This window comes from Eupeodes corollae, chromosome 1, assembly GCF_945859685.1.
Source record: "Eupeodes corollae chromosome 1, idEupCoro1.1, whole genome shotgun sequence".
NCBI classification, from domain to species: domain Eukaryota; kingdom Metazoa; phylum Arthropoda; class Insecta; order Diptera; family Syrphidae; genus Eupeodes; species Eupeodes corollae.
In genome coordinates this window covers 239585266-239657354 of record NC_079147.1, presented here as the reverse complement: position 1 = coordinate 239657354, position 72089 = coordinate 239585266, and the positions used below count along the sequence as shown (strand labels likewise).

Here is a 72089-nt window from a genome sequence, read left to right as displayed (position 1 = left end):
CAACTAGGGAAATTATTGAAAAGTTATCAAATTGGTCTTGAAAATGTCACTAAAAGAATCTGATACTGCAACCAGCAACTTAATTTTTAATGATGAAATGAAACCTTTTATTTGAAGTCTTAAATTCCAACGACAATTTTTTTACAAAATAACCTTCAAAAACCCAAATGTATGTCGGTCCAAATTAAAGTTTCTGAGAAAACAAAACAAAAGCTTTTAACTGCAAAATTTAAGGAAGCATAAAATAAATATGTTTTTTACAGAATGAAGTCTACAAGTCAAGAATTGTTGTTGAATTGTCATTAAGAATTTATTTAAATCATATACTTGTAGGCATATCTGACATACCAAATTAATTCCATTATTTTGAACACATTTTAAAGCTTTCTCGACTTCCTGGAATACATTATTGTCTGATATTGACATACAAAACCAGTCAATTTGATAGGAGTGAAATAATCTCATCATCTTCATCTCAGTAAAAGGCAAATAATTATTGTACAACCACAAAACCCCAAGATTTGGTAAATCTACAATATCTTTGTTAGAAGAGATTGTTTTTTTTTTCTCAGCTTGTGGTGAGAGTTTCAAATAACAATTTTCCCATTTTCCCAATTTTTCTGACAGGAGAAGGTACCTATTGTATAGCAACTTGCCATTACCGTATGCTTCCCTGGAACAAACAAAAAATATAATATTATTCAATTTTTTCAGAGCTTTGAAAACAATATAAGAGGCTAGAATGTCACGACATGTTGTCACCAACATTATTAGGTTGGAATTTCATCTATTTCACATGGATTTTTCTATAAATAAATTCAATTTTATTTAAATTTAAAATTTCACGGAATTTTTTTTTTGAGAGAAGTGAATGTTTGGTTTTGAACAACGGAGTACTTATTTGAAGTCTTTTTAAAACGAGGGAAAAGGAACTTTAGCCCTTGAATACAATTGGAAGACTTGTTTGAAAACTTCTTTTACTAGCGCATTCACTATCTCGGAAGCAATCCTCGAATTCTTCAACTCGTTGTTGTTGAAGGCAGAGCAAGCAAATTTTGTCTTCACAATCGAACACAGCGTCGTGTCTAAAGAACTTTCAGGTGTTTCAGGAGTTATACTACCTTCTGTTTAATGAAAATCCTCTTCTTCCAAATTCCAAAACCTCTCATTCAATTGGAAAAATATAACATAAAACAAGAAAAACAATTTGTAGCCGAATACTCACAATTTGATTGATGTCACCAAATAGATTCTTATCCTTTCAACAAAAGAAAAATAAGGAGCTTTTTCTAAATGTGATGGAATCTTAAGACTCCTTCTTGTCTTACACTGAAGGCTGTTTTATTTTTTGTGTGATGCGTGAAGGAGCTGAGTTGAGACTGCATGGGTATTGGATATGGAATTCTTTTCAATGTAAATGACTTAAGTAACAGAAAAATACTGTAGACGTATAGTCAAGCTCCATATTTAAAGCTTATATAGAGGTATACGAGTATACATTTTACATTTTAATATTTATGTACTGGTTACATTCGGTTATATATTTATTTTTTCAATTTAAATGCAAAATATAAAATAACAACTTGTCATGTCTAAACGACTGTTTTTTGTATATTAATGCTCTAACTTAACTCTCAAGCTTCTCTTCGTCGCCGTCGTGACTCCTCAGTCCTCAGTTATATCCTCGCATTGTGTACAGAAAACAAAAGTATTGTTTAACGCCTACGACATTGTTTCTTACATTTATCAAAATCAATGCATTTGTCTGTCGGAGTGCGGGAGTCGTAGTCGAAGTCGAAGTGAAGCTAGGTGGAGGACTTTTGAACCTACACAATATTCTCAAAAAAAAAAAACCTTCTTTTCTCTCAAGACATTAACATGGTTTTATTTTTTCCTTCAGGTTCTTTTTTTTGTGTCATGAAGTAAAAGAAGTATTTCGTGGAATCACGAACCTAACAACAACTGTCTGTTTTAGGCAAATAAAGCATTAAGACGCGAAATGTTTTGCATTCATACAAATCATCCTTATAAAGTAGGTACCTACCTCCTATTCCCAGAACCTAGAACCCAGCACCCAACATCTCAACATTTCAGCATCCCAGGACCAAACGAACAATGTGCTCCTCATCTGTTCTGCTACTGCTATCCTATACTTGAAGGATCTAGAGCATCGCACATGTGACAAAAACATTTCCGAAGGACGAACACGATGTATAATAAAGTATAAACAAAGTACAAGTAAGGCAGTGAGACTGTGAGGAGGATACATATACTATATAATGTGCCAGAAAAAAAAACAAAAACAAAAGGAACAAGAGGCAAAGTATGTTGAGGGAAAAGTTCAAATTCCTGAGCGAGCTGAAAAGGTTATTAGCAAAAAGTTAAAGGGGAATGGCACAGGCAAGGCGCGATGATGGAGGCGGGCGTGTCGTCTCCATGCAGGGGTTAGGCTTAGTGAAAAACCATAAAATACTTTAGTTGTTTTTCCTAAAACAGTATAGAAAATGAACAATGCGGTCTTTTGAGTATATGAGGTTTTGTCCTGATCCTTAGATTTGTTTTTGAGAAACAAGTGATACTTAACGCGACTTTGATTGATACAGCGGGTCATTTTGAATTTAAGAGCTTATAAGTTTGTTGATGAAAAACTCAACAGATTTTAAGATTTCCCAATATGATTGAGTGAAGGAGAGGATGTACATATCGTATAATAAACCCAACCCCAATAGCTCTTGAAGATATCATATAACCGAAGCAGTTGGTATGTTTATCCTTTTTTATGACGGTGCAAGTCAATGCTCTGGGCTGTGCACCCTCAACTCCATCTCTTGGAGTACATAATAGGAGACATCATCATCATCATCATTGATGACATTTTGTTGTTGTCTCCTTTTTTCGACAACCCTTGATCCTGAAAACGAAACGAAGAAGATATCCAATTCGATAGGAAAAACCAAATCACCGAAAGGATTTTCGTAAACTATTTTATGTGCGTATACGTCCGTATAGGTATCTCAAATAACAATGGGTGTTATCGGGAATTAATTTTTGGAGAATAAAGACCTTTTGTGTGACTCTAACATGACGATGATCTGAAAGATTTTATTTGGTTTACATTCATACATATATAAAAGGACACAGACTATTATGTTCCTCTATGTCAAATTGGTTAGTTCATAACATCGAGAGGAATTTAAGGATCTTTTTGGAGAGAAAGATAGAAGAGTGTTCTTTTTTGGAGTTAGTAAATGTGTGTAAGAGGCTCGTGGTAACCTTTTTGGTGACACTTCTATGGGAGCAGAAACAGTGGAGTGACTGCCAAATTGAAAATATGTTTCTCAAATCTTTTAACACGAGGTACAAGGTACATTTTTTAACGTCATAGGAAATGACTTTGATGCAACGATTTAGTTATGAGTGCGTTAAAAATAACATCAATTTTTCTAATTCCCAATTTTAAAGTTGTTTAACATTTTTGCCGGTTTATTCCAAATGGTGCCAAATTGTTGTAAATAAAATTAAAAACTCCTAACAACTGTTTGGGTACAGTCACTTGGCCTAAGTTACCTTTTTTAAAATCAAATATCTGAAACTTGTTCCAAATTAGAATTATAAATAAGAACCTTCAATTCATGCTCAAATATGTATCAATTTAACACATGCACAAAGTTTGAATAAAACATTAAAAACATTGGGCCTAACCTAAAAAAAAAACAATACTTGACAATTTAGACATTTTCGATATTTCAAGGTCTCTTGAATCTAAATACTACACTACAAATAAATTCTTAGGCAGACAATTCTTTTATAATCTTAAAGAACTTGAAGATATTACAAGAAGCAGCCTAGTAAAAATAAATTAGGTGGTGCAACAGTCCGTTGAGAACTGGGGAATAGGGACTTACAACTCTCAACCTTTCCTGTGTGCGAGTAATGTTGTCAGGTATAGAAGGGACCTACAGTTTAAAGCCAAAAGTACTTTTCATCTTTCATTACAAGAATTACTCTTGGAGAATTCGTCAATTCCTCAAAAGAGGCAGTACCAATGAACAAAAACTTTAGATATCACAGGCAGGGATTGAACTCAAGACCTCTGGCATGAGAGTCCAACGTACTAACCATCATGCCACATGCAGCCTATAAGGCTTTTTATTAAAGCATCTAAACGGCTCAAACAAGACAACCCCAAAATAATCATGGGTTTTATCACTCTTGAGGGGTTTTCATTACTTCAGATTATCACAATGATTTCAGTGTGGAGATAATGTCATCAAACGCCAGCAAATCAACCTCACCTAACTTAACGTACTTACTTTCATATCTTAAGAAGTAGCAAAGGTATCAGTTGCAAATAAATCTACTTATTTTTTTAAGCTACTCCGTTCATTGCTTTATTTCTAAAATTATTTAAAAATTTCTGGTGTACCTCAAAGGAGTCACCTTGGTCCATTGCTTTTTATTTTATATTTTATTGATTTGCCTTCTGTTTTATTTATACAGGCGGTGTTAAAATTCAAAATTTGAACAAAAATGCTGGAAAACTTCTTGGTGAATTTGCTAACTTTGTGAACGAGAGTTTAAATAAGGGAGAAGGCTTAAAGCAAGGCATTTGATACACTCAGCAATTCAAAACTATTGGAAGCATTAGTTAGAATAGGGATCCGAGGTATGATGGCTGATTAGATGGCAGACTATTGTCAAAATAAAAGTTATTAACAGTAAAGCAAAGAATGTTGAATATGGAGTTCCACGAGGACCTAATTTAGGGCAACTTATGTTCATCCTGTATATCAACGGATTATTTCGAGTTTTTAATTTAAGTATTGAAATGTCTGTAATAAGCGACAATGATAATGCAAGAGGAATTCGATGCTGCTTTTCGATGGTGTCAATAGAATGAATTATTAATAAACGGTCCTAAGATTTATCTTTTACATATCCCAAGTTGACATATTAAAAAAACCGTCAAACAAATTTATTTCAGGGATGATTTCTCTTCAATCACGTCAATAGAATGAATGCATTAAAGTTCTTAAGCTCTAGGTACAAGTATCTTGGGGTTGTTATTGATGGCTATTTTCTTTGAGACAAATGTATAGACAAGCTGACACATTTATGAAGAAGGGTCTCTACATGCACTTTAACACTTAAAGTGTACTAAGGACGTTCCTTCTCCATCTACTTTAAGTGGCACTGTCCCAAAGCAACCTAAGCTGGAAAAGCTACAGACAAAAATCTTAAGGGTTTACTCGTGACGAATTTCTAAGTGAATTGAAAAACTTTTTCTAATTGTTTTCTTAAGTTCTTATAAACCGGATGTCTGCAGCGACAAAACTAGACTTAGTACAAAGAGACGCAATTATTGGCTTAGTTTACAGTACGTCGCTGATTCAGCTCCCTAGAATAACTAACAACTGGAGTACGGTTCTTGGTACACCACGTATACAACAAACCCTGGCATCAAACAACTTTGAAAACATCCGACAGTGCCTTCATTTCAATGACAACTCAAAATGTCTTCCCAGATTGCATCCACTAGTTAACAGCTTGAATGAATCTAAAAATTGTTTTCTAATCAATAATTTTTGTAGATGAGCAAATGTGCTTCTCAAAAGCTCCAAACGTCCTCAAAAGATTCAATCTTAAAAAAAACAAAAGTGGGGGCTATAAACCATTTGTGTTGAGCGGTTATTCTGGTTTTGCTTTTACGACAGAAGTCAAAACTGGAAAGAAAAATTTTGAGCATCTTTCAACATCGTAGTTTTCGACAGGGATTTCCAGCCAAAAGAACTATAGGAATTATTTCGATAATTGTTTTTCCTTTCTTGTTGTTTTTTGGAATTTTTAGCACTAGGTACTCTAAAAAGGATGTTCAAATGGTAAACATGTGCATTCAAGAGGACACAAGCGTGAACAGGTTTTTTCTCAAAACCAACTTCTGTCTCATACTCTCACCTCCCCATGGTGAACATTGGGTGCCTAGTACTTCAACTGGAGATTGGGTTCCAACCTTCAGTGGAAAGTTGTTGGGGACAGCAAGCAAGAAAGGTAGGGAGAGGTGTTTCTACTAAGGCACCTCTCCTTATCCAGACGGAAGCGGAGGAATTCCCGAGATGAAATCAACGGTGGCGTCTAAAGTTCCAGTAAGGTTGAACTACTAAGTGAACACCTTATAAGGCTTCTTCGACTTATTTGGAGCCCAGGCCTATAAGGAGCAGTTTTATCCGGCTCCCCATCCTTGGAGTTATACTTAGGATCTGGCCCTCCAGGTTGGGGGTTGTGCGTCGGGGTGACTTCCTGGCCACGTAAAAGCTATAGTTGCGAAGCACCAACAAGCATCGGATACGGACGGATTAACTGTTGACAACCAACGCAAACGAATTAAGGACAACGAACTTCGGATATGCACGTGGAATTTTAGGTCCCTTAACGCCCCACAGAAGAGATAAACGGCAACACCAAAGATATGTTCTTGGAGCTCCTAGACAAAACATATGAGCAGTGCCCTAGCTACGATATTAAAATAGTCCTGGGCGATTTAAATGCCAAGCTAGGAAGAACACTTCCGACAACGGATTCAGGCTCATAGATTTTGCTGCGGGGCGAAACGTCATCTTAGACAGTACGCGTTTTCCACACCTCAACATCTACAAAGGAACTTGGAACGCTTCCACCATCATGGATGTCCGTACTTTCCGAGGATATAACATCGACTCGGACCACTACTTCGTTGTAGCCAAGGTAGCACTTCGGGTTTCCAGACCCAAGGCAAAGCAGGGAAGTGCTAGGAGAAGGTACAACGCCGAACGGCTACAATCGCCAGAAATCGCCAAATCTATTTCCGACCGAGTTCCAAGTAACCTCTCTCGAAGTTCTCTGCCGCCAACATTGTGAAAACTAGTGGCAACTTTGCTAAGATGCAATCAGAGAAGCCTCTGGTGTGCTGGTTTTCAAACAGCCACCAACAAGGAACCCCTGGTTTCATGAGAAATGTCGGCAGGCAAATGCAGCCAAACAACAGGCACGCAAAGCGGCTCTGCATAAAAGACCGAGAGCTGCTTATGACCTCTATGAGCAGAAGAGGCGAGAGGAACACTGACTTCACGGAAGGAAAAAGAGAGGGCATGAGAAGCGTGCCGTCGAAGATGTTGAGAGGTTTAAAAGCAAGAATGAAGTTCGAAAGTTTTATGAACAGGTGAAACGAAATTCACAGGTACATAAACCTAGAACCGATGGCTGCAAAGACGAAAGTGGAAACATCATAGTGGTACCGCAGTCAATGCTGAGGATATGGAGGGACCACTTCTTCAGACTGTATAACGGCAACGAAGAACTGAATTCCGCTGTCAAGCAGGATGATCCATTCATCATAGACGACGAAAGCCAACAATCCCGTCCTCCCGACTTAGACGAAGTAAGGATTTACATATCTAAGCTGAAGTTTAATAAAGCCGCTGGAGCGCATTGCTTGAATGGTGAGCTCTTTAAAGTAGCTGGAGATAAGTTGGTTAGGATCCAGCATGCACCAACTTTTTTGTATCATAAGGTCAGAAGAAAGCATGCCCGATGAATGGAACCTCAGTATTGTTTGCCCGATCCTGAAAAAAGGAGACCCTCTAAACTGCACCAACTATAGAGGAATCAGTGTACTTAATATCGCCTATAAAATTTTCTCTGCCGTAATATGTGAACGTCTAAAGCCCATTGTCAACAACCTGATAGGTCCTTATCAGTGTGGTTTTAGACCAGGAAAGTCCATACTCGATTAAATATTCACATTACGGCAGATCCTGAAAAAAACCCAAGAACACTAAATCGACACCCATCATATTTTCATCGATTTCAAGGCCGCATATGACAGCATCTACAGGGACGAGCTGTATAGAGCCATGTCTAGTGTTGGCATCCTTACCAAGCTCGTCCGTTTGTGCAGGATGACTACGGAGAACTCAAGATGCTCCATAAAGGTTGGCAACAACTTAACAGAACCCTTCGATGTCAAAAAAAGGTTTTAGACAAGGTGATGCGCCATCATGTGATTATTTTAATATCGTGCTTGAAAGAATAGTGCAGAGCTCAAACGTCAACACTAGAGGCACTAACACTTACTATCATATGCTGATGACATTGACATAATCGGAAGAACTCAGCGTGATGTCAATGGGGCTTTTGAGAGTATTGAGGCAAAGGCTACGAGAAAAACTAAAATTGCTTCTGAATTTTTTTTTTCTTAACTAACTCCTTTTTTGTTTCTTTGTTACTCATTGTTTCCAACAGTTGTTTGTATCTCGAAAGTTTGAAATAAACTTCATTAATAAAACGAATTAAATTTAAAAATTATGCAGCACTTTTTTAATATTGAACTTATGAGTGATAGAGGAATCGAACTTCGATTGATTTGATGAACATTTCTCTAAAATAGAAATTAACATTATCTCTAAATTCATTTCCAGACGTTTAAAGAGTTCTTGTTACACTCAGCTCGAAGTAGCTCCTTAAAAACTTAATTCTAAAGATCTTGATTGTTAGGAATGGGTTCTCAACGAGTTCAAAAATCAGTACCCATTTTTATGACAATATCATAAAAGAAATTAAAATCCCTCAAACAAATAATATTCCACATACGCCACAGTGCATCATTATATCAGCAAGCTCCAGAAGAAGAAAAAGTATCTGTGTAAAATGGTGATAGAGCTTCGTTTCTTCCACCCTGTTTTACCTCCAGCAAACATCCTTTATACAACAAGTATAAAGGATTATAATAATTATCGTCCTTACGCCCGCCCCCGCGTGTGTCTTTTCTTCTTTCTTCCTTTCTTTTCTTGCAAACTGTTTCATCATCCACATTTAATTGGCAAAATGACCAATCAGCCATCAACAGCAGAGAGATATTAAACTGTTCAATTAAAATCCCACAAGGTATATAAACACAATCATGATAAAAGTATAAGTCGCTAATTAAAAGCTACAGGTACTCCCCCACTCTATATATCTCCCGAAGCGATATTATACAAAAGGTATAAAGGTAGCAATAACAAGCAAGCCAAGATCAAGAGTGTTACAGTGAGACTTGAGACTCTGCTTGAAGCGTAGTAATTATGGGTTTGTGTTTCTTTAAAATTTTATTTACTTTTCACAAAAAAAAAGAAAATAATTATTCCCAGCAATTTAACATTAAAATAAAATCTTCCAGATAGCTTTTTAAAAGCCATTGAAGTTTTTCTTTTATTTTTGGTTTTTACATCGCTTGTTCGTTTGTTGTATCTTCGTGAAAAGCTTAATTTCTTTGACGGAAATTAGAAACGGTATCTAGGTAGCACGATGGTATAGATAAGAACATGTATAGAGTATATCGAGGTACTTTAAGGGACTTGATACCCAACTCATAGTACATCAAACCAAACAACCATCAGCTTATAACGGAAACGGAAGGTAAAATTAACAAAAGAAAAACAAAAGATAAAATCAAGTAATTTGGCGCTGAATGAAGTCGTTTCGTTGCAAGGATACGGATATTCGTCGTATTGTAAACCGCAATATTATATAGCCCCCCTCCCTGCTCCGAACCACCATTGTAAACATAATGACGAAGCTCATAACATTTAGTTAACTGTTTTTTTTATTTTTTTTCCTGTTGGTTTTATTTGCTTGCTCGAACCTCATAACCTAAATGTTAAATTTGGAGGCAGAAACAGAATGAAGGATGAAATCTAACGATCCTTGCGTTGATATATTTCGGAGCCAAATAAACCTGTTTTCTGTGGCCAAATGGCGGTTGTTTTAATGTCGGAGCATCTTATGAGTACACAAAAGTCTATGGCAACAGCAGAACACAGCAGCAAGAAACTGACGACAAAGAGAGGTAAAAGCGGATGGAGTCAACGGAGGAAGCAAGCAAACAAACAAACAAATAGTAAAAATGAGCCACGCAAAATGCAACTCCAACAAGGACGAAATACAACAACAATCCAAATACCAAATAAGGATTTTCCAAAAAAGAAAATAAGCTGGAAGAAAAATAAATAAGGAGCTATGTGCGAGTACATTTTGAAGACAAGAAAAATTGTTTGTTTCTGTGTCTTTTTGCACTTTGTCCAACCGTTCTCTTTTATACAGTTTGACTCTGATTTCGTAGGAATAAAAGAAAAAAAAATCGGCGGCGTTATTGTCCTTTTTTATTCTTTTCAATGAAGAAGAAGAAGAAGTAGAAAAATAAAGAAGTTGAGCGCTGAAGCGCTTCTGTGCTTTGTGCTTGTGCTTGAGTTTCGAGCGCTCTATATTGGCTATGTGTGTAGTGTATATGGCTGCACTTCCTGTTTGCGTTCGTGTTCCGGTGCTCGGTGATGCTCTCTTTCTGTATACGTACCACCTCCGGTCTACAGTGGTGCAATAGTGGAAAAATGAAGAATGCGATTTCTAAGAACAAACATTCATTGTTCAGTTTTTGAAAAAGCCATCGGTGTTAGCTTTTAAAAATCTTCAATTTCCGTTGGCCTGCAGGTGCTAGATTTTTGAACAGACCATTTCTTTTTCCTTTTAATTTTTTTTTGACAAAAACCAAAAAATGGAACCATTGAACAAATTTAGAGAAATCTTTATTTCATTTGGCACTAAAAGGTATTCCAATAAGAACTTTCATTTTTAAAAGCCCAATATTTTTGAAACTGTCGACTTTAAAATAGCTATCTTTTCACATTTGCAAGCAGAAACTACGACATTAAAAAAAGGAGACAGAAATTGTTAATATTTACTACATTTTGGAGTCACAATTCGGCAAAAGCAAAATTTATTGAAAATTTGGAGCTTCTGTTTATGAAAACGAAGATACGTCAGTTTTCGCTGGCTTTAGGTAAATTTTGGGGCTTAGATGGCATTAGAATCTTGTATTTTGTCTCTGGGATCTCCTAGACCTTCACCTCCTTAGGCTCGAAAACATTTACATTATATGGCAGTGGCTTCTTCGGGGCAATTTTGTTCTTGGGATTGTAGCGCAACATGATTAAGACCTTAATACAAAAAATTCCTTGATCCAAAATAAGTCTATGAGTGGTGGTTGCGATGTATTCGTTGCATGACATTTTGGAATGAATCATCAAAACGTCGACAAATTTTATTGACTTAGCACGCTGATCTGCTGGAAACGACCACTTTGAAAACATTATGCACCGAATTCCATATTGAAACGGAGCCACTTTAGTAGGCATTACAAACAGCCAGCTTTTCGGTAAATTCTTAACGGAGAGACTCAGCGAATTTAGAATACTTCTTGAACATGGCGGTCAATTCACGGATTGGGAGAGACGACTCTTCTTTCGCAACGTGGGGTGATTTTCTACGAATTCACAAGGAAGGAACATGCTCAACTTATTCGTAAATAGTCCTGATTAATAATTACGGTAAATAGATTAATTGTTCAAGGCTGGAACCGGGTGAAAAAAAAAATATTAAAAAAATGTCCAATTTTGAACAAAAGTTGCTGATAGTGTTATTTCTGGAAGAAGTGATAACAATTCAACACCGAGATCTTATACTTATTCATACACATTTCATGAAAACCTTATGTTTCGAAGAACATAAAGCCGTTAAGTTCATTTGGCTGATATTTAGATTGTAAATGCATACTTCGCTCTTTACAAGTAAATATATAAGGCCCCATGTAAAGAAAAACAACGTGACTACCAACGCTTTTCCAGTCAGCTTGCAAGTATTACCACAGCAAAAGATTGGTGGAAACTGGACAAAGAAATACGCGGTAGCCATTTGAATACTGCAAACCAAATCACAGCTTTTGAATTAATTTCATATCTCGAAAACTAAATTTATTCAGATCGATTAAGCAGCGGAAAATATTTCTGTAAAACAAATCTAGTTGAAATACCTGAACTTGATCACCGAATTGATTTGAATGAAGTAAAGATTGCGATTGAATCTTCAAAAGAAAATAAAGCTCCGAGTAATTCTTTTATTGGAGAGGTTCCTACTTTGGTGAAAAGATTCTACGAAACAGGAACAATACCAACATCCTTAAAAAAAGCAATTATCTTTCCGCTCTTCAAAAGAGGTGACGCTAGTCTTTTATCTAATTATCGTAGGCTTTCATTTTTACATACCCTTTACAACTTATTCACCTGAGTTCTCCTAAACCTCTTCACTACTTGGATAGAAACTCAACGAATACTAAGCTGCATGTCAAAAAGATTATAGTACCATTGATCAGATTTTTAATCTTTCATGTCTTATTTAGTTGCAACTAATCCAAAAAGAGAAACTTTATGCTTGGTTTGTAGACTTAAAAGCTCCGTTCGACAATATTAACAGAGAAGCTCTTATTCACAAACTTATTACATTGGGCATCACGATGAAAATGGTTAAAATTATCAAACTATTATACCAAGATACAGTTGCAGCCGTCTGGGATGGAAGCAATTCCTCTAATTCCTTTGGAACGAGCAAAGGCGTTAAACAAGGTTCTGTTCTGAGCGCTCTGCTTTTTGTCTTGTTCTTAAATGACTTAATTCTGAACTTCCCATCTTTTGTTAGCTGTTGATATTGTTATTTTGGCTGAGAGTCCAGCTCTACTTCAAACAATCATTAACCAGCAGCTATTGCGATAGATGCAACCTTGAAGTTAATGTTGAGAAATCTGAAATTGCTATTTTTAGGAATGGAGACCGAAGAGCATAAAGTGAAAAACGGGATTTCAAAGGTCTGGAAGTAAAATCACCAAACCAATCAACGCAACCTGGTCTAAGTTCTTGAAAAATGAGTTAGTTCCTCATTCAGTAAAGTTTAAAGTCCATTCAGCCGCCTACCTACCTCATAAAGATCGAAACGGGTTTTCCGAAAGCCCTTAAAATACATTTTAAATACAAGGTGTCTCAAAAGTAAGTTCACATTTGCTTATCTTATTACGCGAAAGCAACTATTCTGAGGGGCGCTTGGGAATTTAGTCGCTATGGAGCGTTGCTCTGGTGCGGACCGTGCGTTGTGCGTACGTGAGTTTTACAAAAACGGTAATTCGGCGACTGTAGCGCGTAGAAAATTCTGCAGTATTCGACATATTCATCATCGAGCGCCTAGCACTCGACTCATTGCAAAATAGGTTGAAAAGGTTGAAGAGACTATGTCAATTCTGGAGAAACCAAAATCTGGGCGGCCGAGAACATCAAGAACAGCCGAAAACGTGGACAGTGTTACTCAGTCTATTCGAGATGATCCAAACCTCTCAATTCGGAAGCGTGCTGTTGCTTTAAATGTGCACAGATCTTCATTATGCCGCATTTTACACAAAGATTTAAAGCTGGTCAGAAATTCAGTTAGTGCAAGAACTGAAGCCTCAAGATGCTTGTCAGAGGCTTTTCATCTGTTTTCAGATGAATCCATTTTCACCTGAATGGACATGTAAACAAGCAAAATTGATGTTACTGGAGTGCAACGAACCCAAACCAAAAACATCAGAAACCGATACATTCACCCAAAGTAACCGTATGGGCAGCGACGTCCGCTAGAGGAATTGTCGGCCCTTACTCTTTTGAAGATGGAAGGGGACGGACACTCACAGTGAGTTCAGAGCGTTATGTGGAGATGTTATACGAGTTTTTCGTACCCTAACTGCAAAACTTTCCTGGTTACCACCAAAGAACATGGTTCCAGCAGGGTGGCTGCCTCGAGTTCGAGAAATTTTTTCGAACAAATTAATCTCCAGGCGAGGTGACATAAATTGGCCTTCACGGAGTCCCGATTTACCGCCTATGGATTTTTTCCTGTGGGGTTATGTCAAATCAAAAGTTTACGCTTATGAACCAACTTCTCTGGCACAATTAAAAGAAAATATCCGTCATGAAATGGCAGCCATCACGGAGACTACCTGCCGAGTTGTCATAGGCAATTTTAGTGCCCGACTAAATGAATGCTGTGAGCGCAACGGTTTACATTTGGACGATGTTATTTTTAAAAAATAAATTCCCAAACAGTGTACTTCAATATAAAAAAAACATTTTTCAATAAAGCTAAGAATTTTCTTTTAAAAAAAGATTTAGTCTACCCAGATCTAGATTACCACTCAAACTTTTATACGCAGTACTTCGCAAAAATATTTATTGGGCCCAGGAATTGTCAGGCCTTTTCCATGCGATTGTTATCGTTGTCAACTATGAAGCTAGTAATTTTGATTGGAAACATGCCCACAACATGCTTTTGGTTAAACTGAAAGAACAACAGTGCTAAGATTCTAACGAACGTGCTTTACAACTGCTTTGCACAGAGATACGCCACTATTTTAATGGCTCAAATTCACGAGAAATGATAAGTATGATCTTAGGAACGAGGTGTGGATTACTTTAACTTGATCATCAGCATCTGCCCTATTTTCAATTAATACCGGCGATTATTTGTAGGAGCTGAAACAATTAATCGCACGCACATGAGAATGAAACCTCTAATTGGAAGACCCTGCACACGATTTCTAAGCTTGATATGGCATACTTGATTGCCATCCATAAGTTTGTTGATTATCTTAAGTTAAACTTAAGAAAAGTTCACAAACAGAGTGTATAAGCTTTCATATTCAATAATTATTTAAAAAAAAGTACGTATACGCCCAGTGTACCATTTTTGAATTGAAATTTCCAAAGCAAAAAAACGAACTCTTTTGCGATTAAGGAACCGTTTATTCATATGAAATGCAAAATAAAATAAATATTTGTTACATTTCATCTTGCAATTGAACCACTGTATTAAGCCTTTGTATGCATTGTACACATTTATTGCATAGTTTATTTTACTTTTTTAATTAAATTTATTGTTTTTCTTCTAAGATTATTCATTTAGACATTAAGAAAGAACGAAAACAAAGCAAAGTGGGTAAAAGAAGCAAGAGAATATATATATTTTTTTTTGAGAAAATAAGAAAAACGACCATAGTCACAGTGACTAAAAGATAGCTCAAGAAAAGAGAAATCACTTTTCATATAATTCTAGATAGTAGTATTACTGTAACTGCAAAGGTACTATATATGTATATAAGTCGTCCTTTTTAAATTCATATACGGAACAACGAATATACGACAGACAACAACAATTGTATTAAGTTCATACCTTATATGACCAACAACAACAACGACGACAACGACGACGACGACTTCGTGTGACGTTGGAGGAAGAAGAAAGGATTGCAAGAACTTTGCTATTTATGGATGACATTGTGGTTTTATTTTTTTTTTATATTTCTTGGCTTCAATCAGAAAACGTCTTTATAAAACTTGACTCGTGCAGAATAGTGCTTTTATATTTATTTTTATTGTAACAGTTATGATGGTAGAAAGGTTTGGCATTTTGGTAGAACAAAGTCATGCCTAGTAGAGATAAATTTTAGTTTTGCTGGAAAGAAAGAAATTATTTGACAATTGAATTTCGGTCAGAAAATTTGATTTTTATTTTAAGTGCAGAGGTTTTTAACTTTGTAAAAATAATATGGAAAGAAAATCGTAGACCTATCGAAGGGCATCGAAGCTGCTATTGTTAAAACCACATTGTTCGGACATCTTTGTTTTCGTCAATTTCACTGTCCCGAATACTTGAGAATAATAAATGCAGACATTATGATTGATATTTTATTTTTCCTACATTGACCATTGAGAATTATCGTAGCATCTTCGAGAATGGTGAATTGAGAATAATTACGTATGATACAGTCTGACTAAGAAGCATCAAACGAAAGGACAACATAGTATTGAAAACTCATGCATTTGCCAAAGGCATCTAAGCGCTAGTTTCTTCAGAAGAACTTGAACTCAACTTGGGAATTTTCATCCTAAACTTGTGGTTAATTTGTTGTTTTTTTTTATTCAAAGCTGACAGTTTGAACCTTCGATTTTTAGTTCTTGAGTTGGACAACTTTCGATTTTATTAACGTCCAAAATAAGAGTAGAAGTGTGGAAGGGTTATTTGAGTTTGTGTTATGATTGTTTGTTTCTCTGTCAAATATTAATCTCGTTTTGTATAAAGTTGATTTGTGGAGAAAATTTTGTTCGAGAAAATCATCCATAATCTGCTTCTGGATTAAAAAAAGGCAATATATCAATTTTTACCAAAGAACCATGCTCATTATCAATGGGCCTTTTTAAAATGTGTCCACGGGTCGACCTTTTTGTGGGGAATCTACCACGATTGTCTTCTTGATTATTCAGGTATATTTACTTTATATTATCCTTTTGCAATACACGCAAGCAACCGAAACTTTATTCTCACACAAACGCACAGAATGAATTCAAATTTGTCAAAAATACAAGTATCCTAGAGAAATTGGAAACAAAAACATAAGAAGACTACCTTGGAGTTACGGCTCCCCATCCTTGGAGTTATATACTTAGAATCTGGCCCTCCAGGTTGGGGGTTGTGCCGTCGGGCGACTTCCTAGCCACGTAAAAGCTTCATAGTTGCGAAGCACCACCAAGCCTCGAATACGGGTGGATTTACTGTTGACAACCAACACAAACGAATTAAGGACAACGAACTTCGGATATGCACGTAGAATGTCAGGTCCCTTGACAGACCACGTGCGACCGAAGAATTAGCGGAGGCCTTAGACCGCTATAAAGCAGACATCACCGCCATCATTTAAATACGATGGGATGGGCCGGGCAAAAAGAGGATGAAAAACTGCGATATTTACTATGGTGACTGCTACCACAAAACCAACAGCGATTATTTGGATGCGGCTTCGTCATTGGAGCCAGACTTAGGCAAGAAGACTTGAGCTATAAGTGCATCAATGAACGCCTCATGACCAAACGTATCAAGGCTAAATTCAGCAAAATTAGCCTGATATGCGTGCACGCCTCCACAGAAGAGAAAGATGACAACAACAAAAATATGTTCATCGAGCTCTTAGACATAACATATGAGCAGTGCCCTAGCTACGATATTAAAATAGTCCTCGGCGATTTTAATGCCAAGCTGAGAAGGGAAGATACTTTGGTGCATTAATCGGGAAGAACAGCCTGCACGACAACACCTCCGACAACGGATTCAGGCTCATAGATTTTGCTGCAGGGCAAAACGTCATGGTAGTGAGTACGCGTTTTAAACACCTCAACATCCACAAAGGAACTTGGACTTCTGCAGATCAATCTACCGTCAACCAGATTGACCATATTGCGACTGACGTCAGACACGCTTCCAGCGTCATGGATGTCCGAACTTTCCGAGGAGGTAATATCGACTCGGACCACTACCTCGTTGTAGCCAAGGAAGCACATCGGGTTTCAAGACCCAAGGCAAAACAGGGAGGTGCTGGTAAAAGGCCAGTGATCGCCAAATCCTTTTCCGACCGAGTTAAAAGTAACCTCTCTCGAAGTTCTCTGCCGCCAACACAATGTATAGAAAGCCAGTGGCAACATTGCAAAGATGCAATCAGAGAAGCCGCCTCTGATGTGCTGGGTTTCAAACAGCCACCAACGAGGAACCCCTAGTTTGACGAGGAATGTCGGCAAGCAAATGCAGCCAAACAACAGGCACGCAAAGCGGAGCTGCATATAAGGACGAAAGCTGCTCATGAGCTCTATGAGCAGAAGAGGTGAGAGGAACAACGACTTCGCACAAGGAACAAAAAGAGGGCATAAGAAGCGTGCGGTAGAAGATGTTGAGAGGTTTAAAAGCAGGAATGAAATTCGAAAGTTTAATGAACAGGTGAAACAAAATTCACAGCTACATAAACCTAGGACCAAAGGCTGCAAAGACGAAAATGGGAAACATCATAGCGGAACCGCAGTCAATGCTGATGATATGGAAGGACCACTTCTGCAGACTATACAACGGCGACGATGAACTGAATTCCGCTGTCAGCAGGATGATCCATTCAACATGGACAACGAAAGCCAACAATCCCGTCCTCCCGACTTAGACGAAGTAAATATTGTCATATCAAAGCTGAAGTCTAATAAAGCCGCTGGAGCGGATGGTTTGTATAGTGAACTTTTTAAAGCAGCTAGAGATAAGTTGTTAAGGAACATGCACCAATTCATCTGTAAGATATGGTCAGAAGAAAGCATGCCGATGAATGGAACCTCAGTATTGTTTGCCCAACCCTGAAAAATAGAGACCCTCTAAACTGCACCAACTATAGAGGAATCAGTCTACTTAATATCGCCTATAAAATCTTCTCTGCCGTAATATGTGAACGTCTAAAGCCCATCGTCAATAACCTTATAAGTCCTAAGCAGTGTGGTTTCAGACCAGGAAAGTCCACAGTTGATCAAATATTCACATTACGGCAGATCCTGGAAAAAACTCAAGAAAACCAAATCGACACCCACCATCTTTTCTTCGATTTCAAGGCCGCATATGACAGTATCTATAGGGACGAGCTGTATAGGGCCATGTCTAGTTTTGGCATTTCTGCGATTTGTTTAACATCTTACTTGAAAGAATAGTGCAGAGCTCACACGTCAACAATAGAGGCACTATCTTTCAAAAGTCTGTCCAATAACTGGAATATGCTGATGACATTGACATAACCGGAAGAACTCAGCGTGATGTCAATGGGGCTTTTGTGAGTATTGAGGCAAAAATGGGTTTAACAGTTAACGAGGGCAAAACGAAGTACATGCTGTGGCCAAAAAGGACCTAGAACTTCGACGTCTTGGTCAAAACGTCACTATCGACAGACTTAACTTTGAGGAAGTCAACGACTTTGTTTACCTGGGCTCCACTATTAACGTAGAACACAACACCAGCGGCGAGATCAACGCAGAATAACTCTTGCTAACCGCTGTTTCTTTGGACTAAGAAAGCATATGAGTGGTAAAGTCTTCTTTCAAGGGAAAGTGACCTTACCCAACTTGGAGCCCTAACCTGGAGACATCTAGCTAGAGATCGAGCTAAGTAAGCAAGTAATAGAAACTACGCTAACATTGAAAAAGTTTGTTTATAAAGAGGAAGAGTAATGTTCAACTTCTCTTCGCGCTTATAAGAAAAAAGTTGGCGGAAAGGTATCAACCCAACTTAATAACTTAATAATTTAAGATGAATTTTATGCGGCCACTAGAGTGTCGATTTTTTTTTTTCTTAAAACCTTAAACTGGCAAGTGTTTCCATGCAAAATTTTAATTTTTGACCAACAACGAAATACGTTACTGCTTACTTTATAGAAAGCAACAAAAACAGAGACTTATCTACTTCTTAAAGCTTAAGATTGCACTGATACGCTAATTTTAGAATACAGTTACTTTTTTATTCGGAAAGGGTTAAGTCAAAGAATTGGTTTTTCCACTTGAACATTCTCTCAAAACAACTGTCTATATACTCTTGAGGTATGAGGAGTATGTAAAGTAAGCCTCCCAGATACAGCAAAATGGATATTTTTGTACAAACGAAAACCTTTCCATTTTCATCCACCTTGTTTCTCATTTAGACTTGTTTAAGATTATTTTAGTTGTTCTGAGCATTGGAAAACTAGGTTAAAACTACGCTTTTTTAAAAATTAAAATTTTCGTACATTTTTTTTCTTGAAATGTATGCATATTGGAAAAGATATTGATACTCTTCACGCTGATAATCCAAAATTTCTAAAATGTTTTCATGTTTTTGAATTTCAATAAATAAATATTGCTTCTCTTTCATTGAAAAACAAGGTCATAATTTTTCAAGGGGCCCAAAACTTGTTTAAAAATGTTGATAATAATAATAATTTTTTCCAAGAATTGACATTGCTGAAATAATTTCTCGCATATAAAAGATCAAAGTTTTCCAAAGATTTATAAACATATACACTTAGCAGTGTTAACTTTCGAAATTCAAATCTCCAAAAAATTTTAAATGGTTATGGCTCTTCTTCTAAATAGTTCCTAAGATTAATTTCTTAAAATTGAAACCTATAGTATACAAAATCTTCACAACCCTTTTGTAATTTTTTTGTAATAGAAGTTTCGAAAATTATCATCTCTAAAAAATTTTAAGTACAAAACAAAAATAAAAACTAACCCAAAACTGCTTATATTCTATGGACCCCGAGAAATGTCAAAATTCTACAAAGAGTACAAATTATAACGATGGCCAATGTAAATTTAAAATAATATGATTCAACTTGTAAAACCCGCAAATTTTACGATTTTGGTTGATAAGTACCACAAAATAAGGATCTCTAAAACCTAAAAAATTACATATCAAACCCGCTGCTGTTTGGTCTCTTGGCTTATGCCAATTTCTATCCTATTAACAGACAAAAAATCAACTTGAATTTACGAATACTTAAACTCGTAGTTTAATGTCTACTTTAGCCAATTTCTATTCCTTAAAAATAAAACAACAAAAGCTAAACCAAAATGACATCTTCTTCTTCTTTTACATTGTACACAATGAGACTCTATAGTTCCATCAATTTTATTATGCGCCTTCACATCATAACACACAAAATATCTGAACGTTTACACTCATGCTTATGGTTGGCAAATTAGGCTTTTATAGAACTCTGCAATAGCAAATAGAGCTCTTCAAGTAACATCAACATTTGTGTAAACTTTTATTTCCATACTTCCCATCATCAGCTATGCCATATCACAAAAGTCCCAATAAAAAGATGTTAAAACTAAGGACCTGTACCTACTATAGTCCTTTGTATGTATGTATATCCGAGTATGTTTTGTGTGTCTTATGTTTGTCCTATATTGTGTAAAACATCCATCCACTTCGACTTGGGTGGGTATATTTAGGGGACTGTTAGGAGATTCGGAGGTTCAAAGGTTGGGGTAGCAAGCTATATAGGTACTAATTCCTTATGACAATTCGATTTGTCAAGGAAATTGCATGGAATTTCGAAACGGATTTGCCGATAACAATCATTTGAATAGGCATTGTACGGAGGGAACTCTTGCAGCTCTCATCGCCTCCTTCCGTCTTCGTCATCGCATCCTCATCGTAGTCGTCAACCTTAGATTTTCCTTGGCCCTGACTGCTGGCTCTGGCTGTAGCTCTAGCTGTGGCTCTTACTCTGGGCTGTCATCGTACGTCGTACACAAATCCAGCTGCCATATATGCCATGTCCTCACCAGATGCCAATTGTGTGATTCCAACTGAATACGGAATCATGTCACATACCTAAGCAGAGTCACGTATTCGTCTACGCCATATTCCAAATTATACCCAATTTCCAATAACCTTACAGTCAATAACTAGAATCAGACAATTTTACATTTTTTTTTGTTGTGTGTTCCTTCTTACTTCCTGTGTGCGCCTCTTCGTCTTGTTCCAAAAAATCTCCTCAATTTCTTATAGGTCCTATCTACCCTCTAACCCCAATCCCTGAGGCTCCCAACTAAATGTATAGTAGGAGACCCCCAATCTCATCTCATCTCTAGAATCAAATCGAATCGAATTCAACAAAACGCTCCAGATGCATAGTGGAGGCAGTCCTTGTGCTAGGGCATTTTATAGAATTGCTGGGCTTCGTCTTCTGCTTCTTCTTCTTCTTTTCCGAACCTCTGATGATGGTGAAGATGCTGCTGCTGTTTTTCCTTATAGTGTCATGCTTTTTATTATTATTTCCAAAATTGACTCGTTTATTCTCAGACAATTACGCTTGAAAATCGATTGGAATCGGCCATCGGGCTTATCGTTGTCGTCGTCGTTAGTCTTGGGCGCGGGCCATGGATGTCATGCTCTGTGGGATTCTCGATGGAAACTCTAACCTAACAAGAAATATTATGATAACTCACCAATCACGGTTTTTATTAATTTATAAACTGTTTGTCCTGGAATCAAGGGATACCCGCTCTGGACCTCTCCTATTCTGCAGTCAGCAGCGTTGGTTATTTCTCGAAAATACATTTCGATTGCAAAGCTTCTACCTATTTAATTTTGACTCTGTGTGGTGGTACACCTGACCCAGGGGTTTTACGACGCTACAATTCTGGCAGCCAACAAGACCAGGCGACTATAGTTCCTGTCCGAAACGAATGGACGGGGGCAGCGTCCGTCGCTCGGTGTAGCACAGTGACAACAGGAACTGCTCTGTTCCTGATGACTCCTGCTGCACCCTCTCTCATAAAATAAAATAGCAGAATTACTCTTCATAAATTTTCCGTGCTTTTTTAATCGCACATTCCCACGGGCAACATAAAAAATTGACACTTTGCGAATTACGACATGACACGGAAGGTTTCATATTTTCCGGTCGTTTCATTTATCCCTTGTTGTGTTCAGGACAAAGACAGTTACAGCAATGGTTGGCATGCAGCACCAGTACCAGAACCAGAACCAGAACCAGTGGTGGCAGCACCAGTAGCAGGACCGTCAGCAGCAGCAAAAGCGACGACAAGGACAACGACAGGAACAGTTCACGACGAACGACGATGACGGTAGTGGCGGTAGGTGGCAGGCAAGCGACGACAAGCTAAAAGTGACACAATGCGACGAGACGACGTTCAAGTGAACGAAAAACACCCTAAAGTGAGTATTCCCTATATTTTATAGCCATCAAGATGCACGATGGAGAAAATGTCCTTTCCTCTATTTTGTTCGTAAAGCTGAACAGCTATGATGCTCAAGGAGTAGTTGTGCATCTTTTAAGAAACAAGACAAAACGGAAAAATATTATAACGTATATCTCCTCGACACTTGACCTGAAACATTACTGTTTGAAAATTTATGGAAAATACATAACTTTTTTTTATTGGCTATTTTGTGAGTGATGTGCGGGTATGAATAAAAATATATGCAAAGTGTTTGCGTTATGCAAAGTGGACAGTTTTAATAGTTTACCGTACTGACATTTCGATTACCGTTAATTTGATTGGGTTTTCTTTTTTGCGTTTTATTGTAGATACACTCCCATTTAAAAGTTCCCCTTATCTTTGAAGAAACAGGGGTTAAGTGTCTGAATGTGAGTATGGTGATAGAGACTACAACTTTAAGGGTTTGACTTGACTTCCCGTCATTTAAAATTTTTATCCAAGAGGATTTAAATACCAAACATAAACTATTTTATTTTAATGTTAAATACATTCGAAAATTTAGAGTTGAAGACGATAATGGAAGACTTGGGACATTTTATTTGAAACCTACAATTGAAGAAGAAGAAGTCCTGCCTGCATGAAGCATTGAAAACCAGTGTCAACATTGACTTGCAGCAATCAGAGATGTCGCCTCTGAAACTGAACAAAAATGCGGTTTGTACATTTAAATAAAAGATTAAACAAAAACACCCTCTCAAGCGTACCATCCAGCAACCGAAGCCTGTAAGGACGATCACGGGAACATTATAGCAGGACCGCAGTCTATGTTAAGAATATGGAAAGATCACTTCTCCAAATTATATAAGCTTGGCGATGCAGATCAACAATTCCACTTACCCGACCCCAACGACCTGAACATAGCTACATCTAAACTTCAGTCAAACAAAGCTGCTGGAGCTGACGGAATCGCTGCCGAACTATTCAAAGCAGCAGGCGAATACTTGGTAGGGAGGATATCAAAACTCGTCTGCAAAATATTGTCAGAAGAAAGCGGGAACGATGAATGGAATCTCAGCATAGTTTCCCCGATACATAAGAAAGAAGACCCTCTTAATTGAGCCAACTACAGAGGCATCAGTCTCCTTAACATTGCATGTAAGATCCTTTTTGCCATATTATATGACCCTCTGAAGACGTTTGTCAACAACCTGATAGGTCGTTATCAGTTTGGCTTCAGACCAGGAAAGTCCAATATCGACCAAATATTCACTCTACGGCAGACCTTGGAAAAAACCCAGTAACTTCAAATCGATACCCACAATCTCTTTATCGATTTTAAGGCCGTGTATGATCTATAGGAAAGAGCAGTACAGAGCAATGTGTAGTTTTGGCATCCCTGTCAAACTTATCCGTTGGTGCAGAATGACGATGGAGAATGCACGCTGCTCTATCAAGGTCGTAAAAGATCTCAACGATGCATTTGATGTCAAAAAATGTTTTAAGACAAGGCGATGCACTGTCATGCGACTTCTTCAACATCGTTCTGGAAAGAATTGTACAAAACTCAACCGTCAACACTAGAGGCACAATCTTCTAAAGGTCCATCCCATTACTTTGGAATTAGAAGGCAATTAAGTAGTAAAGTCCTCTCTCAAGCATCTAAAACCCAATCTATAAGACACACATCATCCCGGTTCTCATTTATGGCTCTGAATCCTGGAGCCTGTCAAAGAAAGATGAGAACGTCTTAGGACTCTTCGAGTCAAAAATACTTCGGGTGATTTTTGGTCCCGTCTACGTAGATGGAGAATGGAGGAGAAGATAAACCGACGAACTGTACGGGTTGTAGAGCGATACTGACCTAGTTAACATTAAATTAAAGTCCAACGACTTAGATGGCTAGGTGCCCGGCAAAATCCTCATTCAAACCCTACAAGTGGGTGCCAGGCGGGCAATGATCACCACAGTAGTCCTGTGTGTTTTTGGCAGGGTGGTGATTAGCTAAGGTTGAGTAGGGTCGCCGAATTGCTGTAACTCCTCAATAGTGCAACGTTCGGAAACCCAATTTGATCATAGTTTAGAGGTTCCTATTTTAGGTGGTGGTATGAGCGTACTTTGTACGAAAACCGTGCCGAAGAATGAAAGGCTGGGGGATAAAACAGCCACCAGTAAGCTCTTTCGAATGATGTGGCAAGGTCCGTCATATTTCTGCCTTACCCCGGCAAGCGGCTCTGCCGGGGCTGACCGTCTTTCCGCTTTACTCGTGGGAACAAAATGAAAAATTTTAAGAACAAACAAACAAAGAAAACTATAATTAAACAAAAAAAATCGTACCAAGGCTGCCAATGCGGTCACATCACCTGAAAAGGCTGTCGAGCTGTGGTTGCTACTAGTGGCGGGAGTCCTTCTCCCTCTACCAGCCGCAACCTTTACTTGAAGGAATTACCCGTCAGTGGAACAGCTGTGACGCTCGGCAGTACCAAGGGCGGCAATTCCACACCCCACCTCTTCCCCGCTCCTGCTAGGACGTCGCAAACGACCCCAAGAAGGACACCCCATCCGGAGAGACAAAATCTGCGACATGTGGAATTGACTCGAAGGGTGAGGGTACACCCGGATTGGTATCGGTAGCGACTAAATCTGGAGGTGGACCCAAATCTGTGACACCCGGACATAGCTCTGGGCCGGCCAAAAAAAAGTCCAAGAAGTCACAGGCCAATTGAGACCAACGCAATGCTGAAAGGATTCTAGCCGCAGTCGGTGTCATACCGGCGGCGGCGGAAAGAACCCCAGAGCAAACGCGTTAATTCGAGTGGGATAGTGGCTTTCTTAGCAAAAAAGATAAACCAACCTGCGGCGACTCAACGTCAAAGCGAAATAGGTCTTTCGAGGGCGACAAGCCCGAACCAAAAAGGCAGGAGATGCTTTCCAACAGCACAACAGCCGTCAAAAAAGATCTCTCCTTCAGCGACGCTCTCAAAGGTAAGATCATTGCCGCGGTCATTGACAGGAGTCATGTGGATGGTAACATCTCTCATGATCATTGGGGAGAGGTCAAGGCTCACCTCGGTTTCAGATTTTTATCTGTCATCGAGGAAAATCCGGGGCCTCTCCCAGACACAGCCGATGCAGGATGGTACCGAAATCGTATTAGGTATGGTTTTGATGAAATCATGATGCGTATATACAAAAAAGATGAAGATACGCTAAACACGCCACCCACAGAAGCCTCTTTAGCGGAGGGAAGCGATTCTTTGGCAACGAAAATGGAGGTCGATGCAACACCAAAAGTGGAACCATCGACATCCACAGCCCCAAATAAGCCATCCGACGTGGAGGCTAAGACTACAGTCGACAGTAACTCCGACATGGAGACTGAAGACGCCATCTTAGGCATCACCCATAGTGAGGAAGACCTGCTTAGGTCCACCTCAGACGAGGAAAACGCCGACAAAACAGTGGTGGAGGTTGATCTGACTAATAGAAGCAATGCTGCGATTAGTACAGATTAATCTCCATCACGCCATCATGGCCACGAACAACCTGATACTCCGACTGCATACGAACAAGGAAGACATCGTCTTAATACAGGAGCCGCGGGTCTCAAACTCCATCATCAGAGGTCTCAGGACTCCTGGCTATAAAATATTGTATGCATCGAAGATAGGTGAACCAAGGTCATGCATGTTAGTAAAAAATGACTTAAACATATTTTTACTCCCCAATTACAGCGACAAGGACACCACCACCGCTGTCCTTACAACGGATAAAGCCACCTACTGGCTCATATCCTCCTACTTGGCCACGACAGCCCAATTCCAGGAGACACCTTGAGGAAGGCAATTGCGGACGCGTAATCGAAAAAAGTTGGTCTCCTAATTGGTTCAGACGCTAACGCCCATCACACGGTATGAAGTAGCTCTGATATAAATGAGAGAGGTGAGTACTTATTTGATTATTTACTAAGCACTTACCTACTCATAAGTAATATTGGTAATGAACCCACTTTTGTAACCAAAAATAGGAAAGAGGTACTTAATATTACAATTACCCCTGACTCGATCCACAATCTGATTTAAAACTGGCATGTCTCAAAAGAAAATTCGTTCTCTGACCACAGATACATTCAGTTTAAGTTCAAAGATGTGGAAAATACATCTACGGGTTTTCGCAATCACCGTAATACAAACTGGGAGCGACTAGTACAACTGCTCATCCAGTAAAGATGAACTAGACCTTTCTGTGAATCATCTCACCGAAGCCTTTAATGAATCAATGAGAACTTCATGCCCTGTAACCATTTTAAAGGGTAAAAAGTAACCTCATTGGTGGCGTAAAGAACTAGAACCATTCAGAAAGAGCTGTAGCGAACTCTTCAATAGATCTACTCGTAAGTACACCAGATCTCCTTCTGACTGGGACTTATACAAACAAGCTCTAAAGCAATTTAAAAAGAATTAAGGAAGAGTAAAAGGTCTTCTTGGAGAAACTTTTGTGGTAAAATAGAAAATACTTCAGAAGCCTCAAGACTCAGGAAAATTCGCTTAAAAAGGCCAAGAATGCAAAGTGCTTTAAAGACAGAAGCAGGCACGTGGACTATCACAGATGAAGAATCTCTTAATCTGTTACTGGACACCCACTTTCAAGGTAGTTCTTACATACTCAACGACTTAACATCAGAGTATCAAGCTTCAATAAGCGATTTAGTTGATCTAATAACGCGGGAAAAACTGCAATGGGCCATAGACAGCTTTGATCCATATAAATCTCCAGGACCAGACGGAATCATTCCGGCCGAACTACAAAAATGCTCAGACATGATCATTCCACCATTGGAAATCATTCTAACAACCTGTTTAAGGTTGAGATATATTCCCAAAGCCTGGAGAATGGCAAAAGTAGTCTTCATTCCTAAAGCAGGGAAACCCTCCCTCGTTAACCCTAAAGATCTACGACCAATCAGCCTATCATCCTCCCTTCTTAAAGCCTTGAAAAGATTGATTGAAATTTACATCAGACATAACTTAAAACCATGTCTCATTTCCACATCTCAACATGCTTACTCCAAGGGAAAATCAGTAGAATCAGCACTTCACTCACTGGTACGTACTATTGAACATTCCCTCGAATACAAAGAATATAACCTGGTAGCGTTCCTAGATATTGAAGGAGCTTTCAACAACGTCATTTACCAGGCGATCACAACAGCAATGGATAAGCTGAAATTAGATAAATCACTCATAGATCTTATAAGTCTCATGCTCAAAAGCAGGACAATAACTTCTAGCATGAGAAGTTTTACTACCACCAGATCGGTGAATCGAGGCACCCCCCAAGGTGGGGTCCTTTCGCCTCTTCTATGGAACATGGTAGTAAACGACCTACTAACATCATTGGAAGCAGAGGGTTTCAGGGTGAACTATGCTGACGACCTTGCGATATCCGTATCTTTGAAGCAGCCCCAAGTTCTCTCGGAACTCATACAAAATGCCTTAAATAGGCTAACAAAATGGGCTAAGGAATATGGCTTGGACGTCAATAAACATAAAAAGCAAAGTGATTCTTTATCATTGTTTTCATTCTTTCAATATTTCTTCTGGGATAGTTTACACTCTTTATAAAAGTAAGCTTAGATTCGGAAAACCCAAATATCAATCTTTTAAACTAATAAACCAATTAATTTAGACCTCTTCAACTTTTACGTCGCTCGTGGAAACAACAGACCATTTGCTCATTAAATTCTTTGAATATATCATATGAACAAATTTCCAATAAGATTTAATTGAAGCTTCCTTTTAACTTCCGGTCATTGGTCGAAAGTTATTTGTAATACTTTAATTTAATATTAATTATACCCAAGTAATTTCGAAATATCAATATTAAGTTCAATTTAAGCAGCTATACAATACTTCGCATCAACCAAACGGCTATCTTATTGTTCATTTCTGTAAAACGATGCAAACACTGTATCTTAAAGCTTATTTGATCTTCAGTAATAATAATATTCATATCAATGTTCATATCAGTTTATCCTTTCATACACAATTTTCAATAAAACCATTTCCAAGTCAGCATTGTGAGAAACTCTAAAATGCTGAATTTAGTTGGGTTTCTGTTTACCTACTGTCAATATTTCGACTGCGATATGATAATTCATACAATTAAGATTAATTTCAAAATACAAGCAATCTTAATACACGATAATTTCATCAACCTTATATTTATGTGCATGTACATAATATTTCGAACAGTTTCCTGGAAAATCGTATATCCTTAAAATATAAAACCCCATACAAGAGAAGCCGCATACAAGCGAGGTATACCTATATATTGTGTGTTTGAGAGAAGCTGTAAAGTGAAAGCAATTTGATTGGCTTATTCACCATCTGATGCCTTGGGAAGAAAGAGGCTTGCACTTGCATCAGCACCATCGCCATCACCAAAGTGCTTCTCGCATTAAACTATGCTTCACAGTCCTAATCCCTACTAAAGTAACCCTAAATATTGGCTCAGCATATATAAAGTCTCGAATTATACCCCGATTTTCTTCAAAAGTCATTGAACTTTGAATATGCACTCTACGGTTTATGTACTCGTACTCCTGATGCAATTCTCAAAACTGATAATTGCTTTGAATGTCAAGTTAAATTTTGAGATTATATCTCCTGACGTAAATGCATTTTTCATAAGCAATATCAGGCTCTAGGTCTGGATTCTGGTCTGGTTATAGGTTTGTAGAGAGAGAGTGAGAACAACAAATCTTTCATATTATCCTTAATTGCACACTTAGGTGTGAGCAGAACATCATCAGGCAGCTATATGTGCAGGGAGTGAGGAATCTATGCCCATAAATAAAATATGCTCAAGCTCATAGACAATAATGTCAGTTTGTTGGTTCGTTGTTACCTTTAGGTAGGATGATCTACTTTTCTTAATCAGCCTTATAACCCTTGTATCAAATGACACATCATATGACAGCAAATTGTGGTTTTGAGAATGGCTTAGTTCGTTTAGGGGCTAGAGAGACACACGCACAGCATATGTATTGCAGGATTAAGGCTTGCCCTTGGAGCTCAAACGTCCAACGAAGGACTTCGTCTTCTTTGTCGTCGTCGTCGTGTCGATGAACAAACTACTACGATGACGACGAGAATGACGATGATGTCGACAGACGGCCGGCCGACCCAACGCACTAACCGAACTATAGTATCAAGGATAGGATATAATAGAGACCATCAGGACAAGAACAGGACATAGGACACATGTTTTGTTCTTTTGTTCGAAAACTCTATTCCCTGTGAGATTATGTTTGACCCTCATAGATAAATTGATACATATTCACTGTCAAATGTGTGTGCCTTTCAGTTAACACCTGTTGACCTCAATTGTTTGGCTAAATCCAACAAAAGGCAGCAAGGTGAATTCCCAGACAAAATAATCAAATCCCATTCAGGATTCCGCAGTGGGAGGGGGGAGGTTTAGCTGTGTTAGGCCAAAGGATAAAAGGAAATCCACCTCCTCGCACTCTGTGTCTTCACCTCCCCAAAAGGAGGACAGATTGAAGCAAGAATAAAAGAAAACACTTCTTAACCCAAGCTACAAGTTTAACCAAAACTCAAATGAACGGAGAAAAAAAAATAAAAGCTGAAAAAGTCCTTTGAAGTGACATAAGGTGTGTCGTGCCAGCACCATAGCTCTCGCCTGTCGGTTACCATAGACGGGGGATAATCGGTGGCAGTGGCAGTGGCAATGTTGTTGGTGATTATTTGTCAGACATCAAACTCAACTAATTCATAGAATGAAGCTCTTGAAAAGTTTTTACACCCAGTTCCATCACCAGCACCATTGGCAGCAGTAGAAGTTTTCTCAGTTTTATTTCATTTTTGTTGTTGGTACCTACTTCATTATAATTTCATTAGAAAGGACCCGACTTTCTCAGTTTGAAAAATTTCGTTCCAACCAAACCGATTCCACTTCTAGTTGATGCTGCCATCAAGAGAAAGTCACAAAGTTGTACCTTGGATATACCTAACCTACTATACTCGTAATATTTCAAGATATCTTGCTGAAGACGTTTTATATACAATTTTCCAATATTAAGACGACGAAGACGACATTATAATTATGAAGTTTTTTGATTACACAATAGGTACCTATAACCTATACACAACAGAAAAACTGAAGGACTTTCACTTAAAATGACATTTTTTGAAAACTTCGATCTTTGAGTGGGAGAAAAAAAGGGATTCTTTAAACCTCTGAGATTACTTCGAACTCTTGAGAATTGACGAAAAGAAAAAAAACTGAGAGATAATCGTTTAACAGTTAAATAAATATATCTTTAAGATCACCTCGTCCTCCATTGACGTCTTATGGTATTTTTAGATAACTACTTTCAATTTGAAACTAAGTGAAATGAGTTTGAGAACGTTTATTCCATTTCATTTTCTTAAGGGTTAAATAATAATCTAAAGCAAAAGTTTTGGTAGTCCCCGTGGCGTGATAGTTAGTGCGTAGGACTGTCATGCCAGAGGTCTTCGGTTCCATCCCTGTCTGTGTCACATAAAGTTGTTTTTCACGGCTACTGCCCTTTGCTCGGAATTGAAAGTAATTCTTGTCATGGAAGGTGGTTTCTTAAATTAGCCGTTCGGATTCGTCTTAAAATTGTAGGTTCCCTCCATCTCTGACAACATTACTCAAACACAGGTATAGTTGAGAGTTGTAGGTCACTAGGCTCTTTCTAAAAAAAACTAAATAAAAAGGGCAGTTGAGCGTAGGAATTCTGATATCTTAAACCGGGTTTTTAACAATACTTTTACTTCTGATAAAGAAGCTGCTTAAATTATGAAATAAAGAAGCTGAAAAGGCTTTGATAAGATCCTCCATGAACAGTCCACAGACTTCCTGTCAAAATCAAGAACTAATTTTGAAAAAGTAAAGAGCTCGAAAGAACGGCCAATTCATTAGATTTCCAGATGATAAGGCAGTTTTTAATTGTCTTAACAAAGAACTAAAAAGAAATATTGTGTGGGTTCAAAAATAAATCACTAAGTACTGGTAGATTCCTAAAAAGCCTCACACCGAATGATTCTGCAAGAAAGCAGAAACTTATTATAAGACCTAACTCATGAAATCCACAAATAAGATGTGAAATTGGTAAACGGATGGAAAAGTGGAAAGTGTTCTTGATGAACATCTCGTGAATGTTTTCAAGCCAGTACTCAGAAAATTCATCTACAGAAAAACGTCGAACTCGAAATTCCTTTTGCCATGCTCAAAGAAGTAAGAAGCATGTTAGGAAGGAAATACCTTGCATAGCCTTCTAAAAACTTCAATTTAACCCTCAACTAAGATATGTACCACAGTAAACAATGTAAGTCACCAATGGAAGTAGACAAATAGTAAAAGTTTTCGAAAAACTTCAACTGATTAGACTTACCAAAACATTAGAAGAAAGAAGTCTTATTCCGAAATATCAGTTTGAATTTAGCAATAAACATTCCATAGACGAAGATGATAGAATTATAGATGTTGTTAAAGTTTTACTTAAAGACTAACAAAAATTCTCTTTTTATTCATACATGCTGCTCCAGTCTTTGGTAAGGTTTCTCACTTGGGACTTAAGTACGAACAGTATTTCGAAATCCTAAAATCTAACAGTATAAATCGACTCTTAAGAGTTCGCTTTGATTAAAATTGCTCGAAATAAAAGAAAATTAAAGCCGATGTTTTGTAAGGAAGTGTGTTAGGATTGACCTTTTACATTTCATATACAAAAGATATTCAAGTGGAAATTAACGCTATTGTGGCTACCTTTAATGATGATGCTGCAATTTTTGTACTAAATCGGTCTACATTGTGGATTTCAAATGAAAATGGTTTAAAAAAAACCCTCTGTATAACCCATCCTAGAAAACAACTTAAATTTTCATACATCTCGATGTCTTGTAGACAAGTTAAAGTCGTTTTTATTCCAGCCACGTTAACCCTAAAGACCTAAGACCTATCAGCTTATCATCATTCCTTCTCCAAACTTTTGAACATTTGATCGATAGCCACTTAAGGGCAAGTATTGTTAGTACCTCCTTTCAAAAGCTCAACACGACTACAACTAAAGTAAATCAGTTGAAACGGCTCTACACAGTATTGTACGTACAATCGAATATTCCTTCCATCATAAAGAGTACATACTAGTTACCTTTTTAGATATAGAAGTTGCATTTAACAATGTCGACACATCTGCAATTGCACGTGTATTGACATCTTTAAAGGTAAATAAGTCGATCAGCGAATTGATTAATCAGATGCTGATAAGCAGGATAATCAATTAAAACTGGGCGATCTTACTGCACAAAGGGCTGTCAGCAGAGGTACGCCACGAGGTGGTGGTCGCCTCTGGAACTTAGTAATAAATGAGTTACTAATTACTCTAGAAAGAGAGGAATACAAAGTGCTTGCTTATGATGACGATGTTGCTATTGCAGTAACGGGTAAACACCCAAAAACTAAAAGAAATCTTACAAAACCCTCAACTTATAAACGGTGTATCACTTAAATTCTCTGAAAAAGCAAAATACTTGGGTCTCGTTTTGGATAAGAAATTAAGTTGGAAACCTAATATTCAAGAGAGAATGAACAAGGCTACGGTAGCCTTGTTCTCCTGTCAAAAGGCCATTAGTAATAAATGGGGCCTACAGCCCTGCATTACACACTGGCTATATATCTCGGTCACAAGGCCGATCTTTACTTATGGAGTAGCGGTATGGTGGACGGCGCTAAATATAGCGACAAATCGCGATAAACTCAGCAAAGTCCAACGAACAGCCTGCCTGTGTATGGGAGGAGCACTTCGCTCTACCTACTCTCCCTCACTTGATGTTCTGTTCCATCTAATACCGCTGGACATTTTCAGCAAGCAAACAGCTGCTAATACAGCCATACGGCTTCAAGCCTCCTCTCTGTGGATCAATAATGGAATCCCTAGAATATGTCTCCACTAAATCACTAACAGCCCTAAATTGTCGATCATCTCTTATGGAGATGGCTACACAGTTCAACATTCACCTTTTCTGGGTGCCGGGCCAAAAAGAGATTCCAGGAAATTGCAGAGCTGACGAACTTGCAAAAAGCTGATCAACTTTACCTCTGCTGGCTCACAATGCAAGCATAGGTATCCCTTTAGCTATATGTAAACTCATGCTAAAGCAAGATACCATAGAGAAAACAAACTTCAAGTGGAATAACACCTCCACCTGTTTAGCGACAAAACTAATTTGGCCTAATCTTAGCGCCAGGCGCTCAAAACAATTAATCTCTCTGAGAAGATTGCACATTAGATAAGTTATAGGTGTCCTGAATGGACACCTATATGGAAAGGCATACTCTTCGACTTGGAGCCCCTGCAAATAATTTTTGTAGGAGTTGAATGGATGAGGAGTGCACATGTCCTGCCTTATCACAAAGACGTAGAATCCACCTTGGAGACTACTACTTCTACGATACCAGCGATCTAAAAAATTCTGACATTATTTGTCTCCTACGCTTTATTCGGAGCTCCAATGGGTTCGACGAGTTAAGCTGATCAACTGATCCATGTGGTATCACAACGGACCATACTTTGGTCTAAGTGTGTTGGACTTCCCAACCAACAGCCACTTTAACCTAACCTAACCAAACAATCAGCAACAGTAAAAATCGATCAGTCATAATGTCTCCGAAATGGAGAAAGTATTAACAATATTTTTCACATGTTCTTCATAGATATCGATGATAGCAGTCCACTTACTCAATTAGTTTTGATTACGATATGTAGCGCCATTCGATTTGAAGTCACCACTGCAGAACTAACAATTTTGAAGAGTCAGACATAAAGTTGAACCTCTTATCTTCGATCCAATCAGAAGACCAATGTATTGTGTCTTAGAAGGTGAATGTCTCAATAAGATGAACAATTACCAATTAAGTAGTTGTACGGTAGTTTTAAAAGTCAAAGTTTACGCAGTGTCTTCGAAAAAGTCGAGATATACTTTTTTTTCTGGATTTGGAACCTTCTTCGAAAGTTCTTAATAATTTTTAAATATAGGAATTATCACCAAAAGTATGTACCTTTATAGAAATCTCTTATTCAATAACCAATTTTATATTAATTGGAAGAATTGAGTGTTCCTTTACTGCAAATTGGACTGTCTTCTAACATTTGCAAACCCCCTTAATAGCTTCCTTTTCCAAAAAGTAGGAACTTTTTTGTAAACAGTTTCTATGTAAAAGTTGCGGCCCATACACAAAAGTGTCCTTAAAAATAAAGTTTTCAAGTTGAACTTGAATTTTACAAAACCTAGTTAACGATTTCGGACTGAAGCTCAAAGAATTGATTTGATGATAGTGGTGATTTATTTGTGAACTGATGGTTTGAAACAGGTGCTAAGAAAGCTGATATGCCGATTTTGGAATTCCAATGATTCCACCACTCTAAGCTGCAGAATTCGCCTCAGATGAGTGTGTGAAATGTTAAGCTGTTTTGATCTATTGCGAACTGATGTTCATGAAAACTCTGGAACTGTAGCACTGTATTTGAGCAAGTCACTGTGACTTTAATTATTGTTTGTTACCACTAAAATCTAACAAACCTTTTGCAAGAATTCAGCACAAAATGAGTGCTGTTCTTTATTTTGGCTTGGGCACTCACTTTTGAAATGAGTTTTCAATATTTCCGTAAATTTTTCAAAATTTAAGCTGTAAGGTACTAAATATTGGTTCAATACCGTTTGAAGAATTTTTTCCACAGTCCCAAATCACTTTCCCAAGAAGAAATACGTTGCTCGTAACTGATGAAAGCAAATAGTGCTTATACGAGGGCAGTACGCCCCGTAACGTCAAGAAATGACGAAAATGTTGGAAAAATCTTAAGCCTGGTTGCTTAACAAAAGACATTCCAACCCCTTTGTTGTGTTCAAGAGGAAAGTCGTATGGAGAATTGATGGACCTTATGTGTAGACGAACGATTTCGGAGGCAGTACAATCATCAACTGATGTTATCATGCTTAGGCTAAAGAGATAGCGCTGACCAGTGCCATAGAGTGTGAAACTCGTTTACGCAGACAGACCTTTGTAGATAACTGTCTCAGAATATCTTCCAGGGTTCCAACAACCAATTCCAATTATTTTCTTCCTTCACAATAAATAAAGATAGAAAATAGCTAAGAAAATCTTGATGACAGTTTATGAGGTCAAATCGTTAGCCCTCATGAAGCATTAAATACGGACTGAAATATTAGTTTGATGAGTTAAGTGACCCTTAAGTCCATATAATAACTTCATCTTGCATCGTTCATCAGCGTTTCAGTCGAAATAAGAATAAAAACAAATAAAAAGGTTTTATATTAAAGAAGCGTCTATAAACGTAGAGTTTGCATAGAGCCTGATGGAAGTAAACAAGCAAATTACTTTTAAAAAACAAGATGCATCCAGTTAAGAATTATCCTTCAACCAAAGTAAACTTAAGTTTTTACCTCTTCATCATTTTTCTCAAAACTACCCCGACCGCCGCCGCACCGCCCGCCGCGAGCTATAGGTACAAAATCAAAAGTTTCATTGCTTTTGTTTTTATTTCTTAGCGCAATCAACATCTCATTAAACATTGTTCGGTGTGAGCATCGTTATGGAAATATTTTGCATGTGTTTGCTTAAGAGGCATGCCACATCTCCGAATAAAAGGGATTACATCCAAGTTGGCATCTTTAAATGCCAGCCAACTAGTTTGCACTCACCTTGAGCACTTGAACTATCTATCACATTCATAGCTACATATGTAAGGGCAGCGGCAGGAGTAGAAACTGGGACCTCTGCTGCTTCTGTCTATTTATATCACAACGCCAACCGCGACGACTGACGCACGAGGCGACTATGACTGTGAAGGCTGCGCGACGCGGTGCGACGTGGGGGTGACGCAACGGACAGAAAATGCATCATGACTTTTGCTACCTTAAATTCATTGCCTTTCACGATGATGATTGCATCTTCAATGATGGAACACACTCAATGAAGTCCATCCTAGTCTGGTTGGAGTGGCATCATCAGCAAATCCTTTGGAACGTTTATTACACTAAGCTGAGGTGGTTTAGTTGGATGCGCGTATGATGGTTTTTTTTTTGGCATATGAGGCGCGATGGTGGTGGCAAGGGCTCATATACAAGTTGTTTAGTTTTTGCTTCACAAAACCCGCTGCCGCTGCTGTCGCTGTCACTATACCTAAAGTCGATGTGTGTTGCGCGTCTTTTCTGTTTTAATGAATGAAAATATTAAAATCAAGTTTTTCGCTTAATTCATCGCTTACAAGTTGCACCGGAAACAGATGACATAAACTAATCTCTCGGATGAGAAGAGGACACTCTGCATTAGTGTACATTGTATACCTTCCTTGCTTTATAGTATAAAGTTGCTAGTCCTGTGCCGCACAGCTGGGTACTCTTATCAAATCCACTAACTGCGACTGCTTGTATTTTAGTTTTCGTGCCGCAGTATTGTATGATGGAGCAGAGAGGAGGTATACACAATATATAGCGTGCTACAGGCTTACCTCCTTAACGCTTCCGCTCTTGCACCAACAGCCTCAACTATACGTATACTAACGATAATAATTTCAGCACTTAATTACCACATGCAAACCGGAATGGTGCGGATAACGCTAACGCCTATCCTTTGCCTTTCCTTACCTTGCTTTGCCTTGCCTTAGCTTACCTTACCTTACCTTCCTTATACCCTACTTTACCACCATCATCATTGCCACAACATCGAAAGGGCCTCTATGTTGTAAATTTCAAATGCAAATTGTATACATTTGCAGGTGACTTAATACTGGGCCGGGCTTTAACTAGTCTATAGCTGAAAGTTAAACCGGAAACAGAACTAGTTTAACGTCGAAACTTTGACAAGCGCACGGTCGCGGTCGCGGTCGGTCTTCAGTAGTTTGGTTGGTTGGTGGATAAAATATACAATAAATATATATGAGAGCACATCAACAACATAAACAAAAGCTTATTATAAGGTCCGGCTTTGCTGAGTTAATTATAGAATTATTATTTATTATTATCGAGATAATAATTGTTTGCTATATTAATAATAATTTAAATGAGTTTAGTTATAGATTGTAAAAAAAGGGATTTTGTTGACGATTTAGGTAATTATGGATACCTATTTAAAAAAAGGGCTATTAATGTAAGATAAGGTATTGATGGACAGATAGTAAACTTAAGGTCATTATAAATATGATCATACATTGTGGACATACAAAATATACTTTCAGAGAATAAGGTGTCAAATAAAAGAAAATTGTCCGTAGATTATGCAAATGGCGTTTTAATTGAATACATATGCATAATTTATTGAATTGCTTTCTTTTTATTTTTATAAAAACATGAAATACTGGGTAAATATCACATACAGAGAAATGGTTTGTGTCTTTGAACAAACTAATCAATTGCACAAACCATTTCCATGGTTAAGTTAATATTCCCAGTATTTCATATTTTTTGGGACGAGTTTGTAATTACGCTATGAGTGGTCTAGGAATAAGCTTAGCTAGGGGATTAAACGTATAAATAATTAGTGTAGGCGGTGCGAATGCAGCCCATCTCATACAATACCTCAGGACACGTCATACCGAAAACAAAAACTCATTTCAAGAAAAATGTAACACTGGTAATCGAAGGTTATTGGTTTTTGTCTTTCATATTCCCATTTATGCTACAATTGAAGTTGAATCAGTCTTGATGCTGACATATTTTAAATGTAACCAGCTGTACCTTTTAAATTACTTGAACCTAAGGTGGTGCTACACTGCTACAGTCCGGTGGACCCGAGCTTCAAACAACATGCGTCTCTAGTCAGCTCGGTCGCTGTCTTCACGCACGCCAAGTTGTTGAGGTCTTTTGCCACATGCGTCAGCCACTTGAGTAGCGGCCTTTCTCTACTGCTCGGAACTAGATTCAAAGACCTTCCATGCTAGAGAGTTGATGTCCATTGGCTCTACATGAAATAGCCATCTAAAGTTTATCTTCTCCTTCGTTTTTCGTTAGGGTAATTGCGGGAGAGATGCCGCGCTTTTTTAAAAATTGATGTAATTTTTTATAAAAGTAAAAAAAACACAATTTTTCAAAAACAACTTAAAAAAGAAATTTATTTTCTACCATTATAAAACATCAAAATAAAAAATTATAAATTATTTCATAAATATTAATAATAATATAAAATGTATTATGTGTGCCATCTCTCCCGACATGTGTGGGAGAGATGCCGCATATTAAATTCATTGAATTTGTATGTTATTTTTATTTTGTTTTATCTCCAGCATGTTTTTTTCGTTCCTCATCACGTCCACAGTCTGTGCAGAGGGAAAATTCTGGTTTTTTGTAGCGTGTACAATTTTCATGTAGCCACTTACTACATTTTGAACATTGAATCCAATCCTCTCTTTTTTTTGTCAAAAAATAATTTTCCCAACATTCCGCACAGACATTAGGATTCGCAGCCGGCTCAATCTTCCTTTTTGAAGCTTTTTTTTCTTCTTGGGGCTTTGGAGACTTAATTTTCTTCTTTTTTTCTATTGAGCTGGGTGAAGTTAAGACTTCTGCCTTCTGTCTTCTTCTTGAAAAAGTCAGCGCTGGAATTTTGGGCAGTGGTGAAATTTCTTGAAGTAGTTTTGTTGGCGTAGGTTTATTGAAGCATGTTGAAGTGTGTGTTTCATTTTCAGAATGATTACAGTTGTGCGATGTATTGCTGGTGGTTGGAATTACCGGCTCCAAGTTCGATTCAGGAGATAAAACGATCGTTTCTGACGGAAGAGCTGCCGATTGCTGAACCTCGACTGCAGCTGAGTCTGATATGCTAAAGAAGTGATCTGGAATAGCTTGAGGATTAAAAGGGTAGATTCCTGTGGCTCTGAAACCTGAAGCTCCATTTCCAACAGACGCTGCTTTCTCCCATGCATTCCCAATTAAATGCCCAGCCTGGTATCTCGTTATGGTTCTATTTTTATGATGGTTCATCCAAGCCTTGGCTTCGTTATGGAAAAACGATTTTAATGGCTTGAAAAAACTTCGATCTAAAGGTTGCAGTGCTTGTGTAGTATGACTTGGTAAGCAGAGGATAATGATTTTGTTGTTTTCAGCAAATTCCAGCATCTCCAAGGCGTTGCTGTGAGACGTGTGACCATCCAAGATTAACAGTGTCTTACCTACAGGTTTTCGTGGCATGAAATGTTCTTTCAACCATCTAAAAAATAACTCAGTATTGATGTACGATGATTTTTTGTTCATGTAAACATCGGAGCCACTTGGTAATCCGTCCATAAACTCTGCTTTTCTATTTACTCCTTTCATTATCAAAACAGGTGGTAAGAAGTTTCCCTCTGCGTTACAACATGCTACAACAGTGACATTTTCTCCTTTCTCCTTAGCAGTTACCACATGAACGTCCTTAACACCTTTTTGCGTTAACACCTTTCCCGGTTTATTGTTCAGTTGTAATCCGCTTTCGTCCATATTAAATATATTTCCAGGTTTGTCCATTAAATTGTTCTCAGTTAAAACTTTGTGAAGAACTTCAAAAAAGTCATTTGCTGACGATCGATTCATACCCTGAGCACGGGAAAGGGAAAGTCCTTCGGATTGTCTTAATGAAATGTCTTTATTCCTTTCCAAAAAGGAGGCAAGCCATGCATATCCAGCTTTTTTTTTAGTTGAGTTAAATTTGTGTTTGATATTCATTTTCTCCGCTAGCTTAAACGCCAAGCTCCTAATTCCTTCTCTGTCAACACCAAATCCTGCAGCCGCTAATTTTTTTATGTGATCTGCTAGCTTTCTTTCATTTTCTTTTCCAAGAACACCTGTCAATAGATATACAAATTACCTTCATATACCTTCACAAAGTTCAATAACTAATTAAGTAAATAATTACCCATAAAGCCTAGTGGTTTCTTTTCAAAATTTCCATCTTTTAACCGTCTCGAAAGAGTTCTAGCCGGTACACCAAACAATTTTTCGGCTTTCCGAACGGACATCCCATCTTCAATGCTTTTTCGAGCATTATCCAATGCCTCTTCGCTCCAACTTCCTCGGTTTGTTGTTCTTTTATATTTTCGTGGCATTTCTTATTCCTATATATTAAATTTTAAATGCAAAATAAACGATTTAAATATGCGGCATCTTCTCAAAAAAAAAGTGCGGCATCTATCCCCGTAGTGAGGGAGAGATGCCGCCCCACGTTTCATATCGAAAAAAAAAACGAAAACAACAAAAAATCACACCAACCACTTCTTTACACACTATTTAATGACACAAAATACTTACACTTGAGAAAACACGCGAAAACTTGTTTTTGGATCCACAAACTGCAACATACTGAAAAATTTCCATAGTCTAAAAGGGTGCGTAAAACAAAAGAAAGAAAAAAAACTCGCGTTACATATTCTATGCAAGTTGTTTTTTTTGTGTACGTTTTCTTTTGAGTACTTTATGAACAGAAATCAAAAAAAAAAAATTTCCGTGGATGACTAGATGTATGAGTTTGGTTGAGTGCGGCATCTTCCCCGACGCGGCATCTCTCCCGCAATTACCCTATATCTCCTCCCCCATTTTCCAACTACGTCAACGGGACCAAATTTTTCTCTCGAAGCATTCTAAGACGCTCTCATCTTTCTTTGAAAGAAACGAGGCTTCAACGCAATAAAGAAGAACAGTAAAAATAAGTCTCATAAATGATGATTTAAGAGGCTCGAAAGGACTTTACTACTTAGTTGCCTTCCAAGTCCAAAAAGCAGTTTTGTTTTATCCAAGACTTTGTCATTCAATGTCCTTTTTTGATGACAGCATATATTTGGTCTTGCACTCATTGACCACTAAACCCATCTTCTCTGCTTCCATCCCAATGCTCAAAAACGCTCCACTGCCATCACGCTTTGATCTTCCAATTATGTCAATATCATCGGCTTTCCGAGTAATTGGATGGACCTATGGAAGAGTGTGCCTCTAGTGTTGAAGGATGAGTTTTGCACAATTCTTTCCAGAACTATGTTGAAGAAGTCGCATGGCAATGCATCGCCTTGTCTTGGCTAAAACCTCTTTTGACAACAAATGCATAGGTAAAATCAGAAAGTAAAAAAGTGGCGGAGAAAAAATAGAGCCCTTGGGTAGACGAGCATTTGTTTTTGAATTTGAACCCGTGCAATATGATTTCAACCTCATTTCAACCTCAAAACTGATTTCCGTCTTGGAGGGGGGGGTCAGATAATATATGATAGAAAGGTACACAAGTAAAACTTTAAGTTAAGTCATGGATAGTACCATGTTCTTTCTTGTCCGGTTGTAGTGATAGAAAAGATAGATGCTTTAAAGTCCATTGTCATGCAGGACTTTGCTGGTCTAAAACCACACTAATATGGGGCCTATCACATATAAAGGAAGAAACGATTTTCTATGCGTTGTGCGACTGAATACTGAGATTCCATTCATCGTGGTCTCTTCCGGGCAAATTTTGCAGATAAGTTGGTGCGAACTCCTAACCAAATTATTACCAGCTGCTTTGAAAAGATGGGCAATTAAGTCATCTGTTAAGCTTATACTATATGGCAATCTTTACTTCATCTAAGTTAGGAAGACTGCATTGTCTACTTTCGTTAACAGTGGAATCTGGTTAGTCTTTGACGTCTTTTCAAGTTTCGACTATGTTTTTTGTAGCCTTTGGTTCGAGGCTTATGAACGTTTCACCTGTTCATAAGACTTTCGAACTTCATTTCTGGTTTTAACCTATCAACATCCTACCGCACGTTTTTCATGTTCTCTCTTTTTTTTCTTTCTGAGAAGTCGATGTTCCTCTCTCTTCTTCTGCTCATAGACCTCGTGAGCAGCTCTCGTCCTTCTATGCATCGCCACCCCTTTACCTGTCTGTTGTTTGGCTGCATTTTTCATTAAACCAGGGGATTCTTATTTGTGTTGATTTGAAACCTAGCAAGTCAAAGTCGACTTATCTGATTGGATCTTCGCAATGTTGTCACTGGTTCTTGCTACATTGTGTTGGCGGCAGGTATCTTTGAGAGAGTTTACTTGTGACTCGGAAAGAAAAGGGCTTACTAATCTCTTGCGATTCTAGCTTTTCGACGTTGTATCTGCTCCCAGCATCTTCCTGTTTTGCTTGTGGTCTGGAATCCCCTTATCTAAAACAAATTAGCCGTCTCAGTCAATGTTACCCCCTCAGAAAGTTCAGCCATTTATGATGCTGGAAGTGTGTTTAGCGTCGATCACAATATGATCAATCTGGTTGACGGTAAATTGGTCTGGAAAACTCAAAGTTCTTTGTGAATGTTGGTGTGTCGAAAACTTATATTGATGAACCTGACTTCCTTGATCAGAAATGTTGTCGTGTAAGCCATTTTTGTCGGATTATTCTAGCAGAGATGTCTTCCTTTCCTATCTGGGCATTGAAATCTCCCAAGACCATTTTAATATTGCAGCTGCTCCTATGGATGTTCAAATGGTAGACATGTGAATTCAAGAGGACACAAGCATCCACAGGTTTTTCTCAAAACCCACCTCTGTCTATCAACTCAACTGGAGATTGGGTTCCAACATCAGTGGAAAGTTGTTGGAAGCAGCAAACTAGAGAGGGGGGAGAGGTGTTTCCACCAAGGCACCTCTCCTTATCCAGACGACAGAGGAGGAATTCCCGAGATGGAATCAACGGTGGCGTCTACAGTTCCAGTAAGGTTGAACTAGCTATTCACTAATAGCTTATAAGGCTTCTTCGACATATTCGGAGCCCAGGCCTGTAAAGAGCAGTTTATCCGGCTCCCCTTCCTTGGAGTTATACTTAGGATATGGCCCTCCAGGTTGGAGTTGTGCCGTCGGGGTGACTTCCTGGCCACGTAAAAATTTCATAGTTGCGAAGCAACAACAAGCCTCGGATCCGGAGATTCACTGTTGACAACCCACGCAAACGAAATGAGGACAACGAACTTCGAATCTGTACGTGGAATGTTAGGTCCCTTAACAGACCACGTGCAGCCGAACAATTAGTGGAAGCCCTAAACTGCTGAAAGGCATATATTACCGCCATGCAAGAAAAGCGATGGGATGGACTGGCCAAACGCAAACTAAAAGACTGCGATGTATACTACGGCAACTGCTACCGAGAACAAAGACAGCTTTTATTCGGGTGTGGATTTATTGTTGGAACTGGACTACGGCAAAAAGTCTCAAGTTTCAACAGTGTAAGCGAGTGCATTACGACAATCCGCATCAAGGCTAAATTCACCAACATAAGCCTTACATGCGCACATGCCCCAACAGAGGAGAAACATTAAGACACCAAAGACATATTCGTCAAGTTCTTGGAGAAGACTTATCAGCAGGGTTCTAGCTATGACATTAAAATTATCTTAGGAGATTTGAGTGTCAAGCTAGGAAGAGAAGACATCTTTGGTGGCACAATTGGGAGATACAGTCGAACGACACCCACTCCTACAACGGATTCAGGATGACCAATTTTCCTGCAGGGTGAGACGTTCTGGTAGCTAGTACGCAGTTCACGTATCTTAATATCCACAAGGGGACATGGAAATCAACCAGTCAACCAGATTGTTCACATTGCGATCGACGCACGACACTTCTCAAAAGACTGCCATGTCCTTTTCCGATCGAGCCTCTAATTATCTCTTAAGAAGTCCTATGCTACCTGCATTAAGCATTGAAAACCAGTGGAAACATTGCGTTGCATCCATCCGAGATTCCTCCTCTTCATCGCTAGGTTTCACACGGCCACCACAGCAAAACCACCAGTGTGCCTTCAGACCAGGAAAGTCCTCTATCGACCAAATATTCACACTACGGCAGATCTTTTAAAAAAACCAGGAGCTTCAAATCGATACCCAATATCTCTTTATCGATTTTAAAGCTGCGTATCTATAGGGAAGAGTTTTACATCTACAGAGCAATGTCTAGTTTGGGCATCCCTTTCAAACTAATCCGTTTGTGCATGGAGAATGCACGCTTCTCTATCAAGGTCGGAAAAGATCTTACCGATGCATTTGATGTCAAAAAAGGCGATGCAATGTCAAGCAACTTCTTCAACATCGTTCTGGAAAGAATTGAGCAAAACTCAACCGTCAACACTAGAGGCACAATCTTAAAAAGGTCCATCCAATTACTCGGATACGCAGATGATATTGACATAATTGGAAGATCAAAGCGTGATGTCAGTGGAGCGTTTTTGAGCATTGCGACGGAAGCGAAGAAGATGGGTTTAGTGGTCAATGAGGGCAAGACCAAGCATATGCTGTCATCAAAAAAGGACATTGAACAACGACGTCTTGGGCAAAACGTCACCATGGACAGCTATAACTTCGAGGTAGTTAAGGATTTTGTCTACCTAGGCACCGCTATTAATACAGACAACGACACCAGCGCTGAAATCAAACGAAGAATAACTCTTGCAAATCGCTGCTTCTTTGGACTTAGAAGGCAATTGAGAAGTAAAGTCCTCTCTCGAGCATCTTAAACCACCATCTTTAAGACACTTATCATCGCGGTTCTCATTTAGGCTAGGTCATGTAGAGCGAATGGACATCAACGCTCCAGCCCAGAAGGTCTTCGATTCCAATCCTGAGGGACGGCGCAGTAGAGGAAGACCGCGACTCAGGTTGCGCACCCAGGTGGGGGGACCTCAACCAACTTGGCGTGCGAAACTGGAGCCAGCTAGCTAGGGACCGAGCTGGCTGGAGACGCATGTTGGTTGAGGCCCAGGTCCGCCCCAGACTGTAGCGCCACCTAAAGTAAGTAAGTAAGCTGCTCCTTTGCTTTGTCCAAGAGTTTGAAGAACTTATAGGGTCAATGTTGCCGAATTTAAAATTGATGAGAAACGTTTTATTATATCTAAACAAACGTTTTTGAATTTTTTGATATCAGAGGTTGCACGTGGTCTTCATGCCTATATGATCTACATGTGTCTTACTTTTGAACATCTCAGGAATTTATAAGCATTTCTTGAGAAACAAGGATTCCAATTGAATATGTTTAAAAGGATCATTGATTTGTAAACAAAACAGGAAGTGTATGAGAATTAAACTCATGTTTCAATACACTTTCAAATAAATAATCAATAAATATCAAACGAAAGGTAATTGAAGTTCCATTTTCAAAGTAAAGTCAATAAATGTGATAAAATAATTCAAAATATGATTTCTAAAGACTGTATTCTTTTTCTACCTTCTTCGATATATGCGGACCAAATTGCTCAACCTCCTGGCAGGCAACAGACTTTTTCAATAAATAACCATTTTAAATTTTGTAAAAGTCCATGTCTTGAGTACACACATCTATTTGCTACATTGTGGTTATTAAACTTTTGTACCTTTTTACCGACGACAATAAACAAAACAATTTTCAAACAAAAAAAAAATCCTAAAATTAGTCTGTTAAAGCCTCTTGATATTTTGTGTATCGTAAAGACTATAGCCAAATCTTCTTTGATATCCCGCAAAATCTTAACTATCCTCTCCTAGATCCATTTTATAGATTTGCCTATGATTTGTTTGAATTCTTGGTTTCTGCTCCTTAAAAGAGGATAAAAGAATGAAACTCGAATGAAACGACCAACCGGATGCACCCTCATATTCCAAAAAACACATGTCACATTGTGTATGAAAACATTATAAAGATTTTCCAAGTGTATGAAAGTACATATAATATACGCATAGGTACATAAAAGTTATACTTTGTGTATTTATACATACTCGTAGGTATATATGTAAGAAAAACCTTTTCAAGTTTTACCAAAATTCCCAGACAAAAGTCCTTAAGCAATTCAGTCGAATATTGTCCCAAGGCCGAAAAGGAAAATATTAAAACTTCGCATCTATATAGACTCTATAGTCGTAGCAGCATTTAAATGATTTTACCATATTTTGCTTAAAGCAAACATGTGGTCAGTTTTATGGAATATAATGGCTCCAAACTATACCATTTCTATGTCCTTTTGTTGTCCTCGACAGCAACACAAACTATTTGTATGAAGAAGATATTTTTGTTGTTATTGGAGGAAAATATATACAAAACCATTTCGACATATTAAATGAGAATAAGATACTTTTTCAAACAAAACTTTTCATCGGTTCTTTCGGTATATATGTACATGGTGTGTATGTATGTTAAGATTCATAAGCTACAAAACTACTTAGATATCCTGGTACACTGGTACACCTAAATGGCTGGACCAATATGTGAGGTTTTTATATTCTTTCAAGCATAACCATAAAGACCTTCATTGAATTTTATTTATCTTGCCAGAGTTCAGATATATCGCAAGGTAGATCTAGATACAGTATCTGTTTATCTATCTTTATATCTATCTATACACTCCTCGGAGTCGTAGAACAATTCAAAAGTCAAACTATGTTTGGCTTTCAAAAACGTTTATGTTCTCGTAGGTATAAAGTACTTTTGTGTATGGCTTCTGAAATGATTTTCTTAAAAATGTTTTTATCTTAAAAACAGATTATATAGTCGTCGAATAAAAAAAAACACACACACAATAAAATTCCTTATTTTTGTTTCAAATATTATATTCATTTTGTTTTCAGAAGGAAGGGCAGGCGGGGGGGGGGGGGGGGAGCAGAGTATGAAGGAGAGTAACAAAATCATTTTAACCTTTGAATCGTTACGTTTCGTTTATATTATTATATTTTCTGTGATTTTGTGTACGAGTATGATATTTATTTCTTTGCTGGCTTAATCCTGGAGTGAAGATCCTTACAATGAGAGATTTTTTTTATCACTATCAACAGTATATAGTCATAGTTGTACAAGCTTTAGAGATTGTGTTTGCCAAAAGATATAAATTCATTTCACAAGAGATGTACGAGTATGTAATGTAGCTTAGCAAAAGAAACCCCAAAAAGTATGCAAGTCAGGGAAGAGGGGGGGGGGGGGGGGCTTGGTATAGGGTATAAAGAGAAAGAAAGAAAGAGAGAGAGAATGAAAAAGTATAGTAAGTGTTATTGAGGTGGTTATTAAATTATATCCTCCGGTCATGGTTTCGAACTATTTTTCACTTTAAAAAGCGAATTTATTATTTTGGCCGATTTTTTCTACCTATAATAATTTTTCTATATATTTTTACTTAAATACATGTTTGTATATTTATTCATACAGTGCTGTTGATGCTTTTTCTAAATATTATATTGATGTATAAATTACGAGTTTAAAATCTAAGACTTTAAATACTAAACTCCACTTGGTTTTCTTGCATATACAAATGAAACCTCTTATTGGAAAACCCTTATCTCATTTCCATTAACTTTTTAATGACATTATAGTTGAGTTCTTTGAACCTAATCTTAAAAGGTCTTCAAATTTTCAGTTCTTTTTTTTTAAAAATGTCCATCAAATAACGATAGTGTTTGAATTATAGAATTTCTATTGACGATAAAATCAAATTTTTAATTTCCTAAACCTCAAAACCTTTTTTGAATTAGTCTTGACTTTAAACTAGTTTGTAGTAAATTCAACATATTTACATATTTTAGGGATATGAAACATATATATATGTTATCCGGCTGTACAGCAGCGTTTTAACTCCTCCTGAAGCATAGGGTAGCAACAAGATCCTTCCACCTATCCCGATTCACTGCAACTGACCTCAGCTGTGGCCACGATTGAATACCTTGAGACCGAGCCTCCTTCAAAACTGATGACCTCCAAGGTGTCTTTGGTCTTCCAACGCGTCTATTATCCTTTGGATTCCATTGGACGGATTGTTTTGCTATATTGTCCTCAGGTTTTCTCAATGTATGGCTTATCCAACGCTTTTTCTGTCGCATGATGTCTACGTCCAATTTTTTCTGGTCGGTCCTATTCCACAGCTCAAAGTTAGATATGGTTTGCAGCCACCGGATCTTCAGAATAGAGCTCAGACAACGGTTAAAGAAAGCTTGTAGTCTATTCGAGATGTTGTCAGAGCATTTCCATGTTTCGGAAGCATGTATCAGCACTGATTTGACGTTGGATCGGAGAGTTTCAACTTGGTGCGTAGCGAAACTTTGATATAGTTCCACTCAGGTGAGATAATTCCAGGTGCACTACGGGCTTTGTTTATTCTACTGTTAACATCCAGGTCCGTTTCGCCATCAAAAGCTATAAAACTTTCCAGATAATTAAGCTGCTAGACCTCCTCTATGGTCCCCTGCCTTCGAATAACTTGTGTGCTTTGGCCCGCGGTCATTACTCTCGTCTAATTTGTGTTAATCCTTAAGCCAGCGATCTCTCCATTTCATTGCAGCGAATGACACATCTGATTTAAGCCTGCCGTATTGTTTGCCACGAGACATATATCGTCAGCATAATCTATGTGTCTAAGCTTGTCAAACAGACCATTGGATACAGTGTCTTTCATTTGTTCCCACCGTGGCAGTCATCACATCGTCAATCGCCAGCAAAAACAGAATTGGTGACACGACATCTTCTTTTCTCACTCCTTGACGCACATCGAAGTAGTCGGAAAGCTGTCCATTGTGCAACACAAACATCTTGCGACAATTTTCTCAGGGACTCCTCGCGCAATAAGCGATCTCCAGATGCATTCACGATTGACCACATCAAAAGCCTTCTCAAAATCTACAAACATTAGCTACAACGGCAATTGGTACTCAGATGATTCGCAAGGTGTTGATGCCTATTGAGGGTAGAAGGGACAGAACTGTGGTACTGCTCCAGTTATTACAGTTTTTGAGGTTTCCTTTCTTTGGTAACTCTAAAATAACTTCATCCTTTCTGTCCCTTGGGTAAGTTTCACTTTCCCAGACAGCCTGCACGAGTTTAAGCAAAATACGGGAAGCTGCCTCAGGGTCTGCTTTTAGGAATTCTACGGGAATACCATCGAGTCCAGCTGCTTTGTTTTTCTTTAGAAGATGTATCGCATTACTTACCTCTGCACTTGTTGGGGGACTGGTGTTAATAACCCTAGAAGATCTTCGCATGTTGTTCAATTGTGTACTGAGTTTTAAATAGCTTTACCTAATTATAACCTGCGGATTTTAAGGCTTAAAAACCGGTTAAGACTCAAAAAAAGACAAAGAAATTGGCGGTTTTTAAATGCATCTTAAACCAAATTATAACTTTGCACTCAAAATGTAGAGTGTTATGGAATTTTATCATATAAAACAGTTATTTGTTGCTCCTCAAAAGTTAATGTTCATTGGCTTATGTTGTTTCTGAAATAACCGGTTCAATTGCTTTCGTTGTTCAGCTCCAGGACCATTAAAGTCAAATAAGATCGCCTTAAGACTTGAAACCGTATATCATTTTTGCCATAACTTTGGCAAAAAGGGTTATTAACTCAGCTTGCAAGGCGCTGACCGATCCATGTCATTCCTTTTTTAATATTGCTAATAAAACCGTAGGAGTGTCTTGGGTTCATCTGAATTTTTTACTGCCTCTTGCGAGGAATTGACAAATTATCCAAGAGTAATTCTTGTCATGAAAGCCGTTTGAATTCAGCTTCAAAAACTGTAGGTCCCCTCTCTCCCTGACAACAGTACTAAAAGGCAGGAATGCTTAAGAGTTACTGTTAGTCACTAGGCCCTAGTTCTCAACGAACTGTTGCGCCACCCAATTTATTTATTTTTAAATTTCGTCAATCAAAAGAATCGAAGAGGGACTGAAATTAAATCGGTTTATTGTTAAAATGATGAAGCACGGCGTTTTTAGGTTCAATTCGGTACTTTTAATGTTTGCTTTTGTACCTCGAGGGTTATCAAAATTTTGTATTAGCATTACTGACACGCCGACGCTGGTGTAGTACCAGTAGCATGATGGTTAGTTCATAGGACTGTAATGGTAAAGTTCTGGGGCCAATCCCAATTTTTTTTTTGTAAATCAGGCTAAGCTATTGTAATAATTTCATAATAACTCTATGATAAATCTTTCATTATTGTCATATAGCCCTTGGCATCAGGCTTCAACCGAACTTACTTACTAACTTACCAAAGGTGGCGCTAATTCTGGGGCGAACCTGGGCCTCAAACAACATGCGTCTAAAGCCAGCTCGGTCCCTAGCTAGCTGTCTCCAGTTTCGCGCGCCAAGTTGGTTGAGGGCCTCTCCCACCTGGGTGCGCCACCTGAGTCGCGGTCTTCCTCTACTGCGCCGTCCCTCGGGATTGGATTCGAAGATCTTCCGGGCTGGAGCGTTGATGTCCATCCGCTCTACATGACCTAGCCATCTTAGCCGTTGGGCTTTGATTCTGCTAACTAAGTCAATGTCGCTGAACAACCCGTACAGTTCGTCGTTATATTTTCTCCTCCATAATCCATCTATGCGTACGGGACCGAAAATCACCCGCAGAATTTTTCTCTGGAAGCATCCTAAGACGCACTCATCTTTCTACAGGGTCCAGGCCTCTGCGCCATAAACGAGAACCAGTATGATGAGTGTCTTATAGATGGTGATTTTAGATGCTCGAGAGAGGACTTTACTTCTCAATTGCCTTCTAAGTCAAGAAAAAGTCCTTAACTACCTCAAAGTTATAGATGTGCATGGTGACGTTTTGCCCAAGACATCGTCGTTGTTCAATGTCCTTTTTTGATGGCAGCATATATACTTGGTCTTGCCATCTTTGACCACTAAACCCATCTACTTCGCTTCCGTTGCAATGCTCAAAAACGTTCCACTGACATTACGCTTTGATTTTCGAATTATGTTAGTATCCCAGTAATTGAATGAACCTTTGAAAGATTGTGCCTCTAATGTTGACGGTTGAGATGTGCAAAATTCTGTCCAGAACGATGTTGTCGCATGACAGTGCTTCAAATTGTCTAAAACCTTTTTTGACATCAAATGCATCGTTTAGATCTTTTACGACCTTGATAGAGCAGCGTGCATTCTCCATCGTCATTCTGCATAAACGGATAAGTTTGACAGGGATGCTAAAACTAGACATTGCTCTGTAGAGCTCTTCCCTATAGATGCTGCCATACGCGGCTTAAAAATCCATAAAGAGGTGGTGGGTATCGATTTGAAGTTCCTGGGTTTTTCCAAAATTTGCCGTAGTGTGAATATTTGGTCGATAGTGGACTTTCCTAGTTTCAACCTACACTGACAAGGACCTATCAGAGAGGATATCATATGCAATGTTAAGAGACTGATGCCTCTGTAGTTGGTGCAATTTAGAGGGTTCGGAGGCCATGCCGTCAGCTCCAGCAGCTTTGTTTGACTTATGTTTAGATATAGCTATCTTCACTTTGTCTAGGTTCGGTAGGCGGAATTGTTGATCCGCGTCGGCTTGGTTGAGTGGTTCTATCTCCTTTACAGCGGAATTTGATTCGTCATCGCCGTTATATAATTTGGAGAAGTGGTCTTTCAATATTCTTAACATAGACTGCGATTTTACTACGATGTTCAGGCTTCGGTTCGTGGATGGTACCCTTGGGAGGTTTTTTTCTTGCATTTTTGTAAAATTTACGAACCTCATTCCTGTTTCCATCTAAGAAGCTGATTTTCCTCTCTTCTCTTCTGCTCGTAGAGCACGCGAGCAGCTCTGGTCCTTATGTGCAGCGCCTCTTGTTTTGCTGCGTGCGCATGCCGGCAATCGTCGTCAAAAAAAGGGTTTTCGCTGCGGTGGCCGTGTGAAACCTAGCAATTCAGAGGCGGAATCTCTGATGGATGCAACGCAATGTTTACACTGGTTTTCAATGTTTAATGCAGGCAGCATAGGACTCTTTAAGAGGTAGTTAGATACTCGATCGGGTGGAGTAGGGTACACTTAAGACCGTTGTTGGCCCATTGGGATACTACGTGAATCTTAAGCCCTTGATTTCGAAACACCTTCTAATAGGGCATCAGCATAGTTTGGTGCATTATTGTCATTAAAAGAATCTCCTAATGATAGGCAACAACGCAAGCCAAAAGCACCTAATGATATGCTACTAAATATTATTTTAAAAAAGCACATATCAAATATATTGGGATACCAGGTGAATTTTGAGTCCTTCTTTTGAGCTGAATGAATCCAATTATAGTTGTTTACGAAAGACTAATTATAAAAATGTATTTGAGATAGTTAAGATCTTTAGAGAAGAATTCCCCTAGGTACGTCTTAGGTTTTGAGCGTCAAGGCATATAAAAAAGGGGTAAAGAGCTGTTTCTTCCCCTTCCTAGTCCACACAGCTTATGCAAAAGTTATTTGAGAATATGGATAGTGAAGTAGTGTGCTTTCTTATTAGATAGTGCTTGGATATGACACCAATTATCAAGCTTATTATGCAATCTTCTTAGAGACATCAAGCACCTTATGCGATTTTCATGGCCAGACAGATGTTGATGTTATTTAATTTGAAGTTGGTTTCTTTTATAGCGTCTAAAACCTTACATGTAGAGACAATTGGCCACACATGATAAAATTGGTAGTATTGTAGCATTTTTGGTGAGTTCATCTGCCTTACAATTTCTTGCATTGTCTCTATGGCTCGGCACCCAGCAAAGGCGAATGTTTAACTCTCCATTAGAGATGTTAAGATTATTATAGAGTTAGTAGAGACAAAGTTTAAGGATTTATGACAGCTTGATTGTCCCAGATATCAAATGTTGATATCACGTCGTCTTTAAGCTACGACTTCTTTTATTAATAAAATTTCTGTTTAGAAAACTCTACAGTGAATGGGAAGTTAAATTTTGAGTTGTTAGTTTTTGATCCATCTACATAGCGTCTTCCAAGAAAGATCTGAGTATAATAGAAATCTGGAAGTTTTTATCGAACTGTAATTGAAGATGGTGTAGTCAATGATGTTAGTGCACCGTGACGAAGCTCTGAGGCAAACAGTCGAGCTTGAAGCTATGTTGTTGCTGAGAGTATCGCACTTCTGTTGGGGAATTTAGTTGGTATTTAATTGCTCATTAAGTGGTAATTTAAACATTCATAGAATTTCAAAGTGAAATGTTCGAATGCAGAAAAAAAACGACATATCTATGTACCAAACTTCAAGTACTGTAGTATTAAAATGGTTCAGACGCTCTTACAACTTTAGTAGTTAAAATTAAAATTACCAAAAATGTATATCTCAACCAATTTTCCCAAAAAAACCCTTAAAACTTAAAAAGAACATTCAGTTTTCTATTACACCACAAAATACTGCACATTACTGTCTTCTCTTAATATTGGAACATGACAATGTGGCGCATAGAAGTATGCAACACAGACCAACTAGCAAAGCCACCAACAAGAATAAAAAATATAATATTGCTGCATATCTCGTATTTAATATCCCCTATCCACCCTGGCAAGGGTCCAAATCACTGGGTGCGGTGGTGGCTTACTAACTTAAGACTTGGTTTTTTTAGTAGTTCCTATTTATAGTGTAGTGATGTAGTGATGCATTTACAGTACATAGGTTAGGTATGTCCTTAAAAGCGGATAAGCGAAGCATGTTTTCGGTTCTTGCTCCTTTAGTTGAAATTTCGCTCCTTTTCCAAAAATCTGTACATAATTTTCTTGCTTTTCTTCTTTTTCCTTTTTGGTTTGTGTGTGTGTATGTTAATAGAAACATTTTATCTGTATACAATGACATTATATTATTTCATGTGTCAACTTAGAGAAGAAAAATATATATGTTTTCGCATAAATAATATAAACTAAGATACAAAACAAATATCATTCATCATCATCGCATCGCATGGCATGGCATGGCATAGAATGGCATAGCCTGGCAGGGCATGGCATAAGCTAAGCATTAGAAAGAAGCACGGCCAGGCCAGGCCATTGCCATTACCATTAACATCGCCTACAACGAACTGACACGAGCAAGGACGAGTGCCAGGAAAAGTGTGAGGTTCGGTGCGGTGCGGATGAGCGACGACTTAAGCGAGGAGCAACGTGTGACGAGGTATACAATACTAACATCGTATAAAGAAAAAATAGAATACCATCAGGAGCAAAGGACCTCTTATCCCATCTATTTAGTGCTCATTCTAGCTCTTCATCTATTTCGATTCTTTTTTTTTTGTTCGTGCTTTGATTGCTGACTCATTAATTGAATTTGCTGACAGATGGAAAGAAAATTCGATAGTGTGTTCGTGCTTGGATAATGTGTCCTGTTGAATTTCTCCACTTCATTACGGAACGCTCCATCTCCATGCTCGATGTTCCATATAGTATGTAGTATCGTCACTCGTCGTCCTTCGCTCTCGCTAAGGTTAAATTGACCGAAAAATCATTCATTCAATCGGGATTAGACAGGATCCCTATGGAAGTTTTTGACCAATGATGATTTATCTATAATTGAAATCTTAGATTTATTTTGTATCTGCGATGATGTTTAGAGTGTGTTTCGCTGGGTCTATCTTTTATATCATGAGCTGAGCGTATACCTAACCTTTATGTGTTGTATGTATGTATATGGGTGGGAAATCCTTTTTTCTTGTATTTCTCTATTTCTTGGAAGCTTTTTTTTCGTCTTCTTTTTCTTGTTCAATGAGTGTGATATGTTGATATTTATATGAATTTCATTTGAAACGTTCCATCTTAATATCGTATCTCTAGATGAAGTGAGTTCAGTGTTTGGGGGGGGATGGAGAAGATCATTTTTCTGCTCACTTGGCACATGAAGAAAAGATAGTGATATTTTCACAGACTGTTTTTGCTGCTGTCAAAAGGATGTGAAAACTTCCAAATGCAAAAGAGGTTTAGCAAAGTAGAGAGTGTGCCCATATAGGAGAGAGATACAGAGGCCGAAAGTCTATGTCGTTTTCGTATTCGTCTTCACCGTTGTCTTGTAGTCATCGTCATTGTCGTTATCATCGCCACCCTATTCCTATCTCCATTTTTCTATATTCCTAGTCTTAAGAGGTTACTTAGGAGTAGTAGGTGAGGTATAGACCTTCTTATACTGATGCTTGTTCTTGTATGTTATGTGAAGTGATGATGTGAATGGGGCAAGTGCGAGTTTCTTTTCAACTATAACAACATATGCCATGCACTTTGTTCCACCTAATAGCATGGCTTAATTTGTGATTCAATATTATTTTACTTATATCTTTGTAGCGAAAGAGGAAGGAAGACGTTTTTCTGTTGTTTTTTTTTTTAATCATTATTTTGGTTGATTGTGGGTTCTTGGTGTTGGTGTTAGTGGGTGTTGGGGATTCGGTGCTGGGTGAGAAAACACATTGACGGATTATCACTGTAGACTATACTTATGACTTAAGGTCTGTTATAAAGAAGGAAAGAAAGGGCCAACTTTTATACTAGTATTAAAAATGGAAAATTTAGTTTGCTTGTCTGTTTGTTTGTTTGTTTGTTTGTCCCCGCTTCGGCTCGTAACGAAGCAATATTATGACTTGATGTTTTTAGTGGAGGTAGTTACAAGACTGGAAATTACTAAAAGCCACTTTTTACTGTGGTAAAATATCTCATTCACAGCTCATTCGAGCTAATCGATGGTAACAATTATAATTAAATATTCAATGTATTTTTTTTAGAACTCAAATTAGTAGCATATTTTTAGGTGCTGCCTGGTTTTGGGTATATCATTGTTGCCTATTATAAGGTGTTTATTATAATGACATTGACATGAAACTTTGCATAAAAACAAATATAAATAGGTTAAGGCAGTTTAAAACTGATGCCAACGGCTATGTGACACTAATGGAAGATTTTTGTTATTAAGTACAGACTTACAAGTGTTAATACTGGTTTACAAAATAAACATACAAATGTAGCATGAAGGCACGATGTTGTTTTAAATAATAAATTTAAGTAGCAGGTGATATAAGGGAGTCAAGACTTCAACAATAGAAAGCGTTGCTTTTGTTTTCTCTTTGTTTTTTAGGATTGTAGAAGGCTTACCAACCAACTCATGTATACTTGCCCATGGAATGTCCTGATTTGATGTTTTGATTTTTTCTTACCATGTTAGCAAGGCCACAGGTAACAACTCATATTGTATTTTCAAACCAGATAGCTTTTTCGTTCTTGAATGGATGAGAATCGATCCTAACTACTTTGGCATGTGACGAGGATATGTCAAAATATTCACTTCGACAAATTAAAATTTATTTCTTATTATAACAATCAATTTCGAGTTAAAAACATACAATCAAGAATGGTGACCACAAAGTCGTCGTTATCTTTTTGAAGGAAACAGAGAATTAAAATTCTGAACAAAACATCAGTCAAAAAGCAGCTTTTGTGTACCAGAGGAAAACATGCGATATCCTCTGCGTTTTTCCCCACTTTTTTAACATCTTGGGTGGCATGGCAATAGTTATGGTACGAATATTTTCCTTCAGATCATCAATGGTCTAAGACTTCTCCTCCCTTCTTTCTTTAATGGTTTATAAAAACCGTGATCGGATTCAGTTCAAATTTCCACCATTTTGTTCGATAATCTCTTTCTATTAAGCCTGCAACTTTCATAATACCCCCTCTTAGAAGCCCCCCCTCCCTTAATTGAGAAGAACTCGGACAGCCACTTTTAACAAGCCTATTTTGAGTTCAATTTTACACCACTAAATGAGTTCCCCATGAAGAGGAACATGTGACGATATTTCGGGCTATATGCGATAGATGCAATAAAAAGTGCAATAAGAATAAAAATGTATAAGTAACGAAGTGTGTGGTCTGGCGTTGTCCTGGTGGAACACTACACCCTTCCTGTTTGCCAAATCTGGACACTCCTAATCGATCACCTGCTTCAAGCGGTCCACTTGTTCGAATTAAGCTTCTGGTCATATGAGAGCAGCTCATAGTGGATGATACCCTTCCTATCCCACCAAAAACTCAGTGCGGCAGTTAGACGGCAACAATCGCAAGAGACTGCCATGTCATTTTCCGATCTAGTCTCTAATAACCTCTTAAGGAGTCCTATGCTGAATGAATTAAGCATTGAAAACCATTGGCAACATTGCGTTGCATCCATTCGAGATTCCGCTAGGTTTCACATGGCCTCCACAGCGAAACCCTTGGATTGAGGACGATTGCCGGCAAGCGCACGCAGCAAAACAAGAGGCGCTGCACATAAGTACCAGAGCTGCTCGCGAGCTCTACGAGCAGAAGAGGAGAGAGGAACAACGGCTTCTTAGATGAAAATAGGAATGAGGTTCGTAAATTTTACAAAAATGTAAAAAATACCTGCCAATTGTACCAGCCACGAACCGAAGCCTGTAAAGACGATCAGGGGAACATCGTAGTAGAACCGTAGTCGATGCTGAGAATATGGAAAGATCACTTCTCCAATTTATATAACGGCGATGACGAACCGAATTCCGCTGTAAAACAGATAGAACCACTCAACCAAGAAGATGCGGATCAACAATTCCGCCTACCTGACTTAGACGAAGTGAAGATAGCTATATCTAAACTGAAGGCAAAGAAAGCTTCTGGAGCCCTCTAAATTGCACCAAATACAGAGGTATCAGTCTCTTAACATCGCATACGATATCCTCTCTAATAGGTCCTTGTCAGTGTAGGTTCAAACCAGGAAAGGCCACTATCGGCCAAATATTCACACTACGGCACATCTTGCAAAAAACCCAGGATCTTCAAATCGATACCCACTACCTCTTTATGGATTTTTAAGCCTCGTATGGCAGCATCTATAGGGAAGAGCTCTACAGAGCAATGTCTAGTTTTGGCATCCCTGTCAAACTTATCCGTTTTTGCAGAATGACGATGGAGAATGCACGCTGCTCTATCGGGGCGTAAAAGATCTCAACGATGCATATGATGTCAAAAAATGTTTTAAGACCAGGCGATGCACTGTCATGCTACTTCTTCAACATCGTTCTGGAAAGAATTGTGCAAAACTCAACCGTCAACACTAGAGGCACAATCTTCCAAAGGTCCATCCAATTACTCGGATACGTAGATGATATTGGCATGATTGGAAGATCAAAGCGTGATGTCAGTGGAGCGTTTTTGAGCATTGCGACTGAAGCGAAGAAGATGGGTTTATGGGTCATCAAAAAAGGACACTGAACAACGACGTCTTGGACAAAACGTCACCATGGACAGCTATAACTTTGGGGTTGTTAAGGACTTTGCCTACCTAGGTACCGCTATTAATACAGACAACGACACCAGCGCTGAAATCAAACAAAGAATAGCTCTTGCAAATCGCTGCTTCTTTGGACTTAGAAGGCAATTGAGAAGTAAAGTCCTCTCTCGATCATGTAAAATAACCATCTATAAGACACTCATTATCCCAGTTCTCATTTATGGCCCTGAGGTCTGGACCCTGTCTAAGAAAGATGAGAGCGTCTTAGGATGATTTGAGAGAAAAATTCTGCGGGTGATTTTTGGTCCCGTATGCATAGATGGAGAATGGAGGAGAAGATATAACGACGATTTGTCGCTGTACAGACACTAACCTGGTTAGCAGAATTAAAGTCCAACGGCTTAGATATCTAGGTCATGTAGAGCGAATGGACTTCAACGCTCCAGCCTGGAAGGTCTTCGAATCCAATTTCGCGCAATAGAGGAAGACCACGACAGAGGTGGCGCACTCAGGTGGGTTAAGACCTCAACCAACTTAGCGTGCGAAACTGGAGACAGCAACTTATAGTTGATTTAGAACGAAAAGCAGAAGTTAAACTAGCCAAACTACAAACTTTCGGTCTCTTTCGGTTTCATAAATTTGACGGAAAAATTATCGAACATATAATAAAAGTACCAAATTTCAAAGAAATGTATCGAGCTATTTTCGATAAAACTTCAAGATACAGCTCAAGTATTATCGACTTTTGCGTTAATCGAATATTCAAAAAACTCTAACATCGTTCAACTATTTCCCTACGAAATTTATTATTATTTGAAGATTTCTCAACAAATTTCAGGGCCTCTCTTAACAGATATTCCCGCTCTGTTCAGTTACAAAGTAATCCATTTAAAAATTCGCACAACCAAAACGATGAACTCCCAGAAAAAAACTCTATAGGTACACTTTACAACTAGGTACATCAACCATCGCCATCATCACCACACGCCGACCATTTAGGAATATTTAATTATTCCCACACCCAAAGACAATAGTGGGAAGATTTTTGGACTTCTTTTCATTGTTTCCAGAGTTTCCGCTTCTTGTAACAAAGCTTTACATATCACATATAGTTAAGGTAAAGCAAAAGGCTTGTCTGGAACTTGGATAGAATATCGTTTATATCGTCGTCGCAGGGTAAAGTTGTTTACTAAATATATTGCAACGAAGAAGACGCCAACGACAACGACTGTGATGGTGACTACGATGGCGATGGCCAAAGCTAAAGTGACTTGGTGATTGAATCATGACTGGGAGTATTTTTTTCAATTGTGTGTCGTTGTTTTCTCTTGCATCAAGATACAAAATCTAAAAAAGAACAAGTGTTTCCCCACCACCAGCGCATTTCTTGAAGACGCTCGCTATCCGTCATTATTGCATTTCAAGTGATCTAGTTAAGTAGAAGACTTTTTTCAGCTTTTATTTTTGGTATAATTTTTAATCTTTCTTCCAGATGGGAGATGAGAAAGCCTTTTTTTCAATCTCCTATGCATCGCGGAAGGCAGACATACCCATCCCAAGTTATAAGGTATAGTCATACCCATCTAGAGGGAAAAATGGGAACACGATTATTGTTATTATTTTCCATGCATCTGTTGCGAAAAAATGAGAATAAAAAAGGGGGAAGTTCTAGTTGTACCTATAGACTGATGCCTCCTTCTCCTGATGATGAATAATTCTTCAGATGATAGGTTTTTGTTGCGAAGGACTATTATTTTTGAATTTTCTCAGTCAAATAATATAGAAAGTCTCTCCAGTTGAGCTGAGTCTGGGGGTATTGTTTTGAAATTTTCATCCATCGCTTCGTTGTCGTCGTAGACTGAAAGCGACTTACGCTATTTTGATCAAAATGTCGTCGTTGCTTGTAGTCGGTATGTCAAGCGTTTATGGCAACGTTAATTTAGTGAAAAGCATACTAGTTTATTCGCTAAAATGTCTGGGAGCATAAGTCGTTGGTACTATATTTAACTACTTAACGCTAAGTGCTTTGGTTTGGTTATACACCATAGATATAGGATCTGGCCTTATGTGAACTTAATTGCAACATAAACACAATTGATGGAGTCTCAATTTAAAGCGGTCCCATTTAAAAAATTCCCTCGCAGAGGAGGAACAATGGTCTCTTTTTTCACATCAAAGACGAGGCTTGTTAGTCAATATATGAAGTTGCAGAGTGAGGCTTTGAAGCATACAAAGTCTTGATTTGGACAAACTTTTTTTTGTGTGTGTGACTGTTTCAAGGGTTCGAAGGACTTTAAAAGTCATACAACAAAACACAGAAGAAAAAAATGTCCTTTATACAAGTCTAAGCAATTACTAACCCACATACACTACATCACGAGTGTTTTTGTGGCACCCTAGAGCGCCGCGGTGCGGCGGCGGTGTAGCCGCACCATTGACATGCAAAAGGAATCACGTGTTGTTTTGAATACTGACGTGCTGGTTTCGCGCGTGACCCAAAACATGCCAGCAAGCGCAGCAAGCACCAGCGACTCACTCGCATGGTGTATTTGTATAGCATCGTCCTGGTCGGTGAGTGGGTTTCAATTTCGATTGGGGTTGGGTTGGTTGCGAAAAGGATATGACTTTCAAATCAAAAAGTATCAACAACAAAAAGGAACAAAATGTTTATATACAAAAAAAAAGGAAGTTTTTATTTTCCCTACATATTCCTTTGGTTTTGCAAGAGTTCTGGTTCTGGTTCTGGTTCGGGTCTGGCTCTAGGTCTGTGTCTGGTCTGGATTATCAATTCTAGAATTATTATATTTTGTGCAAAGGATAAGCTGCGCTGAGTTTGTGCATGTTAATGTTGTGGAATTTTGGAGTGTTAGAGAGGTGACGTATGGAATTCGTTAGCAGGTTGTATTACTTTTCTATAAGACGAGCATAGCAATTTGCATATTTATATGCAATCAAAACGTTAAATAGCATGCAAGACGCAATGTTGGAAATTATTATTATTATTACTGTTATTGGTATTAGGTGGATATGAGTGTGTTTTTAAAAACCTCTCCTTATATTCCAGTATAAAAAAAAAACAGAGTTTCAAAAAAAAAGGTTTAACGTTTTATCCCACAATTTTCGCTCAAGTTAATGGTCAACTAAAAGTCGGCAGATGTGACACATCAGTCGTAAAAATAAATTGTTTGAATTTTTGAATTTTTAGCAGAATTTTTTCAAGGGTTTAAATTGTTGTTAACATTTCTTTACAATTAACAATTTATTTTCATTTGATTTTGTAACTTTTTTGACAAAAAAATCGTCGTATTTTTTATTTAAGTTAAAAGTTAAAGTCATCTTTATAAACAAAAGATTTGTTACAAAACGTATGAAATAACAAAGATCGGCTGTAAAGCTTTTGGGTCAAAGCACAAGCATGAGTGCGAGAGAATGATGCGATCAAGTCTACCAGAATCAAATTAATACTTTAGATTTAAGAATATTAGGTATTTTATTATGAATTTCTTTAGTTACATTAAAAGCTTTGATATATTTTTACTTGTGGAAACGCATGTGTTAGATAATGAGATAGAGAAATTTGAAGGTATTTTTAATAATTTTAAGCTAAAATGGGTGCCAGCGGTGAAAACAAATACGTATGGGAGAGGAAGTGGAGGGCAGCTTCTTGGTTTCCGAAAAGGACTTTGTGGATTATCCTTAAATTTTGTGCATAGGGAAGGAATTAATGTATTGGAGGTCACGTATAACGGTTCGAAAGTGTATATCACTCCTATATATCTAAATTGTAATCACTGGCAGAGAGATTTAGACAAACTATGCGACGGACTTTCATCCTTAAACTCCGGGGATCTATTACTTGTCGGTGACTTTAACGCCAGGATTGGCTGCTCACAGAATAGCTTTTTAAGCGGATCAGCTGGAGTTATTTTTAGTTATTTTTAATTCAATTCGTCAGTCAAAACATGAAGTATGCGATGGTTAAGGTACTAAAATATTGGATTTAGCGGACTCTTTAGATGCTAGAGTTTTGAATGGAAGTTGTGCAGGAGATGTTAAGGGTGAATACACGTTTATGCGAGGAACGGCGTATTCACTCATTGACTATGGGATAGTTTCTGGAAGGTGGAATGATCTTTTGAGAAGTTTTAGTGTTGGGCAGCAAACTTTTTCGGAGCATATGCCTTAAGAAATCACATGCAATTCAAGGCCGGCGGATGAATTATCTTGTTCCAAGTCGCTTGAGCTCCTTCCAAAGCTACATTGGAGTAATAGTTCAAATTTTGTACGGGCTTACCAAACTAATTTAAATGAGGAACTGAGAAAACATAGCTCAGAGGGTGATAATTTAAACATGACCAGACTTACTGACATAATGAAAACTGCAGTCCCAGTAACCAATAACTGGAAGCAGAAGAATGATTTTAAACAAGAATGGTTTGACTTGGAATGCTTTAAAGCAGCTTCTGAGAAAATATAACTTGCATGTCTTTAAGACTATGTATGCGTCTGCGAACAAAGAGTACAAACACAATCCATACAACGCTTAAACTCAGCGATGTCTTCGGCAGAATTCTGGAAAGCGGCTAAAGCAATTAACGGACGGCATAGTAGGATTGGATCTTTACTGCACGCAACCGAGCTTCAGGATTACTTTAAAAGTTTACTCAACACTGCGCAGTTTTCACCCCTGCCTCAATATGCTGCTCCGGTTTTCTTAGACGATATCCTTGATTAACCGTTTACAGTGCTGGAACTTCGGACTGCTTTAGAAAAAAACAGATCTGGTAAAGCCCCAGGAAATGACAGGATTCCTTCAGAATTCTATATAAACTGTACGTCCGAGTACCTGTTTTCACTCACCAAAGAATTCAATAGAATTTTCGAAACCGCAGAGGTGCCAGCCTGCTTTAAAAAAGCAATTATCTATCCGCTGCATAAGAAAGATGCGTACGATAATCCAGAGAATTACAGGGGCATTTCTTTTTTGAATTCTTCAGTGAAGTTATTCAGTGCACTTATTTTTAAAAGGCTAACAGAGTGGGTTAACCACAGAAACATACTCAACATGTTCCAAGCTGGTTTTAGGAAAAACCACTCGACTGTAGATCAGATTTTCACCTTATTTCACATTGCCGATTACTTTAAAAGCAAAAGGAAGAAGCTATATGCTTTCTTCGTAGATTTCAGAGCTGCTTTTGACTCCATTGCCCGTGCAGCGATATTCTATAAGCTCTATACCTTGGGTATCTCAAGCAAAGTTGTGAATCTGCTGAAAGCAATGTATGAAAACAATGTGTCTTATGTTTGGGACGAACAATTTACATCAAAAGACTTTGAAGCAGAAATGGGAGTAAGGCAAGGATGTGTGTTGAGTACTTTGCTGTTCATTTTGTTTATAAATGACATTGTCGAGGAAGTGGGAGGGGGTATTGAGTTCGGAAGTTTACGAATACCGTGCCTCATTTTCGCTGACGACATAGTTTTTCTGGCGGAATCAGTTGACGGAATGCAGCTCATGATCAACCGTCTGGAGCGCTACTGTGATCTTTGGAACCTGACTGTTAACCTTAGAAAGTCTAAAATGATGATCTTCAGGGATGGAGGTGGAAGATACTCGAGAAACGAAAGGTGGACCTACAAGGGTCAGAATTTGGAAATTGTTCGAGAGTATAAGTATCTCGGTGTATTGATCTGTGCTAACCTTAATTTTAAAAAACATTTCGAAACTAAATTAGCTGAGGCAAAGAGAGCTATTTCTTCAATCTGGGGACGTTGCATAGAGAGTAGGTTTGTGGACCATAGCGCAAAGATCTAGATATTTCGTGCCACTGCTTCTTCCATCATGTTGTATGGTGCTCAAGTGTGGGGTTGCTGGCAGTTTGATGTTGTTGAAAAGTTTTAAAGATATTTTCTTAAACGCATTTTTCGGTTGCCGGCCTGTACTCCAAATTACATGGTGCACCTTGAAACTACAATGCCACCGTTATTCTTAAATACGCTAAAATTTCACTTCGATTATATAATGAAGCTGCTGGAGATGGATGAAACAAGACTACCCAAATTGATCCTCAAGTCCATAATTACTTTAAGAGGCAACCTCGTCAAAAAATGGGAAGAAATAGGCGTTGAGTGTGGAGAAAGGTTGCAGATTCAACCAGGTATCGGACCCACTATTCTGAGAAACATGTTTCAAAATTTACTGGGTGGTGTAGCGCGCTCAGCTTACAGTGGTTATACCTTGGAAGCTCAATATTCTCAGTATAGGACGATATATAGCCAGCTCGACTACAACTTACAAGGAAGCTCCTACTTCTTAAACAGATTACCGCTTTCAATGATAAGTACGATATTTAAAGTAAGAGGGGAAATGATCAACCCTAACTACATTCCATATCGCCCGGACCTATACCTATTTTGTGCGATATTTGCAACCTCAAGGAAAGAGAAGATATTAATCATTTGATTGCCAGATGCCCGATTCTAAGTGAATTTCGAGTCAGATTCTTCGGTAAATCCATAATGACTATGAGCGAAGTTTTATGTATTTTGAATGGAAGTCTTGGTTGGAAGAAATTGTATAAATACACAACGATGGCACTGAATTATAGAAACCGAATAGTCGAAGTAAGAAATGTATAATATTGTTATAATTTCATTCTGGTAGACGGCTTTAAGCCAAACCATATTAACTAACTAACTAACAAAGATTCTTGTGACTAAGAACTTTAAAAAATGAGACAGGCTAGAATCTTTGTTAATGCAATTCATTGTTCGAAAATTGTTTTAAATACTTTAACCAAAAACTAAGTTATTAAAATGATGACCGAAGTTGGACTCGAGGGTAAATTGATGAGAATTCCTAGAAGCTCGAGTATTACGGTTGAACTGTTTAAGGGGAGGAATGCAGCTGACTATTTCTTTAGAGCATAAAACATTAAAATAACGGTAATAGAGGGTGAGACAAGAAACATTTCGACGATGTTCAAGTGAAGTAAATGATTTTATGATGGTAATATCACCAATCAATCTAAATGATATACGTTCAATACTATCCAAGAGGCTTAAATAAGTTGCAGGAGCACCAGCCCAGATATGGGAGTTACACTCAATCTTTGGACGGATATAAGTCTTGTAAATAACAGCCAGAGGGGCAGAAAAACTTCTTGCATCGCCTTAGAAAACCCAAACATCTTGCAGCATTTTTGGCGACATAGCGTATGTGATCATTCCACAAGAGGCTGTTGGTAACACACATACCGAGATGTTCAGTTTCCTCGATGCAAGTGCCATCTGTGGATAATGGCAGGGGGGTATATTTCGCTTTAACGTTACAAGACAGCATTGCGTTTTCGAAGCATTAAATTCAACGCGGTTTCTTATTCCCCATTGAACAATGCTGTTTAGATCGGAATTTAATCAGCCTATCATATTTTGTCGTTGCAGTGCAATAATCTTACTTTCTCTTAAACGATGTAGGAATTTGTTCCACTGTTTGGTGAGATGAACCATGAGATCACCAGTAGACCTATTGCTACGAAAGCCGTATTGTCGGTCATTAAGATTATTATTTCTTGAGCTGATAAGTAAGCAACGTTTCCATGACCTTGGAAAGAAGGGACGTAAGTGCAACTTCAGTGAGGAAGATTCGCCTTTTATGGGAATAGGCTGGACAAATGCGGTTTTCCATCCACCCGGAACGAGCCCTGAGGAGTAGAACAGATGAACAAGCTTACACAGTGGTTTTGCCAGTGATGAAGAACACCTCTTCAGAACAATAGCGGGGATACCATCCGGACCAGCAGATTTATGTATGTTAAGATCTTTTAGGACTCTTGCTACAGTACGAGTGCGAAAAAAGTTTTGCCCCATAGATTCATTAACTCGATCAAGTACAAACGGAGTCATAACACTCTCTGGCAGCGTTGAATTGATGGCGAACTGCCTAGCAAAGAGATTTTCTTTCTCTAAAGAGCTAAAAAATGGAGTGTCATTCACAACGAGCGTAGGAACCAAGGAAGAGGAAGAATTCCTCACATTTTGTACAAATGACCAAATATTTGTACTACCTTTGGGACATTGCAGTATTTTTTGCCGTAATTTTTGGTCATGTAAAATATGGGCGTTGCAGGCCTTCCTGGCTTGCTTGAACTTATTCCGGTTTTCCTCAGTTGGATTGGCTTTAAAACAACGGAAACTTACCTTCTTGACCCTAATAACATCTTTACAGCTGCCATCAAACCGTGCGTTTTCCTTAGGTCTGATGCTTTTAACACTATTCGGGATAAAAGTTCTCATTCCCAGGAGAATCAAACTTGTGATCATATCGGCGCTGACGTCAACGTCACTATCGAGGAAGCATCTGACCAGTTAAAGATCATAAAATAATTATTTAGACCGTCCAGTTGGCTGTCTCGTACTGCCAAACGATACTCTTAGGAGCTCTTTCTTTAACTGGAGAGTTTTTACACGAGAAACTTGCTGATATGACACAATGGTCAGATGTGCCTAGAGGAGATAGAACACTTATAGTGTACTTACCAGGGTCAGAGGTAAGAAACAAGTCAAGAGTGTTTTCTGCTCGACCTACCACGTCCGATACTCCTTCTGGTGTTGACTGGGCCGAATGTTGAAGCCCTGAAGAATTGTGTACATTGAAATCGCCCGTCACAACAATTTCAGTGCGAGGATAGGACGAAACAATTCTTTGGATGGAATCAGACAAAGCATTAAATTCAAGAGAAGTTAACACTCTGTCTAGATTGGGGCTTCGATTGAGGAAGCAATAGTGAATGATTTGCTTGTTCACGGAAAATTTAAACCACATAAAATTGAAAAAAGAATTGGTGCAGAGACCCTATTGTAGCAAAAACTCATAAGCAACATCATTCCTAATGTATATGGCGAGACCATGGTGGGAAAAGAATAATGGCATCAAGTTATACCCGTGAATAAAGAATTCAGTGGAATCGGAATCCTCACCCACTTGGGTTTCACTTAGTGCCAATACAGCTGGCCTGTTTAAAGCAGTATGGGAGTACACAGAAAGAAAATTCGATCTAAGCCCATGAATATTACAATAATTTATACTGAAATTTCCAGCCATTGCAGTGACAGCCGTACTGACGGGTATTAAGAAGCTTTCAATCTTCAAGATATTTCTTGAGCTGATCAGCGTTTCCATGACCTTGGAACGAAGGGACGCAAGTGCAAACGATCGGTAGTTAGAGAATGAGGAAGATTCGCCTTTTTTGGGGATAGACTGGACAATTGCAGTTTTCCATCCAATCGGAACGAGACCTGAGGAGACGGATAGATGAAAAAGCTTACATAGTGGTTGAAAGACACAGAACAATAGCGGCGATAATATCCGGACCAGCGGATTTATGAATCTTGAGAGCTTTAAGAACTCTTGCCACAGTACGAGCGCGAAAAAAGATTGGTCCCATAGAATCACTTACTCGCTCATGTACAGGCGGCGTCATAAAACTCACTGGAAGCGTTGAATTGTCGGCGAACTGTTGGGCAAAGCGATTAGCTTTCTCTAAAGAGCTGACAAATGGAGTGTCTTTGACAACGAGTGTAAGAACTGAGGAAGAGGACTAATTTCTCAAGTTTTGATGGAATGACCATGACATTCCAGTATTTATTGCCACTATTTGTGGTCATTCTTGCTTCAACATTCTAAACCTACCCTCAGAGTAGGGTGAACTTTATATCAACGGATGTTCACTTCTTCAACCCTAATAACCTCTTTACAATTGGAATTATCAAACAAAACGTTTTTCCTAGGTGTGGTGGTTTTAACCCTGTTCGCGACAAAAGTTCTCAAAAGTTGCAGATATAAAACAACGGTCAGATGTGTCCAGAAGACATAGAGCACTAGTTTTACTTATTAGCGTCAGAGGTAAGGAACAAGTCTTGAGTATTTTCTGTTGGATTTTATACGTCTTTTTTTCAAGTTGGCTTGTTGACCAGCTTTGTCTTTAAACTTCATTGAATAACTTGAATGAATCACTTTAATTCTTCAATGAATCAGGAATCTTAATCCATAAAAAAATCTACACACCACCGAACAATCCTCTCCAAAAAAAAAGCCATCCAAAAATCCATGATCAACAGTTGGGCGCCACTTAAATATCTATACATATGTTCTCTTCAGGTTTGCCCAGTTAAAATTTAAAAAAAATGATAAAACACAACACAAGTCTCAAGATGGACGAAAACCAAACAAAAAATTTCAAGACTACAACAAAGAATGAAAAGCTCCCTATAACTTTTGTTCATTCAAATTTGTAACACAACATTCCACTACCACCGACTGTCATGAGCTGAGCATCCCTTTTCCTTCATCAGACCCACAAAAAAGACTTGAAAAAAGACTAAAGCAAAAAAATTCAATTCACTTCACACCTCGAAGCTGTCTGACCTGAACTCTTGATGCATCATCATCATCAATATAAAATATGTAGGTAGGTATAGTCAATGAAAAAAAAAAGATAAATTCATTGCCCAGTTACTAAGAAACTGATATCTTTTCTCATCTTCCTCGTCATCATGGTCGTCGTCGTCCGGCTACGGCACCGGCCGGGCATAGTGACCAAATTGAACCCTAACAAGAACTCCTTTCTCCTGCTTTATTTACTTTAGTTTATTTTTTTTTCCTACTTCTACTGTTACTCTCTCTCTCTCTTGGTCTTGGTCTTTCTCAAAACCGAAACGAAACATTAACGCCAACAGGGTATCTAAGTATCTAAGTGGAGATATAATGCTGAAATTCAATGCTCCTGGAAATAATAACAATAACTATAACCATGCAATATCAATTCAGGTTCGGTCGGTAAGGTGATATATTATTCCTGGTCTTCCAGCAGCAGCAGCAAAAATATATATTATAGCCTTATAGATAGGTGTAGCTTTAATATAATGTATCTTGCTCGACCGATAAGACAACAGTTCCTACCTATACCTTTATAAGAGCCAACAAAAAACTCAATCTCAACCCAACTCTATAGGAACGAAAATATAACGAACGAATAAAAAAGAAATGGAAGCAGAAAAAAAACCGATTAATTTCCGGCGCCACGAACACGTGTCCCTTGTGTACTGTTTCGATCTTATATTATTATTTATATTTTTGTTGGTGTTGTTTCGTCTTCTAACAAACATGCTACCCAACTAGCAGCACTATAGCTTAACCTAACCTAACTACTTCGAGTACCCTCCAATACTTACTACTCGTAGATAATGTATCTCCATACACTGCCGCTGTTGATACCGCCGCCGCCGCCGCCGCGCCTCCGTCCAGAGCTAAGCTAAGTAGAAAAAGTCAATTTAAAAGTCGCACAAGTCAACAGAGGGCAAGCGAGAGCAGCCAGCAGAGTTGTGTATTTTTATGAATGAAATAGAAGCGCTAATATAGTGTCTTATTCGATGTTCGATCCTTGGTTCTTGGCTGCCAATAAAATGAGTATAAAGGCAGGAACTATACACAACGCAAAACAAAACAAAAATAAATAAATATAACTGCCCCGCATGTTGAATGCCGCCACCACTTCTGCCGGCCACCCTCCATCCACCATCCACTATCCACCGCCGCCACCGCTGCCACTGCCGCTTCCATCCACACAGCCACCGATGGACCGGAAAAGGGCAATCAGCACTTTGTGCAGTGAAATAAATAAAGGCTTCGCTCTCAAGACGTGCACTAATGCAGTGTACCCACAATTGCACAGTCAAGCCAAGCCAAGCCATCCACCCGACCAAACAACCAAGAACAAACCAGCCAACAGAATTCGCGATTCCTAAAGCAAACATGTCCTCGGGAAGCTTGTATCTCCAATGGCTTCCATTACTTCTACATCTCATATCTATACTATACCTCTATACGATGCTAAACCTACTCCTCCTGCCTTGATGCTGATGCTGATTCTGCAAGCAAACTCACATAACCTGAATGAAATCGTGTGTAAAACGAAAAGAAGACTTCTCGAGTTTATAGCTAAGGTATCTTAATCGGGAGTCAGAAGTCTGGAGTCGGGACTATATCGGCAAAGAGAAAGAGAGAGGGAACTAGTTTGAGTAATAACTACTTTGGCGTATAAATTGAGGGTTTATTGACAATCAATGCTAGTTAGATGCTTCTGAATATTAATTCGTTAACCCCAAGTATCTACACTTTCTTGTTGTTCCTAATAAAGTACGTACATATATACGAAAAGGGGGTAAAAGAAAAATACTGCAGGTTTGACAGAAAGTGGCAAGAAGATCAATTAGTGGAAAATTGATGAATTGAAATCAGGAACTAAATTTTTCATCGACTTGTAAACTGGTGCCAAATTTTTGCTGCAATGGTAAACTATTGGAGAAGGATAAGTGATGGGTTTGACAATTGCTGTGGAGGGCTTCTTTATGGCTTTCATGATGTCTTTTACTTTTACCCATGCCTCATGCCATAATTTATAAACAAAATACCATAATGAGAAGTGTGTACGTGACGGTCACGGTCGTCGGTCGTCGGTCATGGTCAATTAGGGGAACATTATTACTTCAATTGTTTTGCGTAAAAGTACAATGTTTTTTATTTTTGTTTCAACCAGAATTTTGCACGTGTTGTCAGTTGAAAGAAGGCTGTTTTAAATGGCTAGAAGAAATTGTGTCTTTTAAAAAACTCAGGATTTTATCCTTTGATAAATACCAAAACTTTTCAGTAAATATTTATAAATTATCTGATATTTTGTGTGTCTATTTGAAGAAACTGAAAAAGGGTCACAATATTTGATGTCATAGTTCTTCATTCCGAGAAAAAATTACATTTTTGAACAATAAACAAATATTAACGCAATTTCCTGTCAAAATTCCTACCTACAGCTATTCAAACTCGGCTATACTTAAGAGTTGAATGGAAATGAGGAATTAAAGGGACCCTGCAATACCGACGGAACTATTTCATAGAATCTTTGTTCATTAAATGACAACAACTTTGGAGAGAGGAGCAGATATGAGGGGGGTTGAAGATATACTCAACAAAAACTAATGGGATGAGTCAATATTTTCGACCAACCGGAAGAGAGGTAGAAAATTTCTAATATCTTGAGAGTATTGTCACTACAGTTGGCGGAACTACTTTGAACGTAAGCAGAAATATCACCAAAAGCAAATGCTGTTTTCGAAACGCGGTCCGAAATGTGAAGAAACAATTCTCTACAGCTTGAAAACCAAGATACTACTGTTCTAGTTTAATGTTGAATCCGGGTTGCTATATGGGTGAAGAACTTGGAAGTCACAGACACTTGCACAAGAAACCTGCAAACGTTCCTTAGAAGATGTCCCCGCAATTTCTTGAAGGGTTTCTGGCCCACCCATATCCAACATCGAAAAGACAACAGGTGCTTTGCAAGCGATGCAGTTGAACAAACTCATAAAAGTGGGACAGACTAGATGTACTTTGTCGAACAGAAATCAGCACGATTGCTGAAAAGTTGGAAAAAATTGTAGTTAATCTAGAGAAATCGTGCACGATGGCGCATATTAGTAGTTTAGGCCCTATGAACCGCAAGGAAAACTACGTTTACGTAATAGGTATAGTAAATAAAGAGTTGTAAGAAGGCTAAAGAGTAAT

General features: G+C 38.3%; 1 protein-coding gene across 1 annotated transcript; it reads right to left on the bottom strand.

The window, feature by feature from the left end:
• Positions 1 to 38773: 38773 nt before the first annotated feature.
• Positions 38774 to 49017, bottom strand: LOC129949369 (uncharacterized). Its single transcript, XM_056060778.1, has 2 exons — positions 48873 to 49017; positions 38774 to 40329 (listed from the first exon to the last, which is right to left on the bottom strand). The coding sequence occupies exons 1-2, from the start codon at positions 49015 to 49017 to the stop codon at positions 38774 to 38776; spliced, it is 1701 nt and encodes a 566-aa protein (XP_055916753.1).
• Between the last annotated feature and the right edge of the window lie 23072 nt (positions 49018 to 72089).

Bases quoted from the DNA above. Each gene is read 5' to 3' on its own strand.
- LOC129949369 (XM_056060778.1), bottom strand. From the start codon at position 49,017: ATGTTTGTGTTGCACAATGGACAGCTTTCCGACTACTTCGATGTGCGT. The intron at 40,330-48,872 runs GTATCCAATGGT...ATCTATTGACAG, and splicing joins GGGAACAAATGAAAGACACT to GTGTTCTTGGAAAAGAAAAT.